Source organism: Xyrauchen texanus, chromosome 41 (genome assembly GCF_025860055.1).
Source record: "Xyrauchen texanus isolate HMW12.3.18 chromosome 41, RBS_HiC_50CHRs, whole genome shotgun sequence".
NCBI classification, from domain to species: Eukaryota; Metazoa; Chordata; class Actinopteri; order Cypriniformes; family Catostomidae; genus Xyrauchen; species Xyrauchen texanus.
In genome coordinates this window covers 8455770-8516717 of record NC_068316.1, presented here as the reverse complement: position 1 = coordinate 8516717, position 60948 = coordinate 8455770, and the positions used below count along the sequence as shown (strand labels likewise).

The 60948-nt window shown below is 37.0% G+C and overlaps 1 protein-coding gene and 1 long non-coding RNA gene across 3 annotated transcripts; both read right to left on the bottom strand.

Annotated features, from left to right (window-relative positions):
• Nucleotides 1-10127: 10127 nt before the first annotated feature.
• Nucleotides 10128-33292, bottom strand: snx7 (sorting nexin 7). Of its 2 annotated transcripts, XM_052113562.1 has the most exons (10): nucleotides 33049-33290; nucleotides 30342-30533; nucleotides 30141-30251; nucleotides 29328-29492; nucleotides 27158-27356; nucleotides 25981-26180; nucleotides 25282-25368; nucleotides 24111-24212; nucleotides 21623-21775; nucleotides 10132-12810 (listed from the first exon to the last, which is right to left on the bottom strand). In XM_052113562.1, exons 1-10 carry the CDS (start codon nucleotides 33172-33174, stop codon nucleotides 12733-12735), a joined length of 1413 nt encoding a protein of 470 aa, XP_051969522.1. In that variant the 5' UTR covers nucleotides 33175-33290; the 3' UTR covers nucleotides 10132-12732. The 2 variants fall into 2 exon arrangements, with proteins under 2 accessions (XP_051969523.1, XP_051969522.1); XM_052113563.1 differs by lacking the exon at nucleotides 24111-24212 and having other exon boundaries at nucleotides 10128-12810; nucleotides 33049-33292.
• A 21361-nt stretch (nucleotides 33293-54653) lies between these two features.
• On the bottom strand, nucleotides 54654-56473 carry LOC127634156 (uncharacterized). Its single transcript, XR_007969326.1, has 3 exons — nucleotides 56202-56473; nucleotides 56058-56115; nucleotides 54654-55969 (listed from the first exon to the last, which is right to left on the bottom strand). It is a non-coding gene; the product is annotated as an uncharacterized LOC127634156 (long non-coding RNA).
• Nucleotides 56474-60948: the final 4475 nt, after the last annotated feature.

The window sequence follows — 60948 nt, the reverse complement described above, 5'->3', positions numbered from 1 at the left end:
CATTGGCGGGCGCTGACAAACGCAGATGGGCCACTTTGGCTAGGTTCTCTGGGAACCATTCCAGTCTATGATTAGATGCCCTTTTCCAAAGTGGTTCGGGACTACTTGTTTCATGGTTTGCTAAGACAAATTCAGTGCACCGCCAGGCTCCCTTTTTCTCTGTTTTTTGTACATGAGACATGGCAGGTATCCGCTCAATCATTGATACAGTCCCACTCCCTTCTACATTGTTTACTTGGTTTGAGCTCCTACAGAGAGCGATGTTTTGTTTCTGGGTCATCGAATCAGTAGATATGCTGGGATTTATAGGTACACAGCTTGGGTCCGGTGTACCTGGTCTCTCACTGATAAGGTTCACCTCTTGGTTGGCAGAACATTTAGCAGGTATGCAACTGAATTGAGAAACACTCCATCTTAAATTTGCCGCATCCAATGCATCATTTGCAGCAGATATGCAAGACCTGGGCTTAGCAAATAAATGAGGTGACACAATGATGTTCTTTTCATCCAAATAGCTGCATTGCTGTCTAACCTTGTTTTTAGCCTCCTGGTATCCATGAATTACATCATCATCTGTAAAAAATAAATAAAAAACAAAAACAAAATGAGTGTTCACATTTACTGCCAGCAAAACTAATCACTTTAATTGTATTTAATTGCCTGGCTGGGGTTGTCATTAAAGCACCTGTATTGAAATACAGTAGGGTTCAAAGTCCACTCATGGAAATGCTTCTATTTTCCATTTTTCTAAATCAATACAGATGTTTTTCTATTTCAAATTGTACTACCAGCATAACAAATTGAGTTAAAAGTTAATATACATTTCAGATTTTTAGAGCATATTTAACTTCAAGCAACAGTTTAAAAAAAAATTATATAAACCTGGCAGCTGTGGTTACTAAAAATTCACTGTTAAAAATATTTCAGACATTACAAGGTGTTATTTTGGTGTTATTTTTACAGTTGTATATCATTTAATACCAACCTACTGGAACTATAAAAATATGCTTTTGTACTTAAAGTTCATTAAGACATGCCCTTCCAGAACCAATTGGTAATTAACATATGTAGACACTGCACAGTGTCATCCAAACAAGCATAAAACACCATTCGGGTAACACATGACGTATAAAGTTGAAGTTAGAAGTTTACATACACTTAGGTTGAAATCGTTAAACCAAATTTTTTAACCACTTCACAGATTTCATATTAGCAAATGATAGTTTTGGCAAGTCGTTTAGGATATCGTCTTTGTGCATAACATGAGTAATTTTTCCAACAACTGTTTACAGACACTGTTTACCGACACTTTTAATTGACTATATCACAATTCCAGTGTGTCAGAAGTTTACATACACTAAGTTAACTGTGCTTTTAAGCAGCTTGAAAAATTCCAGAAAATGATGTCAAACCTTTAGGCAATCAGCCAAATAGCTTCTGATAAGCTAACTGGAATCAACTGGACATGCACATGTGGATGTATTTTAAGGTCTATCTTGAAACACAGTGCCTCTTTGCTTAACATCATAGGAAAATCGAAAGAAATCAGCCAAAAATTGTGGACCTCCACAAGTCTGTTTTATCTTTGGGAGCAATTTCCAAATGCCTGAACTTGTCTCTGTATAAACAATAGTATGCAAGTATGAACACCATGGGACCATTCAGCCTTCATACCACTCAGGAAGTTCTTCTAGAGATTAATGTAGTTTGGAGCAAAAAATGCAAATCAATCCCAGAAGAACAGTGAAAGGACCTTGTGAAGATGCTGGAGGAAACAGGCAGACTAGTATCTATATACACAGTAAAGTGAGTCCCATATCGATATAAAACTGAAAGGCTTTCAGCAAGGAAGAAGCCACTGCTCCAAAAGCGCCATAGAAAATCCAGTCTACAGTTCACATGAGTCTGCATATGTGCACATGGGGACAAAGATCTTACTTTTTGGAGAAATGTCTTCTGGTCTGATGAAACAAAAACTGAACTGTTTGGCCATAATGACCATCATTATGTTTGGAGGAAAAAGTGTGAGGCTTGCAAACCAAAGAACCCCATCCCAAATGTGAAGCATAGGGGTGGCAGTATCATGTTGTGGGGGTGCTTTACTGCAGGAGGAACTGGTGCACTTAATAGATGGAATCATGAGGAAGGAAAATTATGTGGATATATTGAAGCAACATCTCAAGACATCAGCCATGAAGTTATAGCTTGGTCGTAAATGGGTCGTCCAAATGGACAATGACCCCAAGCATTCCTCCAAAGTTGTGGCAAAATGGCTGAAGTGGCAAGATATATGCTGACAAATAAGGCAGAAATGCGTCATCACAGTCTGTGAAAAAGGTCTTTTATAAAGAAATATAAACATAAAGGAGTGTATTTTAAATTTTTTACAAATTAAATATTTAAAAGGTTGTTTCACTTTGATGGTAATTATGAATGAAAGACATGACAAACAACAACTCTTTTTAAGATAAAATAATGCTTGGGCTTCATATTTTACACTTGTGCTCAGTGGTGGATATAGGCATGTGCAACATGGGCAGCAAGAGGTGGCAGAAAACCCTACCCCCCAAACCCGGCAACAACTTTGGGTGCATTCTCATTTAGAATCACCACCACACACACAACGACTTCAGAGACTTCAGAAGACACGAGGAAGTTTCCGGTAAGGGAACATAGTGAGCAACAATGCTCCCTGGTTTTTACAGTGCATTGTGGGATTTTTTAGGGAGCAAAAAAAACGTGTGGCTGCTTCAACCCCGGCCGCGAAGCCTTCACAGCCTGAAAAGTCTTCTGGCCTAAAAAAAATTGTGTTCCAAGCTCCATTTACCATCTCACATGTGGCTTTGACTTACAACTGAACATTTAGCCCACTTCGTAGAAAATACTGAGATATATATCATGTATTGCTATTCAGCCTAAAAATACAGAGATATGATTTTTGGTCCATATCGCCCAGCCCTACTGGGAATGTGATGAAAGAAATAATAGCTGAAAGAAATAATTCTCTCTACTATTATTCTGACATTTCACATTCTTAAAATAAAGTAGTGATCCTAACTGACCTAATACAGGGAATGTTTTCAATGATTAAATGTCAGGAATTGTGAAAAACTGAGTTTAAATGTATTTGGCTAAGGTGTATGTTAACTGGTACTTACCTTACCATATATACAGTGAAACAATACGCAATTAGGCAAAGCATGTAATTTTAAAGTATAATATTATAAAAAATATATATACCTGTATATAATATATTAAAGCATTTATATTACAGTATGTTTAACAAGACAATGTACTGAAAACTATTGTTAAAATTACAGAGAAAATCAAATTGATTATATTTTATTTAAATAGTTACGTTTCTTATTTTTTTTATTTATCAGTTATGTACTTTGGGATGTTTTATGTTACACTTCACAATGTTCATTATAAGTGTACATGTACAGTTGAAGACAGAAGAATTAACAGTTTTTCCTGTTGCATTTAAAAAAAAAGCTATATAGTAAAGGAAATATGACATTTTGTGTAAAGGAGCTAACAACAAACAAAGATGTGCTTGCATTTGATTGGGGACTTAAATATTTCTTATTAATTTTGTCATAATTTACTTATGTTTTAAACCTTCTATTTCCCTTTATGTTTAAATAAATATTTGAATCCCAGATTTTCAATATGGTTTCATATTTTTGATCCCCACTATTGAGATACTCTTTGAGAATGTTGTCTAAAGTCTAATGTTATGTCTGATTTGTAAACTGTTGCGTAAAATATAAACAGTTCTGTTTAGTCTGTTTAACAAGGTTATGTCTATCAAGAAAGTTTCACACCCTCCGTATTTCTTGCTCTTGGGTCTGCGGGTGTCCACGGGGCTGTATTTCAGACACTGTGAAGTCTGAGCCCTGTTAGGCCGATGATTAATCACAGGTCCGGCTTTTAAATGTCAGGTCTAAGCCCAGCGTGCCCATTCTCTGATCGATGACCCACTCTACAACTCTCTTGCAGAAAGCTGCTCTGACTTTGTATGACGCACTATTTGCTAACACCAAAGAGGGAGACGGGTGGAGGTTTTAAATGCAAATGGTTTGAACGTCTATCCATTTGGTAGCTGGGCTTCATAGGGGAGAATGTGAAAGAGGCACATTAAATGAGATTGGAGTAAACAACATCTGGATTACAGTTAAATAATTTATATATACATACACATTTTTTTTTCTTTGTGTGATCTGAGCTACAGAAGCAGAATTTATGGAACCATAGTTGTCAGATTTATCTGCTGATTTGAAATGTTATTCGATCTTAATCTTGACCAACCATTTTAGAAATTTCAGTCTTTCCTCGTTCAAGTAGATAAGAGCTGTTGTTTGATAAAAAAACTGCCTGGAAGCACTACAAGCATGGTCGCAAGTGACCTGATTTAAGGGACTTTATTATGGCATACATCTCTTTCAGAGCTGTATGACGTGAGTTTACAGTAAGTGTTCCTGTAGGTTAACTGGTAGAGCATGGCACTAGCAACAACAACATCATGGGTTACATTCCCAGGGAACCCATGTACTACTGATATTGAATATCGTGTATAGCTTGAATGCACTATTTATAATCATAATGTAAATGTAGCTGTTAAAAAACTGCCATGTGAGTAATTCTCACAGTGCAGTCAAAACAATTTTAAAAAGCTCAAACAAACAGAGTAACAGAATAACATTTGCAAATTAAGCATATGCTTCAATGTGTGGAGAAAGATCTACACGCTGAGTGATAGGCAGGAAGTCTCGCCTTTCAATCCTGATGCATACTGCGAGGTGACTCTGAGGCATGCTGGTTAGCAAGCTACACTCAGTAGAAGACAAATGTTTGCGCCGCACATAATGGATGCCTCAGTTCCCAATATTAAATTTCACACAGCAGCAGGTGAAAGCAACTGTGTAATTAGACATGGGGCACAAACAGTCAGCCATTATCTACTTCTTGCTACTTGAACTAAATCAAAGCTGATTTAAAATCAAAAATTGCGTACTGTCAGAGTATGTATTGTATTGATGAAGGATGCACTTCTCGGAAGTTAAAACAGTACATTCTTTAGGTATGCATGTCAGTAGTATGAATAGATTCCAGACATACTTAATTCGGGAAATTAGGCATTGTCTTGTGACACGGCTATATGATGTAATAACAGCCGCCAAAATAGTTTACTCTGGTTTTGTTAACAAGCGCTGTTTAAGCACAAGGAACACATTTATTGGAATAAATAGCACTTATAGTTGAGAAGAAGGGTCCGTTTTGTGGTTCTCCTCTGTTTTTTGTTTGAATGTGACGTCTCCTTAGCTCCCAAGAGATTAAGGGATCATGAAGTGCTCAGTCAATCTGCACCTCAAAATCTCTATGAAAAATAGTAAGTCATCTGGGTATACCTTACGTATACCCACGTATATATCTGACATACATATATATCTGATGGTGGTGGTGGTGTAGTGGTCTAAGCACATAACTGGTAATCTGGTAATCAGAAAGACACTGGTTCGAGCCCCACAGCCACCACCATTGTGTCCTTGAGCAAGGCACTTAACTCCAGGTTGCTCCAGGGGGATTGTCCCTGTAATAATTGCACTGTAAGTCGCTTTGGATAAAAGCGTCTGCCAAATGCATAAATGTAAATGTAAATGTATTTCTCATTTACTCTTTTATGAATACTGAGGATTCTGACATACCAAACAGTTAATGTTTACATCAACAATCAGAATGGGAAAAATGTGATCTCAGTTATTTTGACCGTGGCATGACTGTTGGTGCCAGACGGGCTGATTTGAGTATTTCTGTAACTGTTGATCTTTTGACATTTTCACACACAACAGTCTCTAGAGTTTACTCAGAATGGTGCCAAAAACATAAAACCTCCAGTGACCAGCAGTTCTGCAGACGGAAATGCCTTGTTAATGAGAGAGATCAATGGAGAATAGCAAGACTGGTTCAAGCTGACAAAAAGGCAATGGTAACTCAGATAAATCTGTACAATTGTAGTGAGCAGAATAGCATTTCAGAATGAACAACACGTCGAACATTGAGGCAGATGGGCTACAACAGCAGAAGACCCGTCTGGCACTTTATTAGGATCATAGTGTTCCTAATAAACTGCTCAGTGTGTGTATGTGTCCGCTGTGGGACTGCCACTCAATGTCTGATTAGGACTCTGATGTGGCACTACAGCCATTTCAGAGAGCGTATTGATTTTACTTTGGCAGCATTTTACTCCTAACCAGCTACATTATGATATGAGCCATTACTTGGATTATGAGCCATTACAATACTTTATGAACGGGCTTGATTACTTACCGTTGACTCCATTATCTGTATCCAAACCTTCCCAGGCACAGCACAGGTCCCTCTTTTCATTTTTTCTGTTGAAAGATTGCAAATAAAAACATTTGTTGGTAAGAATGTTATGAAAGCCACTGCACTGCACATTGGAAAGGAAAATCTCAAATGCCATTTCAGTGTCGAAATTGTTTCTCCAATGAGCTCAAATGTAGAGCTTTAGTTTAATTCTCCTGCTTCTCATATTTTAAACCCAATAAAGACAGTTTATAATCACCTCTTGAGTTTCAAAAGAGATCTAAACAATATTGCAAATGGCTCAGATTTGCCAAAGTCTAAAATCAAAAGTCCTATTTCTCAATATAAATATAAAATATTTATTTTCAAATTCTCCCAGTACCTCTCCCAATTATTTGAACAATGCTAACATATCCATGTTAATTTTATAGCTCTATACTCTAACTTCATCTCAACAACTGTCTTAACTGCATCAATTAAAGGAAACAGTTCTGTCTCATAACAAGTCATAATAATTATTACAAAGTCTCGTACTAATTATTAAAAGATGGCTCGTACAAAAGCGTCTGTCTTTTACTCCTTTAGAGGGAAATAAACAAGCCAATGAACTGTACAATTGTTCCTACGTTTTACCCCTAACACAAACTATACCAAAACCCTAAAATAAAACATGATTTTAATAGAAAAATGACTTACGTGTACCACAAAAGAAAGAAAACAATGGGGTCTGGAACGAGACGAGGGAAGTGCATTACAGGTTATTGACATACGTCAGTCATTTGTATTGCATAAATAAATACGGAATGAGTAACCAAATTTGTTCACTGATGATTCCATTCTTAAAAGAAAGTGTTGGATAGGAGACTAGCTAAAATGTAATGCTTGTTTTGGATCGATTTGAAATGCTGTTTGTGGATTAGTTGGTCTCTGTGGAAATAGAATTCATACCTTTACAATTTTCAATGTATTTTATACAAATTGTCATTTGACTATGTTGAATTTTTAGAAGAAATCTCTGAAGAGAACTGTTAAATAAAACAACTCCTGAGCAATGAATAAGCAATCTTTCAGCAATGGAATTTTCCTCTGGGATCATTTAAAAGTGCATAATTCCAACTCGGATCTAAACCTCAAAAGCTTTGAGGTTTTATTGGTAGTGCTTGCTAACCACAGTTTTGTCAGATAATTTAACTTGATTCAAACAGAAAGCAAAGATTGACAGGGGACTAGCTAGAGTATTGAATACAACATGTCTGTTGGTGTTGATTTGCTTTTGAAGTGATTGCAACAGGAAGGACAATAGAAGCAATTAAAAATAGTACATTTTCCTTCCTTCCTGGGGACTCCAGGAAGGACAGGAAGAGCATGAGATCTACAGCTCATCAAATCTCTGATCTGAGAAAGCATTAGCCTACCCAGAACCAATGAGTCATGGAAATGCCATAATTACTCATGTGAACTGTTTTCTATTACCAAAACACATTTTAGTCGTACATACAAGCCACCTCTAAAATCTCCAAAAACACAAGTGTCAAACAAAAGTGAGACAAAGCAGAGCAATTTTCTGTGTCAGCCCTGCCCTCAGTGCAGCATACAATAGAAATGGCCAGTTGGTGGTGTCAGTCTATTTTTCTCCAATGGCTTGAAATACAGCAGTACTGAGAGAGATTAGGGTCAACACAAACATATGCTGAATTTCAACATCCTCTAATACTGCAGAGAAAGAGAAGAAAATATGATAATTTGCAGAATTATATTTCCTTACATTTATACAGCACTTTTCATTGTATAGGGGGAATCTCCGTAAACCACCACCAGTGTGCAGCATCCACCTGGATGATGCAACAGCAGCTATAGTGCCCCAGAACACCCACCACACATTATTGGTGGAGAGGAGAGTGATGTAGCCATTTCAGGAGAGATTATTAGGGGACCATGATAGTTAAGGACCAATGGGGGAATTTGGCCCAGACACTGGGGTTATACCCATACATTTACAAGTATGTAGCCCTAGCGCATTAATGAGCCTTGGGCGCCCAACAACGTGTCGCCTGTTTGTGATTTGTCCCTCCTCGGACCACTGTCGGTAGGTAATCACCAATGCTGACCAGGAGCACCCCACAATCATCTGGCCTTAGCAGTTTGTCCCAAGTCACTCAGGCCTTTACTGCTGCATTCAACTTGTTGACTGAGAACTGATTGTTCATTAACAATCTAATCTACCCAGACCTTGACATGTGGCCTTGTTAGGAGATATTTGCTTCCCCTGTGAGTGGTCATACTGTTTTGGCTTATCAGTGTATAGTGACCACAGGCCGTCAAGCTAAAAAAGGACAAATACATCAGAAAAGACCCCTAAAAGTAGTCCACATGACTTGTGATCAATGTTCAAGTCTTCTGGATCTATACAATAGCTTGGTGTAGGGAAAGACTGACATTTAAGTTGTTATCCGTAGAAAATATGGCTCTCTCAAATCTCATTCACGTTCGAATACATTCAAATCTGGTGCATCAACAAGTACCACAATGTTGTGCCAGTTTGACATCAATAACCCCATCAGCCATTGGATCATGCATATCTTGTAGTTGTAACTGTTTGTGACCTGTCAAGTTTGAATATGTGGAAACAAAAATGTCATTTAAGAGCTGTGGTGGCAATATTTTAAGTGAAAAACAACATGACAATTCCTCAAAACATCTCTATTTGTGTTCCACAGAAGAAAGTAAGCTTTAAATTATTCAAAATAATCAGGAAGTTAGGGGATTGACAAAAAGATTATAACGAAAGAAGGACAGCCAAAACAAACGAAAAACTTTACCTTTTCCTCTTCTGTTTAATTTCCATGAGCTGCATATTGCCACGTTTGTCTTGTCGGCTCTTCTAAACAGTTTGACATGGTCATGTTCACACACAATTACATAATTACACACACAACAGTAACCATGGCACTTGGACGCACATTTGTAGTGTGGGGAGTAGCAGGTCTTCAACAGGGAAAGACAACGCATCCCCTCCCATGTGACCAGCGTCACATTTTGTGTTGTAGGAAATCAAATATTGGTCTATATCGCATAGCGTAATTAACCTCTAGAAACTTAATTCGCGCCAAATTGCTGACAGATTATTAATATTTTTTTAAACGTGGAATTTCAGTTGAACATATCTGGCAAATTTTGACTAGAAATGTAAGTGACCACTCAATTATTTCTCATTAGCTTTAAAATAGTAATATACAATATCTCTGGGAATTTCTTGGTCTCTCTCTCTCTCTCTCTCTCTCTCTTCGACTATGAAATGTAGGTACAATATTGTGCTGGAAGAGATTGAAAGGAACAATGAGAGCCATGACAAAAGGAAAGAAATGTGGGCTTCCCTGTGGCTGTTTGATCCATCTGGTCACTGAGGTTTATGTACTTCCATTCTCCAAGTCACCATGAGGAAAGCCAAAAGCAGGACCGGTTTTTGCCAGCCTGACCCAGATGCTTCTGTCAGGGAACAGCTGCTACTGACGATGAGGTGAATTAAACCTCCACTGCACAGCATAGCTTATATGATGTTAAACTTAATTTATTTTCTCATTTTCAATGAATGTACCATTAATCACACTGTAAATTAATATTGTCAAACACAAAGGAACAGTTCAAAATGATAGCCCCAGTCACCATTTTCTTATATTGTATGGAGAAAAAAATTAAATAAAAATGCAATGGAAGTGAAAGGTGACTGAGACTCACAATCTGCCTTTTGCGTTCCACAGAATAAAGTTTGTAACTGCACAAAGGTGAGTAAATGATGACAGAAGCCCTTTAGTGGATGAGGTCTTTGATTGTGAAAATTCTGGGCTTGGTATTCCTCTTCCCGTTCCGGGCAACTCGAGTGCTCCACATGGACATACTTTGACTAAGGAAAAACTTTTTCCTTTATAAATTGTGTTGCCTCATCCCAGTGGTTAGGCAAGGCAGAACAATAAGGAGTTTTTCCTGATGTCCAAGAATAGTTCAGATTTTTCCTTGCCCTATTTCCACTCGCTCCACCACAAAAAGAAAACAGGCTTGACACTTTTGATCTTTATTGATGTATATGTACATCATTTGTAAGAAAAATGTATTCATATCTTCAATTTAACATTGTTATCATCACCAATTTTTTTAAAAATAAAATAGAAAATCACAAAATAATTTGTTAGGTTCCATATTTGGTGTAATAGTGTAATTATACGGCTATATAATTACAAACAGACTTTTTTTTTTTAAGGATTATCGCTCAGAATGACCTGCCACATGCGCTAATGCGCTGGCATTAAGTAAAGCCAAGCATTGGTTTTGTTAAATATTGCTATGTTTGACAAAATGAAGTCACCTTCAGGTCAATACTGAAATTAAAGAAGAAATTCTGTCTTTCTACCAAGCAGTTCTTGTTTCTTTATCCAAATTTTGGATTAAGTCTATTCGACACCACTAATAATATCAATCATTTTATGGCACAGAGTTATTAAAGAAGTCTTTAATGTTTAATGCAAATTAGCTGAGATGGTAACCTAGTTTAAGATCCAACATACAGCTCTGTTTGCTCACTTTCCCACAAGAGTGAATAAAAAAAACACATCACAAAACAATTCTGTTTTCAATTACAATTTTCTTTACAGCAACACCCCCCCCCCCAACAAAAAAACAAAAAACTATTCCACGAGTCATTTCACCATTGGGCTGTAAAATAGTATTTTCAAATCAGCTTGCAATTTGATTACACTAAGATATTAGTGCACTACATTAAAAATAAAAAGATTCACCCATTTATTATTCATCAAGCAATAATTTAATTACATCGTTGCAAGATTTATGCATTATAATACCATGTAAACGATTTTGGAATGTCATTATCTCCTTGATTTCTGGATGAATCATGAAACTTAATTAACCTGAAAGCAATACTGCAATGGTATATTCTGTCCAATGCAGGAAATGCATCCATTCAGGGTGCATATACACCGATCATCCACAACATTAAAACCACCTGCCTAATATTGTGCATATACACCGATCATCCACAACATTAAAACCACCTGCCTAATATTGTGTAGGTACCCATCGTGCCGCCAAAACTGTTCCAACCCACATCTCAGAATAGAATTCTTAGATGATATTCGCCTCACCATAAGTGTAAAGAGCGGTTATACGAGTTACCGTAGACTTTGTCAGTTCGAACCAGTCTGTCCATTCTCTGTTGACCTCTCTCATCAACAAGGCATTTCCATCCACAGAACTGACGCTCACTGGATGTATTTAGTTTTTGGCACCATTCGGAGTAAATTATGTGTGAAAATCCCAGGATATCAGCAGTTAAAGAAATACTCAAACCAGCCCATTTGGCACCAACAATCATCCATTTGATTATCTAATCAGCCAATCATGTGGCAGCAGTGCAGTGTATAAAATAATGCAGATATGGGTCAGGAGCTTCAGTTAATGTTCACATCAGCCATCAGAATGTGGAAAAAATGTGATCTCAGTGATTTTGACCGTGGCATGATTGTTGGTGCCAGATGGGCTGGTTTGAGTATTTCTGTAACTGCTGATCTCCTGGGATTTTCATGCACAATAGTCTCTTGAGTTTACTCAGAATGGTGACAAAAACAAAAAAACATCCAGTGACCAGCAGTTCTGTTGGCAGAAATGCCTTGTTGATGAGAGAGGTCAACAGAGAATGGCCAGACTAGTTCGAACTGACAAAGTCTTCAGTAACTTGGATAACCACTCTGTACAATTGTGGTGAGAAGAATATCATCTCAGAATGCTATTCTGAAATGTGGGTTGGTGCTGTTTTTGTGGCACGAGGGAAACCTACACAATATTAGGCAGGTGGTTTTAATGTTGTGGCTGATTGGTGTAAATGTATGTATACTATCTTAAAAAAATGTTTGCAGTGAGGCAGCTCTGATAAAAAATAAAACATAATTTGCATTGATCTGCAAGAGGGCAAGACATATGAATCTAAAAAAAAAAAAATATATATATATATATATATATATATATATATATATATATGATATGAAATCCTCAGTGGAACCATGACAATGCTAAAAGTCAGATGATGTAATAAAGTCTTTTGCATTCTTCCCCTGAATCCCAATCTCATGTTTTGTACTTACATAAACAGAAATGAAAAATATGTCTTAGTATAACAGATTTGGCAACATCCCCAGCATCAAAATATGGACTTTGGAGCAAACATGGTAACAACAGGAAATTATATTTCCTAATAGATCTCTCTTGGTCAACTGGATATATAGGTTGACTGTCTCTCTTTGGCTGTCTTTGTTTCTAAATGTGAAGTTTATTGTGTTCGTAGGACTATAAACCTCTCTTTGGTGTCCTCTGTTCTGCTAAAAGCACCATGGTAGATTAAGAAGAGTCAACACGTCCACTTCCTTCCCCCTCTGCTCTTTGAGAAAACAAGAACGACTCCCATACAGCCAAACACTGCAAGAGAACACATAAACACTTATATTAAAAAGCAATGTGTTATAATTGTACATGGTTAACAAAGCTTTTGCTTGGAGTTCTGGGTGGCAGCTAAGTAGTTGCTTACTGGCCCAAGACAAAAGAGTCTACCCCCAAAGTTTCTATGAAATGCTGGTTCCTAGACATGCCTTGCTCTACAAGTTGCATTATGTAATAGTACAAACCATAGCACAAACTTAAAGCTACATTTTTATATTTAGGGTTAGGGGTTCATTCAGATCCCTGACCCGAAGTATGAGCTGCAGTAATAGTGTTGTTTGCCTTAGCAAGCATCATTAAGAAACAACTCTCCTGCCAATATATTTCATTAGGACAGTTGCCCAGCAACATAATAACGTGGCACATTCAAAAGGAATTCAACTGATATGTGATCAAAGTTGTATTGGCTATTCCACATGGTTTATCCAATGAGATTTTAGAGCTGAAAGAATGCGTTTTATGCATCTAACACGATCCTGCACCTTTGGACTCCTAATTAAGTTTTATACGTTCTCATATCAATAAAAACTCACTGACTGCAGTGAAATAGAAGGGCGTTTAAACACTATTCACTGTGAGGGCTGACAAGTGGCTCCCATTTGGTTTTCAATTTCATTCACAAGCTGCAGTCACTCCTCACCCTCAATGCCATTTAGGTGTCACTTGATAAATGTCCTGGCAGGAGCTTTATCCTCTTCCCAAGCCCTTAAACACCTCCCCAAAGAGTCCAAAACCACTTGTATGCCACTTTTGAGTGTGTGTCACAGAATACACTCTGGAGGCACATGGGCTGCGGCCGACCGACTGTCAAAAGCAGTTAATCAATGTGCTTCTTCACCACAAGATTCAGACATGATGTGACCTTTCTGAATGACTTTAGACAGAGCGTGAAGTAAGGCCGCTAGACCATAGTTGTCCTTCGAATCACACTAGGACACAGCTATATTTGTCTCAGGACAGAGAAATAGTTCTGTTTAAGAAAGCAGCACTTATTTGTGTCACCCTCTAGGAGAGATTTCAAGCTGAGATAGATGCAGGAAAATCAAACGTGATGTCAAGTCAAAGTTAATCAGTGTGACCGATGTTGTCAGTATTGGCAGGATGGTATATCTTGGCAGCTGGGTAAAGGAGTAGTCACAATAGACTTGCTGTCACTTGTGTTTCATTTAAATGCATGCAAATGTTGGAGAACTGGCGCCCAAGCATATTAGGGATGTGCAAAATTACACACAGTATTTTCAAAATCTACTAGTCGGTGAGTTGCCTGAACAACTTGTCGACTAATAAGTCTTAAGGAAGCCTTGTATAATCAGGCTGGTTTCTGGTTCTTCTGACCCATTCAGACGAGTTTCTTATTTTTTATTTGACACGTCCATTGAAAAGCACAATGCTTGTAGCAGGACACTCAAAAAACAGTGCGGGACATGGATTTCAGAAACGTATGATGGTAGGGGAAGACTTATTTATGAGTAAAGTGTTACCTGATTTTTAAGAGATAAGTTCTGGGGTAGGCTTTGAGTTGGGTTATAGTTTCTCAGATCAATGGACACTATGCACGGCCGGTACCCTACATATTTCCGGTAAAATCTCAGGGCGATTACAAACTTCCGGTATTGTATTTAGCCATAGCGAAAGTGTCAAGAGAGATGCAGCAGAAACTACTCTTCTTTCTAAAATAAAACGACTGAACACAACAAATGTGATATTTAGTAAAAGTATAAAAAGGATCTACCATTGCTGTCCCATTGTGTGAGGCTTCTGTGTGCAAACTATTTAAAGTACATTTACATACAGCAATTGTAAGTCGCTTTACAAATGATGAATACAACAACTCAAGCGATTCATGTAATGGAGCAGAAACAAACACCAAAAGATGAAGTTAGGGACAGTCCATTGCTCATCTGAGGTTTTAGAGCCATCCACAGGTTGAGAAAACTGCACAGTACTGATTTTTTGTAACTGATAATAAATACCCCTAGTCAAAGCATGAGCTTATGCAGGAGTACAAGCACCATATTCTTCATATAAACTGTCATTTCAAACAACAATATCAATTGTTACAAGTAATGATACAATAACACAATTTAATCATTGTTTATGGTGTCAAATTGCAGTATTGTGTCATTGTTAACGGTCCCTTTTTCTCTTATGTATTCCTCTATCATCAGGGCTTTCTTTACTCTAGCAGAGCCTTGCCTACACACATGACAAATCTCTCAGAAAGGATGCAATTTTTATTAACATAAATGACAGTTATACTGAAAGTAAAAACTATATTATATTGCATAAATACAATAAAATGAACTAATATTTACCACTGTTAGACAAATGCTAGTTAAATGTAAGAGTCACTATATTATCATTCACTCCTGCATTTATTGTGAAGCTGGAGTATCATCAATTGTCATATTATATTAACTTATAATATCACAGAAGTATACTTTATCCAGCAAGATGAATCAAAATAATTATGTGAGTAATGCAGTCGGAAAGCCAGTTCTGGCCTATGTCTATCATTCACCCTCACAAATACATGAAATACATGTTGTTAAACCCCTTCTCCTTTCTACTGGATGGAGCAGCAATTCTGTGTCTTAGTGTGTGACGGATATTGTCCAATGTAATCTACAGAAACTCCTGTAAATAACACGTGTGAAAAGTAATTTCCCTCAGAGTCATCTTGACAGTGTAGGAAGAAATTGTTTCTGGCACTGCACCGGATGTAAGTGCACCCCCTGAACAAAATGAAGAAGTGACCGTGAATATCAGGTAGCACATTCCTGATGAATATAACTGAATTGTCCAATCAGGTATCGCTTTCCTCATTAATATAAATGACTCTTTCTCAGCCATCCTACATTTCAGGAATTTGCATGCAGGTTGCATTCCAACAGCTAAATTATGAAAAGTAGTATTAGTGATGCATGCTAAATATTCACTATTAATGTTTCTCATACTTACAATTGCTAACACTAACACTGTAAAGTTCCACAAGTAAAACTAGGCCCAAAACGGTTAAGCTACAGGCATGAATGATACCTCAAATCATCTAGCAATGTCCTAGCAACAACCAACACCTAGCCTTGTAGGGCAAGTTTTGCACATGCAAGCACTGCACACATTCTCTTCAAACAATGTAAAAATCTTGTTATTTATTATTTAGAAATTATTATTAATTCAAAACAGAAGCCCTGCAGCATGACATCATGGTTTGTTGCTCATACTCATAGCGGGCTCCAAAATAATTTTGCATGCAAGTCTAGTGTAACACTTAATTGGCAACTAACTAGCTTTACCTGCATTTAACATTCATTTGGGACTCAGGGATAGGTGTGAAGGTGAAGTGTATGAGTCAATCTAAGGTTTAAGAAAATAACTTGTTGGCCCCTTCCAGCACTCCTCGCTCAAATGAGGAGGAGGAAAATGAAAATGAAGCGGTCACATTCAGAGGTGGAAAATGCATTTTTCTGATATCAGTGAGAAAATGAATTGTCAGCACAATTTTCCCATTTGTCATGGGAAAATTACTTCAGCTGCAAGAACGATAAACTTAGAAGTCAAAAAAAAAAAAAGAACAAAAAAAAATTGACTAAATCTCTCTGAATCAATGACAAAAGGTTTTTCTGTATTGTAATGCACAGAACGACACACAAACGACAATAATAATGGCATATATACACATAGCATGCTCTTACAGACACTTGATGCTTGAGGCTGAGGAAGATGACAAGAATTTAACCCAAAACCTATTTGAATAGTCATAGAGAGTGCAGGGTTTTGGTTTGCAGACACATCACTCTGTCTAGCATCAATTATCATAATCGGGGCTGACAAAAGAACGCAACAATGACTGCCATCATTTTCAGCAGCCTTGGCTCCAAAACTGCTGCCTTTTAAAAAAAGAAAAAGTAATTAAAACAGTTGAAATTATTCCCTGACAAACATTAAAACAGTACATGATCGAACAGTCTCATTGTTGTTATATGACCTCATCATGTTGAATGTTTAAAGGAATAGTTAACCCCAAAATTAAAATTCTCTCATCATTTACTCACCATCATGCCATCCCAGTTGTGTGGCTTTCTTTCTTCTGCAGAACACAAACAAAGACTTTTAAAAGAAAAAAACAATCACCTCTGTACGTCCTCAATGCAAGTAAATGGGTACCAAAATTTTAAAGCTCCAAAATTACAAAGACAGCATAAAAGTAATCCATATGACTCCAGTGGTTAAATGTATATCTTCAGAAGAAATGTGATAGTTGTAGATGAGAAACAGAGCAATAATGAAGTCCTTTTTTTACTATAAAGTCTCCTTCCTATCCAGTAGGTGGCGATATGCACAAAGAATGTGAATCACCAAAAACAAAAGAGGAATGTGAAAGTAAAACTGGACATTTATAGTAATAAAATACTTAAATATTTATCTGTTTCTTACCCACACCTACTGTATCATTTTGCTACTGAAGGTATAGATTTATCCACTGGAGTCGTGTGGATTACTTTTATTCTATCTTTATGTGATTTTAAAGCTTCAAAATTGTGGTACCCATTCACTTGTATTGTATGGACCTACAGAGCTGAAATTATCTTCTAAAAATCTTCATTTGTATTCAGCAGAAGGAAGGGCGAGTGAATGATAAGAGAATTTTTAGGTAACTACTCCGTTAAGGGGCCATTTAGACCAGGACACGTTTTTGCATTCTTTCCTACATAAACATGTACTAGACAGACGTCTTTAACCGTTGCACTACATCTCTCTCACCGTGATGCGCCATGATGCTTAGTCGACGTGTTAAGATGAACAGAACTTGAACTTAAAATGCATCTCGTGACAAATAAGAAAGAAATCGGCAGTTAAACAAACATCCGTTCATCCATCACATTGGAAATAGTAGGTCAAATAAGTCGCACTACATTAAAGTATACAATATTCCTCGCAGTAAGCTTAGCTGTATCCTACTCAATTTGGCAAATGTAGTAGGTAATTTGGGTAATCTATGCATACAGAATATTTTGCATACTTTGCACAGTATACAAACTATATACTGCAGCAACAGTAAAAGCAGTATGTTTGTATGCTATTCCGAACATGTCCCAGGTCAGCACTGGCAATAGTACAGATGCTCTGAGCCAATGTGGCGGTAATCAGACAATATTCATAGATTTGCATTAATAATAATAATAATAATACATGCAAACACAGCCACCCTAAGACGTAACTGTGCAGATCAGATTGTAAACAACACTTCAGCTTAAGTAGAGTAGAAGAGATATGCAGTTGAAGGGCTCAAGATGGGAATTTTAATAAGCATTACATCAGCTGTTGTTTTAACTCAGTATCCAGATTGTTTTTTCCTGCAGTGTGTTTAAAAAAAAAAACCCTGTGCAGCATCTGTGTTGGCTGAATTAAACATAACATTTAATTGACTGTATTTGCCATCCTTTTCAGCAACAGCCTTGTTGCTATGGCGTCTCCATGGTAATCCACTGAAGTTGCCATGTTACAGTACATGGCTGCGGTGTGCTCTGTATTGTATAGCATGTAAATGCTCAGCAGCACAGAGGGTTAGGATCTTCCCTATATTATATGCTGCATTTGTATTGTATAATTATGTTTATAGGGAGGTGGGGTCAAATGTAAATGACAATGGTGTTAAAACAATAATAACTATAAACGTACAGTAATATAGACTAAGACTATAGTTACATTATCGTATATTGAAAATTGATTAGACCCGAAAAAAATATATTAGGTAAGTAAAATTAATTCCTAAAAAGTTGTTTAAAGCTCCCTTGCATTTGACTGTCTCATTAAACATATTTACTGTCACTCAAAACAACACTAACCAATCAGAGTCTTCCACATTCTAGGTCATCACAAGATCAGGCTCTAACAAAACAAATTTGCATTATATGCCTTATCAAATCCCTATATTGTCACTCAACCATATACACAAGTGCAACAGTGGGTGAAAGATGAGAGAATTGAAATTTTTGGGTGAACTACTCCTTTAAGGGGCCATTTAGACAAGACAAGTTTTACACAGCTATAACAAATAAATAAAAGGCCATTAAAGTACTTGAATATGTGACTGCGGGCTGATTCGATAGACGTGAAACTTGTACACCAATGTAGAAAATCAGTTGCCTGAGACAATGGTCAATTATTTACGTTTACAAGACCTGCATTTGACATTCAGAACATGTAGGGAAATCAAAAACACATTTACTCATATTTAAGGGAGATTTGAAGCAGTATGCCTTAAGACAATATGTCTTAAATCACCACTCACTTTCATTGCATCCTCTTTCCATATAATTGAAGTGAATGGTGACTGAGGCTGTAATTCTGCCCAACATCTCCTTTTGTGTTCCATGGGACAAAGAAAGTCATACTTGTTTAGAACAACATGAGGGTGAGCAAATGGTGACAGAATATCATTTTTGGGTGAACTATCCCTTTAACAGACATTTTCATATGCCACTGATGAATCTCCAAAGATTTAGGCTAGTAAAGTTTTCCAATGCCTTCTCAACACAAACACATATCTCTTTCGACCTCTTCTTGCACCTTATACTCTTTATGTTGCAGTTTGATACTGTCTTTTCCTTCCATTTTAAAAATAAATCTTCACCTGGAGGTTACACAAGAGGTTAAACTATATTATATAGTCTGATTAAAAAGATGTCGATCCACTTAAATAGCTTTAGTGTAATTAGCTGCATTTTGTTAGTAGCTTGTATTATAAAAGGGTAGCCTGACTGTAGATAAACTACTTTAATTTATAAATAGCTTCTTGCTTGGCAAGGGACAGTGAATTAATTTTATTTTGCAGCGTGCCTTATTTTTGAGTCTGCTTGCCATCTGATAAATCCCAGTGGATGCTTCCTCTCCATCTCCAGCTGTCCCTAGAGAGCTCAGAGAAACTGTCATATGTCTTTCCACTATAAACGCATTAATCTCTGTTCTTGTCCAACAACAAGTGGATCTCTGAGGGCCATATAAGGGTGCAACAGGTAACCAGCGGGGTTGGGAGGGCTACTTTTGAAATGTATTCCACTATAGATTACAGAAAACATGCTGTTAAATGTAATTATTGATGTATTCCTTTAGATTACTCAAGGTCAGTAATGTATTCTAAATACTTTGAATTCATACTGGTGGATATTTTCACATGTTTTGACTATAAAACTCTGCCAGGACCGCAAGACAAAACACACATGTTAAAAATACATTCTCTGAAAAACCTAAATATCTTATACAGTGTTATTTCTAAAACAAGAATCATCTAATTGATCTTGTTTTAATGATTTTTAGATATTTTTACAGGAAAACAATACAAAAATTATTATCAAGAATACAATTTTTGCCCTAATATCAAAGGTCTTACTAGAAAAAATATTATGATCTAACATTAATTTTTTAGATTAAAAAAAATATGATCGCGTCTGGTAACATGTAAATGTAAAATGGCTAGAAATAGCATTTTAGCTTAGCATAAAGCTAACAATTTACACAAGGTTTATTTCTATTTCTTCTGCTCCAAACTTACTTTAAACTTATTTCTCTGTCTGCTCGTATGAATGTAACACATCATACATCAAATGCACTTCAGATAGCATCATTTATATGTATAAATGTTTTCCATCTGAAACTTGGATCTAAATATCAAATTAAACAAATGACAATAAAATACAAAGTAATTTCTTCAGTAATCTAAATATTTTTTGAATGCAACTGTATTATAATTACCAATTATTTAAATTGTAACTGTAGTGGAGTACAGTTACTTATATTTTAAATACGTAATCCCATTACATGTATTCCGTTACACCCCAACCCTTGTAACCAGAGATTACAAAGCCTCTAAAACTTTGACACCTTAAAGGGATACTTTACCCCAAAATCATAATCTACCCACCCACATTCTGTTCAAATCCCAAATGTCTTTCTTTTGTTAGGCAGAATGTTAGCCTCAGTCACCATTCACTTTCATAACATATTTTTTCCATACAATGAAAGTGAATGGCGACTATCACTTTTACACATTCTTCTTGAGTTTCTAATTTTTTTTTTATGTTGTTGTATCATATGTTTAACTTTGAGGTAATAATTTTAGTTTAAAACTGTGAAAAGCACTTAAAAAAATATAAATTAAATAGTAAACGTGTTTATACACAAGCAATTCAGCTAGAATTATCAAAAATGTAGACATGGAGGCAATTAATTGTCAGTGGGAATAAAAATGAAATACTACCACCCTCTGCTGGCACATATCCAGAGGAGCCAAGTAAAGGAGTCCAGGCAGACTGCCATATACATTTAAATCCTGTCTGAGGTCTGCCCAAGTCTTTAACGGATAATTTTTACCACCCTGTAGCTTTGAACATTTATATCTTAGTTCTAAAATTAGATCAAAATTTTTAAGCTGATCAAATTTAAAGGTATAGTTCACACAAAAATTCTTTAAAGAGTTACTCATCCTCATGTTGTTCCAAAACTGTGGAAGACAAAAGGAGATGTTAGGCAGAATGCCTCAATCACCATTCACTTTTATTGTATGGAGAAAGAAATATGCTTTGAAGGGTAATGGTGACTGATGGTGTTCCACAGAAGAAAGTTATACAGGTTTGGAACAACATAAGGGTGAGTAAATTATGACAGAATTATTATTATTTAAATTTTTTTGGTGAACCATCCCTTTAAAGGTGATGTGTGCAGTATATCCAATGAGATAAGTTATCCCTTTATTTCTTACAATACAGAGCAAACTGAGCAAGCATCTCACCTTTTCATAGTAGTTCACGTTCCTTTCTGCTGTGTCGATGAAGGCTGATCTTAGATCAGTTCTCATGACCTTCTGCCATCGGGACCAATCGCCCTTTAATGTGTTATTTGCCCACTCCAGTCGGTCTTCCATCTTATCTAGCTCATCTTTCATCTGAACACACACAACACAACATATAGACAATATCATCACATGTGATGCTGACCCCTGGCCTATGACCCCAGAGATGACTGCATGCAGCACTGCAGGCAGGCTAAAATCAAGAAGGAAGCATGAATCTTAGAACAGTTCTTCCTCCAAAGACCATTCCTCCATATTAGAATCTTGTAAAAAGTTTCAATACTGAGGAGTATAATTCCAATACAAACCTGCTGAATGAGCAGAAATAAATTAGATATGCTGATATCAACTACAACGGTCACTGTAATTATGGTAATTTGTTTCTTGGCTCACTGCAAGTTCTCTAAAGTCTAACAGAGTTGTTTAAAAAAAATGACACTAAGCATATCTGACAGCTTTAGATTTATTATCAGACCAGACCGTCATAATTGTCAGTTATTGAATTTATACTTGCTCTGCTCACAAAACTAGTGAAATGCATTTGCTGTCTACTTGCCCACAGGGGCTGGCAGACAGCTGCATCCTAAGGTAGCATCCTAACTGAAATGGAGCCTCATTAGTTTTGGAATGCTCTACATAGGCAACAAATATATAGTTGGTGTGAGCATTTTTCTAAGCTAACAACATGATGCACATGATAGCCAATTTTTTTATTTATTTTATTGATACTATTCTGTATTAAATCAATTATAAATATATCTTGATATCTCCACAAAGAATCCATGCAATGATGCCTTGGGGTCGTTCACACCGAACATGTTTTAGCATCTGTATGCTCTGTTTTTAATAGTTTTTCTATGTTAACAAACACTGGCTAGACGGATGGTTTTGAACGTTGTATTGTGTCTCCCCTTATTTTCAGCATTAACTTTTTCAAGAGGCCAGTAAAAAAATGAACGTGTACGGTGTAAACGGCACTTTCGAGTTTGGCTAAAAGAAGGTACTTTTGATGGCAGCATAATATTACTGCCACCTTTTAGAATAGCCTTTGCGGCATGATGCGCCTATAATCCCTTACAATTCTGCCTATGTAGGCAGCTGTGTATTGTGTAGATACTTCTACCAAAAATCACCCAGGTCAAAAAAGCACATTACATAGTTTCTGATTGGATAACTCTCCTCCATACTTGATTTTGATTGTGAGCTCTCTGGGGGTAAAAGCAGCTCCTGAGGACAGTATCAGTATCTACACATGAGGACATTGAAAGGGAGATGAACAGTAAACATGCCCAGTGATGTCAGGAATGACAGGCCTGTGGGAACTGCAGTATGTCAGATTAGTGGACTGAGACGGAAAAGAACATTAAAGGGAGATAGAAAGAGAGAGACGAATGTTTATCGACAGGTAAGCTAATGAAGGTCAAGGGTTTGTCTGTTAGAGTTTCATTCCATTCTTGTGTGTGTGTGTGTGTGTGAGAATCAGCTGCAGTGAAGTGATGCTGTCTTGTGGAACAGCAGTTGTGTTTGGTGAATGGGAGCAGTGCTCTGGGGATGAGAGGCAGCGCTGAAGGCGTCCAGAGCCATATCGCCCCTCCTCACAAACTGGCCACATCATTAGTTCTGCTGATCAGACCTTGCTGTCATCAAACACACACATATATATACTGCCAAACAAACTGAATCTAGTATACTCCCATATAGTCATTAGAAATTAATACATTATAAAAACTTGATAAGGGATTTAGATGACTTGAGGAAAATATAATGGATGTATACCCACATATACTGCTAAATATCCATCTTTAATGGTTTGTATGAAGCTGCTCTACCATGTCTAAAATGTTAACTTAATCACTGCATATATTTAGACTTCTTGCGAAATGCCTGATTTTTTTAGAATATTCTTGTGAATGTTGGCTATTCTACCTGTTTAAAAATGACTGTCCTTTACTGCCCTCTAGTGGATAGAAGGCGCCCCAGTTTTTGAGTACCATGATGACCAATTGTAATAGTGATTAGCAGCACCACTACTGACACACACACACACACACACACACACACACACACACTATTTCCATCATAAAATGACTACTAGGTTAACATGTCTAGACTGAAATATTAGGCGGTTATCCACTCAAAGTTGCCGCAGCTAGTTAGACAGCTTTAAAGAGAACACAGAAGTTGCACCGAAAGCATGACACACCACAGTATTAAAATGTAAAGCCATGTGCCAGTCTAAACTCAAGAGTGGAGTAAGTAACACTACCAAAAACATGTGTGAATCAAAGACAAGACAACAACACACCCTTGTATCAGGGTGTGGCCATCTAGTTAAAAATGTTAGCACTCTAAAACAACACCAATGCTAGTTATATATAGCCAGAAGCAGCTAGTCAGGCCAAGTCCAAGCACTTATTTAAAATATTACCTCCTTAATCTCGCCCGCAAGTTTCTGCCGTTTCTGTTGTTTGACCTCCTCGGGGGATCGTCCCACCAAACTGTCCCATGCTAAACTCAGCACCTTAGATTCCTTCAATGGACACATGAGTCAAATAAGCATGAATATGTCTGTGTAGTAACACAAAAAAAGTTTGCTATAGGGATGACGACATCACGGTATCACACCATGGGTATTCGGAAATGGTGTACAGGAAAGTTTGTGGTAATTTTTAATTAGGCCAGAAACACTGTGTGTCAACCAATCGCAATGGTTTTAATGCGTTTTATTTGGCCTTTAATTTCCTAAACTCTCAAATGACTTGAGTATGAGGAGTTAAATCATGTTTTGAAAGCATCTCAGATTTAAACGTCAGTTTCTAATCAAGTTTGATTCATTTCTGTGAACAGTGCACACTGTCTGTTTTAATTAATTGATTCAAAATTGGAAAACATGCCTTGCTTATTTTTAACTAAATCTTAACTCTGTTTTAGTTGTTACAATTAACTTATTGAGATATTTGTATTTACATAAGGATTATATTCAAATTTAGCATGTGGCTTATTGGTTCTTCTACAATGCTATTATCAAGTGAGACATGAACAGTTGGTTTTCAGGTTTAAAAAAAAAAAAAAGACATCCTGACCATTGGGGATATCCTTCTATTTTGGAAATGGCCTTTTGTTGTAAGCTGTGATAGTCAAGAGGGAAAACACTCAATCAAAGCTTTTTATTAAATTGACAAGACAGCCGAGATGCTTCTAAGCTGCACTGGAAACCTGTAATACTGTGTCTGCTAATGCCTTTCTGTGCACCTTTGGAGTGTTAAAAGTTTCCGACCTTGATATTTGATGAAATTGAAGAAAATTAACTTTTAAAAAAAAGCCAAAGAGAATTAAATGTAAAAATATGACCTTTGGTAATACAAGTATTTACTGCATCCCACTTGAAGTGCAATGCGGCTTAAGGGACATCTACGGCGATTTTGAGATATTCATTTAATCTCTCCAAATTCCTTTTACAGCGTAAATCAGAGTGCTATCTAATTAAATCCGATATGACAGCTAGAGCACTGTTTTATAAAAAATTCATCTCTGTGAATTTGCAAAAGTTGCACCGGATGGATTATGTTGAGAATGGAAAGAATTTATAATAGACCTACCACTTCTTTTTCGGCCTTCTTCGTGGCCAGAGCATCAGTCTTTGCCTCAACCTCCGCCTGGATGTTGTCTCGCCTCTTGAGCACCGCCTAAGTTTAAAATCCATGGTCAATACTCATGAAGTATGATAATCATAATCAATATATTTTAATAAATTGTAATGCAGTAAGAAATATAAAATAGTAGTGGCTGCATTGATAACCATTTAGAATCAAAGTTTATGCTTCCAATAATAGCACAAATGGGAAAACATGATTTGTATACCAGGAAAACAAGCAAGATGATATCATCATTCAAAACAGAACTTAATGTTCAAAACAATATTTGAAGCTGTAGTGTGTAATTTCTGGGCCACTAGAGTCACCAAATGAAATTGTAAAAATAATGATTGTTTTCAGACAACCAGAACACTCCCCTGTCCACCATTGGTTGATTTAACCAATGTTAACCAGTCTCCACCCCAATCTCACGCCATCAGTGGAGCCAATGTTGCTGTGTCGGATTGTTCAGGATGCTCAAACAAACAGCAATGTTTTGAAAGCACCACAGAGACAGAGTTTTCACTTTTTGGGGAAATCAACCAATAAATGGCTCACTTATAATTGTCTCTGCGTAATAAGCAGATAGCAAAAACAAACTAATAACATTCTAGACTTCAGGATGAGGAAACAGAGAAGGGAAGACCTTGCCAGCTGGCATACCTTGAGCGTTTCAGTACTGAGGACATATTCATGAAGGGCTGGAATCAGGTTATCATTAAGCTGTTTGACCTGCTCCTCTGTCTCCTTACAGCATCTGTCTAGACACCCTGCCATACTCTTAAGGGGCTCTGCGAGCTCCTCCTCTGAGTTTGACCACAGCATGTATGCGGGACCACATTCCTTCAGCTCCTCCAGGTACTCTGTAACAACAGACAACAACAGCTGGTTAATGAAGAGTGTCCCTGATTCTACAATGCTAAGTATAAAACTATAGCTCATGTAAATGCTTTTCTTTGAAAGTATCTGTCTAAATCTGTCTTCAAACTGAGTAGAGACAGGAAGAGACAAGTTGAGAAGAGGTGAGACCAGACCAAACAAGATGAGACAAAACCAGCTGAAACGAGATGTGAGACAAGATATGACAAGAAGATGGTGAGATGTGACGAGATGAGAAGAGGTGAGATGAGACGAAAAGAGACAAAAATATGAGACAAGATGAAAAGTGATGAGAAAACATGTTTAAGACCAGACAAAATGAGAAGGACTGATATGTGACGAGACAAGAAAAGGATAGATGAAATGAGAGAAGACAAGATCAAAAGAACAGAGATGGGACGAGACAACGTAAGACAAGACGAAAAGAGCAGAGAAGAGGTTAAATAAAACAAAAAGAGATTAAAAGAGGTGTGTGGCGAGACCAGACAAAATGAGAAGAGGTGAGATGAGATGAGATGAAAATGGCACAGAAGAGAAGAGACCAGATGAGATAAAAAGAGGGTGAGATGTGATGAGACGAAACAAAGAGACAAGACGAAGTGTGAGAAAAAGTGAGATAAGATGAGATGAGATAACACCAGGCGAGACAAGAAGAGCAGAGACAGGACTAAACAGAGGAGACCAGACTAGACGAGAAGAGAAAAGATGAGAGCAGGTAGGAAAAGGTGAGATGAAAAGAGACCAGACGTGATGAGATGACAAGAGCAGAGATGAGAGACAACATGAGATGGAACCAGATGAGATAAGAGGTAGATCAAGGTGAGATGAAAATGAGAGGAGACAAGACATGCAACGAGGCCAGAAGAAACAAGGTGAGACAAGACCAGGTGAGAAGAGAAGAAAAAAAAGAGAAGAGATGAATCTTATGTGAGAGGGGTCTGCGTTGGACACAAATTCAAACCTTTACGCTCTCTGTAGATTCTTTGTGTAATTTTGTCAAGCGAGCTCATCTTCTGATTGAATGACTCCACATACTCCTGCATCACTGTGAATTCCTCAGGCTGATTTCTGACCCCTCTGACTGTAGCAGCGACGGCTCTCACAGTCTCACCCATTCTGCTTAGAAACCCGGGACCCTGTTTCCTGTGAGAGGTCAACTCCTGGACAGAAGGTCAGAGAAGGACATGGGGTTACTGCATGGTGGCAACAGTAACAAAATAACTCCCATCTCCACAACACATTTTATTAGAGCAAAAGCCTTTAATTGCTGAAAATATGTGAATATTGTCATGCTCGGGTTATTGTAGCGCAGTGTTATTGGCTGATAAAACTGTAACTGTATGATAACAGTCTACAAAGCATCAAATGTCATAACAATTATCTTTATTATGACTGGAAGGAGGTGAGGAGGTCTTTAGACAGTACTTATCTAAATGTCACTCAGCCGAGACTAAACACAGAAGCTGTCACATTAGAAGTGTTCATTCAACATAATCCTCTTATAGGACAAAACTGACATCAAATATAGTGAACACACACAAGGTCAGTGATTATCAGGGTAGGGTTGAGTGTGCGGTTTTTACAGACCTTGGGACAAAATTATGAAAATGTGCTTTGTATAAAAGCAAGACTGGGGACCAGTGGCGCACAAAGCAAAACAAACTGTGGAGGGGAGAAATAGTGGTGCTAATTGAAACTTTTGAATTGTTATTTTAGTCAATCTAGCCCATCTCCTAGTTCTTTTTTTCTTTATTTTGCCTTTGCATTTGATATTTTTGATTCCGGCTGATTCCTGTGTAAATACAGTTATGCCATATTAAAAAGTCTATGTGAGTGCACCTTTTCACAGGATGTATGCCGTTTAAGACGCATCTTCCTTTCCTGTGTTAAGATTGCTCTAGGCACCTAACCTAAAGCTGATTGGCTCATAATCTTTGTTTGTGTTCTGCTGAAGAAAGAAAGTCATAAACATCTGGGATGGCATGAGGGTGAGTAAAAGTAGAGGTGAGAATCTTCACTGGCCTCACGATTCGATTACGATTAAAATGGTAACGATTCGATTATAAAACGATTCTCAATGTATCATGATGCATATTGTCCTTCAATTTCTTTATTTTTACAAAAAAAAAATCCCTTTCAGCTTTTTATTTAACAGCTGTTTTAAAAAATCAGAATGTGTCACATTACATAAACTGGCCTTTTACATTCAGTATGAGCTGTGAACAAAACATGGAGCATCCATGCAAGATGAAATAAATGATTCTAGAGTTTAAAAGAGTATCTCTGTTCCATCTGTTAGGTAGAAGATCGCACGACCCTGTCGCAAAAGCTACGATGGATTTCAAACCTTTATCATCAGGTGTGTGGCACTGTCCTGACAAGTGAGTGACCGGAAATAAAGCAAAAGCCAATGAAATGGAGAGCATGCAAGAGTAGAGAAAGGCATCGGCCAAAAAAACTAAAATTAAATGAAAACATCACCAACATCTCCCGAACCGCTGCCTGATCATTATTTTCATTTATACATTTACATTTATGCATTTGACAGACGCTTTTATCCAAAGCGACTTACAGAGCCCTTATTACAGGGACAATCCCCCCGGAGCAACCTGGAGTTAAGTGCCTTGCTCAAGGACACAATGGCTGTGGGGCTCGAACCAGCATCCTTCTGATTACCAGATTACCAGTTATGTGCTTAGACCACTACACCACCACCACTCCATTTTCTGGTTTGTGAAAGAATTTGGGGATTGTATAGTTTCATTCGGCCACAAATGTTCATGGTTTGAAACAGCTGGTCTGCAAACAGTCGTGTTTGTGCACTTGAGTGTATGCACTAAACTCGCATCTTTGTTTCTACATCTGTCTTTGGCTTGCGCAACTGCTCTACCATGATTTAAACTGAACACAGAATCGATTCAGAATCGTTTGATATGAATCGCGATGCATCGCTGAAACAATTTTTCCCAACACCTCTAAGTAAAAATGAGAGAATATTTATTTTTGGGTGAACTAACCCTTTAATTCATCTAAAAGTCAACTTTATTATCATTTTGCCAAGGCACAGAGCCAATTAAATACAGAAAATGTACAGTATACAGAACGTGGATGTTTGTGTTTTTGTGTCTTACCCCAGCTTCTACTGTGAGAAAGATCTTAAAATCCTCTGTGCTGGAAAAAATGGGATGTTCTGCTATTTTGTTCAGAAACCTGTGCAGCGCTCTCCTTCGTGTCTCAATGAAACCTTCATTAAACCTCTCCACCATTCCTTTCATCACAAACTTCTCTGGCAGTGGCTGATGGGACACAATTAAGATATTGTTTTTAATCAAACTGCAACCTAAACATTTTGAAACTGAAGCAGATGTTTATTTTTTGCCACGGTAGCGAAATGATGTCTAAAACGAATGTTACGGCTGGGTTTATTTCACAGCATCTGTGACATACTGTCGATTACCCCAGAAAATAATTTCTACTTGCAGTTCAGTTTGCATAAATAAACTAAAATAATGTTTACAATAATGCACCTATAATGGTAGTCTATGGACTTTGCACCGGAATAAAAATTCAAATATACAAATATAGTTCCGAAAGTATGCCCATTAGACCTTAACATTATATGTGTTTAGATTGGGGCAAGAGTGACTGAATTGCTTACTTCCTTGTATATGTTTGTATGTATAAGTTGTATACAGTACATATATTTTAAACCCCACAGATGACCATGTACTGTTTTGTTAAGGCTAATTTACATTGTTTTCTTGGATTAGCGTGTTAACCTAGTTGGTGTTTGACGGGCCAGACATTACACACTTCAGCTTTAAGTGCTTCAAATAAAATAAGAGTTGTTAAACCCTTCGGAATTCCTTTCCCCATAGACTTTCATTTTAAGTGCATTAATTCAACCAGCGTTTTTGACGATAAGACTCACACACTTCACCTACATGAACAATAAGCATTGGATGAGCCTCTTCCAGGCGTCCCCTTAACCACAGGAAGTCCTGGTATCGCCTTCGAACCTCAAACTGGCTTGAATCAAACTCACTTCGAGTAGTCTGATGTGAGACAAGAAGATGGAAAAGGTGAGAGAATGATTCACAGAGTTTGAATCTGCACAAACTTTAATTTGTGCTAAGGTCCTGTACCTTGGTAACAACCCGGTAAGTTATGTAAGTCTCAATGGCCGTCACGTGACTCTCGGGGTTATCAACTGTGACAAAAATGTCCTTGGCATCACCATCTTCCTCTTCTTCCTCAAACTTGTATTGGTTGACCATTGAACCGGGGGACGTCTGCATGGAGGCGTTGAAAGAGCTACCGTCTGTTAAAGTTGTATTCTACAAAAACCATAAGACACATGAGAGATGATTTGACAACAAGCAAAATACTTGGATGTGAACTTTGCACTTTTTAGAAACAATTTGAATATGGAGTTTCCTTTTCCTTTTTTTTTTATTTTTTTACTGACAGCATATCATAAGCTAAGATAATTTGTGTAAATTCTCAGTACCATCTTAAAAGCTTCCTATTACACTGTGGTCTAGACGAAGGTTAAATGGAAAGCTTAGTTTATTATCAGTTCTGAGTCACTCAACCGCATCTTAGGTCAGGAAAACACTTAAAACATGATGTCTCTAAATAATGAATGAATGCTTTAATGTGCATTTTTGGACATGTTCCATGGCAGGACATGGTACCGTGGCAATTCCAATTTTTTTCAGACAAGTACCATGGTAATACCATGTTTTTGGGACATGTTCCATGGTAAGTCATGGTACCATGGTAATATTGTGTTTTTACTAAGGCTTTTTGGACACAATACCATTGAAATACCAGTTTTCTAACATATACCACAATACTATCATGTGTTGGACATGTCCCATGACAAGACATGGTACTGTGGTAATTCCAATTTTTTTCAGACATGTACCATGGTAATACCAATGCTTTTTGGACATGGTATCTTAGTTATACCATAGTTTTTGGACATGTACCATGGTATTACTATGTTTTTTGGAAATATTTAATGACAGAAAACAGTTCCATGGTAACACCAGGGCTTTTGGACATGGTACCTTAGAAATACAATATTTTTTGGACATGGTCCCATGGTAATAATATGTTTTTATACATGCACCGTGGTAATACCAAGGCTTTTTGGACATAGTACCATACTGCAATACCAACGTTTTTGTAAATGTACCATGGTACTGCCATGTTTTTGGGACATGTTCCATGGTATGTCATGGTACCATGGTAATATTATGTTATACTAAGGCTTTTTGGACACGATACCATTGAAATACCAGTTTTCTAACATATACCACAATACTATCATGTGTTGGACATGTCCCATAACAAGACATGGTACCGTGGTAATTCCAATGCTTTTTGGACATGTACCATGGTATTACTATGTTTTTTGGAAAAATGTCATGACAGAAAACAGTACCACGGTAATATTATGTTTTTACCAAGGCTTTTTGGACATGGTACCATACCGTAATACCAACGTTTTTGTAAATGTACCATGGTACTACCATGTTTTTGGGACATGTTCCATGGTAATTCATGGTACCATGGTAATATTATGTTTTTGCTAAGGCTTTTTGTACATGATACCATTGTAATACCAGTTTTCTTACATATACCACAATACTATCATGCGTTGGACATGTCCCATGACAAGACATTGTACCATGATAAAAACCAAGGCTTTTGGACATAGTACCAAGGTAATAATATGATTTTATGACATGGTACCATCGTTACAACATAGTTTTTTTTTTTTATGTACCATGGTAATATCATTGCATTCTTTGGTGTACCATGTAAAAACCATGGTGTATGAATATGGTAAACATTCAGTACATAAAGTACCATGGTATTACTAATTGATACCATCACAGTACATAGGGCAACATTCCTTAGGATTTTGTGTATTTTTCATACTTTTTTAATTTTACAAAAAAAAAAAAAAAAAAAATGTTGATTGGATTAGACCTATCTACTAGTTAAAACTGGACATTAAATTGAAACCTGATTTGGTGTTTTGATCACAGCGAGACAATCATCTTATTTTCCTACATTCTTGCTATCTTTTCCTGGTCCAAAATTTGACGCATGCAAATCCCTTTCGTTTACCCAACTGCTGGGAAAGCAAACCGTGTTTCTGTTTCCTGTCATAACAAACTGGCCCATCATCAGCACAAACTGTACTGCTGTTTTACCCTACAAACTAGATAAAGGCACAACACGTCACCTCAATACACTGCTATGACAAACTGCAACACCGTTCAAAAGTTAGAGACAAGTACAAATACACACATAATGGAAGCACTCATACAATCGATCATTTTTAGTATGATGACAGATTACTTAAGTCTATTTAAAGCTTAGGATATATGCTTGAAAATGGGTTTTAGAGAGAACGCCGACAGCTATACGTTGGTTAAAACTCAGATCTGGTATGACAGCGTCTGACCTTTGTAACTTCCGATCAAAGCAAAGACTCAAATCCCATTGAAAAGCGGAAATTTATGATGTTGGATCAAAGGATCTTTAATCTAGCGCCAGTTATGTGTATGCTTATCTAACATTCAAACGTTGATCCGCTGTTGCTGATAGATATTTAACGTATTCGAACGGCAACTTGTTACATTGTTGCCGCAGTTGAACCGTTACACTATTTACAAATGTGTAACAAAGATTTGTATTGAACATTGGAACAATGTTTACAAGCCTGTTCCAAAAGAGTTCTAATTTGACATTCCATTTAAATCTCACGTGGTCTAATGTAATCTATTAACCTGCAGTCGATGTCAGTTTCACCTAAGTTTGTTATCAATTTACCTTGCTGAAAACTTCCAAGTCATCGTCTTCATCGAGGTCTGATATGTGTCCACTGATGTCTGCCGGTATCGCAACAGAAGAGTTACCCGATGACATCGTGTTGTCGATCACACTTCCACTCATCATTCCTCAAATCGATAGTTTGATTCAAGTTTTCTAGACTTCATTAGTTTTTCCGCACAACTCTCAAAAGCTCAGCCAACTGAGTCAAGGCGGATCAGCTGCAACTGCGCAGAATCGGAAACACGGCGATGAGGAAAGGGCAGAGAACCGAGTTGAGTTTCGCGGGACGCCCACATGACTGGTCTGTTGTGTGTATGATGTACTTTATGTTTGGATTTTGGCCAAACAGCCATCGGTTCTAAAGGTTATTCAGTCTTGAACTGAGAACTATGATTTACATTGGATGTTTATATAACATTTCACACGCAGGCTTATGTTTGTGCTTTGCATAGTGTGCATTGCACAATGGATTTTGGTTAAGAGACGGTATAATTAAGGGTTTAAAGAGGCCATTACCTAGCCCAAATACGTCACTTGCTAATTATATATGTGTGTGTGTGAAAAGTAAACATTGAATTAGATTATTACAGATGTGGTCATGTCTCCTTTTTACAGTAGGCTAATCATAATTTCACATTAGAATATTTGGCTTTGAGAGATTATTTAATGCACATATACATGCATCTTACAGAGAAACTTTCGTTTATTGGGTTTTAATATAAAAGTACATATTGTAATCACTTTGAAACAGTTCCATTCATCCATGTCTGCATTTAATGTAAGAATTTGCCAATTCGAGATTTTTTGGATTGAGTTTTTGAACTGACTCTATATTTCTGCCATACCTTTTCCACCCATCAGATGCCACTGTTGCTTAATATAAAGTGGAAGGGACTTTCCATTGTAGCAGAGATCATAATTAAGACTTCATATGACAGCGGCAATTACAAATCTGTATAGCTGTGCAAACAGACAAGTATTTTGCTGAAAATATATTTTTGGCCAAATTCATTGGCATATCTGATATCAGACTATGGTCTTATTAAGAAATATCTAATTAGGTATACGCCAGTCAGGCAATATTGAATTTAAGCACTTATAATGTGACCACTCTCATCATTAATATAAAATCTTCTGTCACAGAATTCCTCATTAGTTGTCACAGTTATTTAATTTATTCAATAAAATACGGAGCCCTTGGTTATAATGAATCAAGGACTTGATCAGATTTCTTTGAATTTGGTCTTTATCCATTATATTACCATCAATTTCAATGCTGTATTTTATTTTTTTTTTTAGATTGACTGCATTACGGAAAATTATATTAAACATTGCCGTTTACTTGCATGTATTATTTTATTATACTTATTTGGTATGAAGCCAAATCCTCCTGGAGTATATACATCTAGATAAAATAATAATGTCTTTTTAAGCTGATACTCTTCCACATAAAAAGCCCCTGAAATGTTGCACCTTTGAATAGATTGCATGATTAAACATATTCTTCAGTCCCCACGGACTGGATAGTATTGGAATATCTCTTCAAAGGGCAGCCCTCATGCATTGCCTGAACCGGGCAGCTGTAGCACTGAGCACAGAAAAGGTCAGCCCCGCCCTAATTACATTACTTTACTGTCATGTTATCATTTGCTTTTAAAGCTGATGCTGAACCCCTTTTTCTCATTTTGATGTGGGCGATCAAATACTTTCATAACCATGTCACAGTATACAATAACATGGTATGATGTATGGATTCTGTAAAATACAATCTTTATTTAGCCAGTGCAGTGAGAATGTTCATGCAGACTATACATTAAAATGTACAAGTGATAAACAGCCTGTTCAAAAATCATATGTAAGGCAGAATATAGTAGGAAAAATCGCAGTGGTTCTCAATAGTTTTACTTCAGGACCCAGATTTTGCATTAGACAAGTGGTGACCCAACACAGTAACAAATTGGTTCATCATACGGAAGTAACAAAAATGTCAGTAAAATCAAACTTCAAATGCCCAACAGTATACACAATCAATAACATTGCGATGGCTGAATAGGATAACTGAAAATGTTCAAAATTCATAAACAACAGCAGAAGTGTGATTTACTAGCGTTAAAGGAATATGCCGGGTTCAAAAAGCATTTGTGGCATAATACTGATTACCACAAAAGTTCATTTTGACTTGACTCCTTTTCTTTAAAAAAAAGCAAAAATCGAGGTTACAGTGAGGCCCTTGCAATGGAAGGGAATGGGGACCAATCCTTAAATGTTAAAATACTCATCGTTTCATAAATATAGCCACAACACATAACCGGTATGGTAAAATTATTTTAGTGTGATAAAATCGCTTACTAACCTTTTTTTGTGTGAAGTTATAGACAACTTCTTAGCCATGACGATGTAATGTCAACAAACCCTAAAATTATTGCAAAAATAACAATTTAAACAACTTTAAAGCTCAAATAATACATGAGTTTTAATAGAAGAATTGATGTGTGCTTTTTAAAAAATTATAAGATTCAAATTTCTGCCTTTTAAACCCTCCAAAAATTTTCCCCATTCAATTCCATTGTAAGTGTACAGTAACCTCTACAGTAACCTCGATTTTTTGTTTTAACGTTATTAGCCGTTACCGGTGACAGATGAATTTGCCCCAAATGCTCCAATTTCTCCTCCCTTTTGAAAGTTAAGCATATTTATTTTGCTCTTCTAAACGCACAATGATATGGTTAGTTGCATTTTAATAACTGCATTTAGCTTTGTTTTTTCCCTGCTGTCCACAACTCTTACTGAACAGACCTGTGACCCATTTTGGTTACCCACAATTTGAGAACCACTGAGCAATCTAAATGCAAAAAATGATCCACAAAGCTCCATTAGACTAGTACTGACCACACCCATCAGGATTTTGGCTTATGTCAGTTTTTAACCTACTGTAACAGTGTACTTCCTGTTTTATTTTGATTTACAGCACCAACTGTACCAACAATAGCAGTTTTACTTAGAAGAGTGACCATATAACCATTATCTCCTGGGAAAGAGATAGGAATACAGTGTTCTGTGCAACAGTGTATGAATGAAACACATCCTGGCATCCAGCACTGATTTGTGGCACAGTCCCAAATCCATCCGCTACCAACCTCCATCAACGGCAGATAATAATTACATCAGCATTACCCCACAACAATGGCCTACATAGATCAGCTCCTTTCAAATTACATTTCCTTCCTGTTGGGCCCATTAGCGATGTCGACCAGACCATCTTTAAAAAAAACCCTATTGCTGTAGTTTCTGAGTGCTATTGCTGGACTGTGCCGCAGAGAATTTAGACAGTTCTGTTGAAACACCATTGGATGTCCCTCACACATACTGTAGAATACGCTTGATTTTGGGAAGCGCTTGCTAATCTGCAGTGTGCCATAATAAACTGTTTTGGCAGGAGGAAAAAACCCTCACATAAAGCGCACAAAACATCAAATAGACAAGACTTGAGCCACCTGGAGCGAATGCAGAAGAAGACAATTAAAAAGCAATTTACTGTCAAAAAAAGCTTTGCTTTCTAATTAAATCCGCACACATCCGAGTCTCTCTCATTGCTGGCTGATGCACAGTTGCAAAGAACACATTTATTTATTTATTACCCCCCAGACGGTTGCAATAGTTTTTATCGTTTATAAGATATTCACTCTTTTTTTTTTTCCCGACTTGCTCTTTGAGACGCCGTGAATTCTGAGAAGTTCCATTATACCTTATTTCATATGGTTGTAATCAGGCTCCTAAATGTATTTTAAATGTGACTGCTGTTCAATACCTACCAGGTGTCCAATCCAACAACTGTGCCGTCATGATCACTCCCATTAGCAACTAGTACTTGTCGCAATAATGGTAATTCATTATAAGACACTTCTTTTTGTGGCAAAGCAGCTGGTCAGTACTTTCTATTTAACTCATCAGGGGCATAAGGCCATTTAGAACAGCTTCAGGGCCCAGATTTTACATTGGACATCACTCTTACAAAAAAAGTTCATGGCAAATTTGCTGCAAACTTGCGTCAAATCCACCACAGATTATTTTCATATGCAAATGAGCTTTGCGGAAAACTCACAGCAAATGGTCAATTTTTGCCAAAGGTTTGTTGCAGGTTCACCACTAACGGTGAAGAGCTACAAACTTCTGGCAAACATATGCAGAGAATCACAAGCCCATTTGCATGTGAAAATAGCGAGTGGCAAATTTGCTGTAAACTTGTGGAGAGTTTGTGGCTAGTTTGCCAGAAATCTTGATTTTTTTTTTGTAAGGGCAAGTGGCACAGTACCAAAAGTGCATATTACTAAGGTACATTTTTTTATTATTATTAATATTACCATAAACTGCAGGGACCCAACAAAATATAACTAAATAATTGAAATTGTTGAGTATTTTGTCTAGAGGTCGACCGATTAATCGGCCGATTTTTTGCATTTTTTTACATAATCGGCATCGGCCAATATCCACGCATATCAAGCCGATTATTAGGCAGGCGCATCTGTGGGCAGCCTAGTGTTGTTGTGGAACACGTGTTCGACGCACGCTGCCCCTAGAGTCATTTTCCAGCAGAGTGAGCAGACCTCATCCAGTGCCTAAGGAAGGAGCTAAGTTCCTTGGAGAAAACAGTAAGGGTTAAATTTGTATAACTTCTTTAGATTTAATTAAAAACTTTTGATATGTTACTGCCGACTTCAAGAAAAAACGTGACAAACGCGATAGCTGACATGACGTTCGGCTACTTTGGATATTGATAGCATAGTTGAAGTTGCATTATCACAGCAGAAGGGTTGCTATCATGTCACAATAAGGAAGCAAGAATTTTGCAATTACAGACAGTGAATCTGAGACTTTTATTTGTTCTGTTTGTGTGTCTTATATTTGAGAGGGTTGTCACTCAATGCAGATAAATAAGTAATAAAAATATACCAACGCAGTATAGGCTAGTGAAGGACTGGCTTTGGTAAGCTTGGACGTTATCGGTTCTGCTGTCGGTACTGGAGAAATTAAGAAAATACATTCTTTATTGCTATAAAGAGAAAGTTATTTTATATCGCCAGCCATTTCTATGTATAATAATATGAAACCATTTGTCTGTGATGCAATTTAGCTATTCGCAGTCAGAGAGAGAGAGAGAGAGATCTCTCGCGGTGCTACAGCGAGCACAACACGAGCCCAACACGAGCACAGCTTAATGAGTGACAGAACTAAACATTCAAACATAGCCTGGTTTAGATCTGTGATTATTAGTCTGATTTTATTTTAGATTTCGCCTTCCAAAGATTATAAAAATAATATTTATACATAAGCCGCATTCTGTCTAGCACAACTTCCTTCCCTTCACAGCGGTGCACTGACATTTCTCCCTAAAACTCAAACTTAACGTCAGAATCTGCACGATCGGTGATTGTTGTAAAATGCAGTCTAGCTACTGTTGCTAAATTGCGGGACGCGTATAATAATAAAAAGAGCGCAAGAGATACCGTTCGGCGCGCGCTCCGAAACACACCGCAAAGAGACAAGCAAACTATAGGCTACTTTGGGTTTCATGCGTCTAAACGTTCAACTATACACAAAAATATGTCAAAACGACCGGCTTGGAGATTCACTTAAACACAGTTTATGTCTTAAATGGACATAGTTATGGAAATAGTTGGGGAGAAAATATGCTGCATCAGGAGCCTATTAGATCTGAACTCGGTCTTAAAGGGGAAGCTGTCTATTAAACGTGACGATTGAGCCATTACTGCGAATCAAACAACAAAAGGCAAAGAGAAAATCACTTACAGCTCTTGAATGAATAACTTCTGCATTAATAAGCATTAATCTATCTATGATAAACTATGCAGTGTTATTTTACAATTGATTACTTTTTAGATTTCTTTTTAGACCACACCTGAACAGTAATTTTAGTAGACCTTCCTGAAATAAAATTTTATATATATGTGTATATATATATATATATATATATATATATATATATATATATAACAAAAGAACCGTTAAGAATACCGTTAAAGTACCGGATCGATAAGCAGTATCGGTAAGATAGTAATACCATTAAAACCTTAACGATACCCATCCCTAGTTATACCTGTGCTTCTCTTGGATGCTCTGAATATTGGATTACGTGTCTGGATTGCCCCTTAATTAAAGCTGCATTTGGATCTCAACCTTCGTGTCTCGGAGCAGTTCAGTAACACCTGCTTTGTTTATTTAATATATTTGTTATACATTATTTATACAATATGTTTTTACATTATACATTTTTAATTTAAGTGTACAAGTGCAGATTGGTCAAGTGTTCAATAAATGTATTTGTTGAGAAATGTTGTCTATCTTAAGTAATTATGTGTGTTACATTTTATCTTTCAAATAAAAGGTTCAAATAAGAGGTTAAAAACAAGCACATATCGGCCAAATATCAGCCAAAATAAATCGGCAGCATTAATCGACCATCGGCCGACCCGATTTCAAAAGATCGGCATCGGCATCAGCCTGAAAAAAAATCGGTCGACCTCTAATTTTGTCTCTAAACGTCTCAAGATTTTCGATGGTTTCATGCTCTAAGCAGCCAATAATTCAGCCACAGCAGACACAAAACACTTTGAAGTCTGGGCAAACCAAGCGTTTTTCTCTGGGTGGAATTTTGTGTTACCTTGCTTAGTTAATGAGATGAGGGCATGTCACACAACCAGTCAGTGTTGCTTAATTTGGTTAACTTGTAACTAGTGACAGAAGAGTTTGTAGTGTTTCCCCAAGGATTGTTTTCAGCAGCAGTGCTGGTGTGCGCGTGTTTCCATGAGCCTTCAAGGCCGGTTCCGTATTTACGCACGTTGGTGGAGCAATAGCTTAAAATGACCTTAGAATCATTATAGATGGGTTATTCATGTTCACCTTGTCACCTGAAGTGCTCAGAATATCACTTTCACTATTTTTATTAAAAATAAACACCAATATAAAATATAAACCTATCTAACAGAACAAACATGTCACCACGGGGCTCCAGACTAACATATGAGAGTGCCACCAAGTTTTACAGATGGTGGCAACAACACCTGATATGGTAATTGGTAGCAACAGTGGAAAAATAAATATTTTTTTGTCTTTAATTAAAAAAAAAAAAAAAAATGATAGAAACTAATAAAAATAGTGTCATTATTATATATTTTATATTATTTTGTCACTGAAATGCACATTAGACAGTATAGCATTGATTTTGACTTGATGTGACCGTAACACATGTAAAAAGTTTATTTATTATAGACCTACCTAATTTATATTGGGCTAAATTTTAATATTCTTTGTGCGATCCTACTGATTAAGTACAGTCATCTCTTTGAATTTTTATTTGGCAAATTAGTTTGGTTACTTTTTCCTACTATCAAAGAGCAGATTCTAGAACAGATTTTAAAAACTGATTGCATGGTCCATAATAATTATGAAAAGTTGCCATTGTTCCTCCATTATGTCCATAGTTTTAAGTGATATTTGTAATTAGATCACAGGTAGTCACTCATAAAACCAAGCATGGCTCCTTACTACAGTAATAGCCAAATTCAAATGAGTTTAGCGTCTCACGCCACGATTCTCGAAGTGCTTTTTGTAATGCTGGTTTCTCATGTCCTCCGTGAGCGGCGATTGAGCAGCACGTTTTTGTTTCGGCGCCCATGTTTACAGATTACACCTTTCACATTGCAAGCGTGAGTCGCGTGGTGAATCATCCCAGAAGCGTCGCAGACACGGCAGTGAGCAGATAGTTTCAGCACCAAGCCAATTTTTGCCATGTGACTCACGCTGAACTCAGCAGCTCTGGGTGTAGCAGAAAACAAATACAATCAGGAAATTATAGAAAAGGCAAAAAAGCTAATAAACTAATTCAAACCGAACCTACTATACACTACAATTTATTGGTCTGCATACAACCAAACAAAAACAAAATAACTAAATAAAGGAAAGAATAAATAAATAAACTGCAGGACTTTTGTCCATGTTGTTTATATAGAGAGACAGACCTAGAAGAGACTGACTACTGGTATTAAAATGAATGGGAGAAATTGGAACGCCACCCTTACAGGTAAAAGACCTAATCACCTTTTAGATAAAGACATCGCCTGTCAATCAACTCAAGAACACGCATGCGCTTTAGCTGATCCAGCCTGAAAAAGCGTTTTTAGCAGATTTTACTGCTGGTTTTAAACATGTTCTTTGATCGTAATCTTGACATCATTTTGGAAATTTTATTCTTTCCACATTTAAGTAGGTAGGGGCTGTACTTTTATGCATTTACATTTATGCATTTGGCAGACGCTTTTATCCAAAGCGACTTACAGTGCAATTATTACAGGGACAATCCCCCCGGAACAACCTGGAGTTAAGTGCCTTGCTCAAGGACACAATGGTGGTGGCCGTGGGGTTATGCCACTTGTTTACAAAGAAAATAGCCGCCCAGCCAGCCTGGGCGTTCCAAAAATTACCGCAGAGTGGACTGACTTGCCTTCATAAGCAATCACGACAAAGTACACTGATAAATAAGTGCGAGTGACTGCCCTCCTTTGCTGTATGAACCTTGAAAAGAGGCAAAAGCTCACGCCCCGCTCACACTGGATATGTGAATCCGGCGTAATGATTTGCCCTGTGTGGGTGAGACTGCACTGGCGCTGCTCTGTTCATTGATCTGGCTGATAATTGATCCAAGTAGTGGCTAGTGCTGTTACGTTCCATTTTTCTCATACGAAACAGAAAACAGACGCTTCGCACATGATCACGAGAGTTGGCAAACTCTGTAGTCGCACCGGTGTGACCTCTAAAACAAGTCTCACTGGTGGAAAACATAATTGCAAGATGCTAACATTTAGTCGCGGTCTGGAGCCAGAAGTTATCAGAGTAAATGACTTTCCACTAGAAGAGGTATCATGTCGGGTCTCCTGCTTCTCTGTTGTGTATGTGTATGCACTCGCAAACAGCCGTTGATTGACTGCTATACAATGACGTTACTGTGAATATGCGTGTGTATATGGTGGGTCCCTTTCGCTTCATACAGGTGTCTTGATTGTACGCAGTATAAGCGCACAACTGACTGGTGCTGGCAAGTGTTATGTTGCGTCATGGATATTAAAGAACCATGTGAAATATCAGTAGATAATAGTGGCGCAGCCCCACTCCTGAATGCATATAGTGTAAACACTGGTTTGATTGAACGCTCTATCTTTGATGTCAACAACAAAAGATATGAGAAGCATTTTCTGTATAGGATTAGGGTATATCGGTACTAACAGAATAACGTGATATCAAGAAGTATAAAATGGTACAATATCATCTTGTTCATTTTGATACCATATTGAAGTATGCTGCCATTAGCAAAATGTAATGTGAGAGTTTTGCGATGAAATCAAAGGCCGTTTGAAAATAATAATAAATAATTTCTCGATAAGGGCAAATGTGATCATTAAACAGCATAAGGATGACATTTAATTAAATACTGTAAAGTCACATGCAAGCCACAGAACAAATTAGAGGCTCCATCCTGCTCTGTCATCTCCTTAACACACACACACACACACACTACTAATGCTTTATTTTTATGCAGTGTGTCCAATAGTATCCATCTGCAGAGCAGTGTGCTTAGTGTATAATCGGCTGTGAACTCTCAAAAGACCGTTTTTACCGTTGCAGCTCGGAGATTTCATCAAGCTTGATATAACAAACCCTTCACATACAGGAAGATCTTCAGAGGTCTTTCAAAATAAAAGTCCCGCTGAAATAAGAGCTCTATTCAACTGGATGCGTGAAAATGAAGACATTACGACAAAATAAATATTACTACTGTATGAAAGTGTAATATTCAAAGTAGTCGCACAAATACTCAGTAACAATAATGTAATATTAAATGGATATTTTATTAATGTTATTATCTGTAAGCAATATCACAAAAGCAAGTGCACTGAATATCAGCATGTTGTGATTTAGCCATGGCAGCCTTTTACCTCAGGTAATCAGATTGTTTTCATTTAATGTTGTCATTAACAATGAAAAGCTCTGTTCTGCATCTTTTTTGTTTTATACCAAAAATAATATATATTATTATTGTTGAAATATTATTATTGGCTCTATATTATTGAAAGTTTGATATTTTTATTTGATTAAAGTATGTGTTTGAGTAAACACAATTTAATTAAAACATTTCACATAAAGAATTTTTTTTTTTAAATAAAATGCATATCTTGTATCTATAAGGCTTTATTCAGTTCTTTTAGTCAAGTAATTTTCTGTCGATACTGAGGTACCAGGGCTGGTATCGAACCGAAGCCAAAAGTTTGGCATCGGAGCAACCCAATTTATAATATAGAGGATATTTATATGTTTTGGTACTGTATATTAATAGATTTTATTAATAGATTAATAGATTTTAATTTAGGCGGAGGCTGTTTCTAATTGCACCCAACAAATTTGTTGTAATATCGCGCAAGAGTAATCTGTAATCTACGAATACGTTTTCAGCTCTGAACTGGATGTGCCTTCTGATATTTTTTAATATTAGTTTATTGACCAGAATTCTCTTTGAGTCAACATGTGGATCCATAGCACACTATAAAAATGTCAGTGTACACAGCACTTTCAAGCATTTTTAATAAACAGAAAAGCTCTCTCTGACTCTCTCTCTCTCTCTGTTTTCTTTTTTGGCTCCCACAACGTCTTTCCATTTCTGACTTTGTTAGGCAGCAGCCACACGCATCCAGAACTCTCGAAAATGTTTAGGAACAGACTAAATGACTGCCACTGGAGCCAACGTGCTGCCCTTTTCTTTCTCTTAACTGTCCCACAATAACTTGCTTTAATGGCACCTTCTAATTAAAATAATAATAATAATCTTGAACTTTTGGTATGTAGACCTTTAACCTGTGAAATCTAATTAAGTCTCCTTACCAAACAAACAAAAAAGGCATTAATAATCAATCAGCCAGAGAGAAGTTAAATAAGGGGAGGGACATGAGAGATACAGGGCTGAGAGCGGGAGATAAGCAGAGGTGAAAACAGCTAGAGTGCGTTCCGCACTATTCCAAATCACAACTGCGAGCATGTGCTGAGAAAAAGGTGTGGCTGCTTTTAAATGCATTGTTCATTTCCGTTTTTAGATTATGCAAAGTCTGACATTATTTGGAACCCCCAATGCAAGCTCAGCCAAACTTTGGCAACTGCAGGTCAAAATCACTGCCCCCAGTGTAGGAAGCTGGAAATGTTGTTGAAGGTATGGGCATGTGTGAGCCTAACATGAACCCTTAACCTAACCGCCTGTGGAGTAAAATGTAATTTTAGAGCAAAAATGCAACCTGAATCACATTTAATCATTGTTTATGTAAACGTGATTACTTCCTGGGGCCTGATTCACAAATTTTTTGGAAATTACTTAGAATTAACTATAAGAAGTTTGTAAGAATGTTCCTAAGTGCAATTTAAAAAAAATTAAATCTTAAGAAGTCTATTAAGAATATTTTCTTAAGAACATCTTTTTATAAGCCTGCTAATGGGGTTGCCCTGTCTAATAGCCTACAACAAATTCAATACTTCAACGCTGGTAAATCTTAACGATAGTTAGCTTAAACCTTTTTAAGTAGCAAGCACCATGCAAAATATATATATATATATATATATATATATATATATATATATATATATATATATATATATATATATATTTATTTATTTTTTTTATGGCTTTCTTTCTTCAGCAGAACTCAAAGTTTTTAGAAGAATATTTCAGCTCTTTTGGTCCATACAATGCAAGTGAATGGGTGCCAACATTTTGAAGCTTCAATAATCACATAAGTCAGCATGATTCCAGTGGTTAAATCAATATCTTCAGAAGTGATATGATAGGTGTGGGTGAGAAACAGATCAATATTTAAGTCAAAAGATTTAACCAATGGAGTCATATGGATTACTTTTATGCTGCATTTTTGGCACCCATTCACTTGCATTTTGAGGACTTACAGAGCTGAGATACTCTCATCAAATCTTAATTTGTGTTGTGCAGAAGAAAAAAAGTCATACACCCTCTGGGATGGCATGAGGGTAGAGTAAATTATCCTTTTCCTTTAAACCTTCGTAAGCAACATGTCAATATCCTTTATGATCATGTTGGTTTATCTGCTTAAAGTTTATTTTGTCAGTTTTGAGAACACTAAAATGGACATGCACTGAAAGCAACAAAACTCTTTTATTTTTTATTTCATAATGAGGCTATTTAGATATTCTTTTACATTTTGACAGTCTTTTAGTATACATATGTAATGCTCATCCTGAGTGCTAAATTGTTCTCCAGTTTGCCTTTGACTCTAATTGTTGCATCTAACAGAAATGGAGGGACAGGAGGAGAGAGTGAGATGCAACAAAACATATGGGCTATAGAATGCATATAATATATAACCAGACACAGCACTCAGCTGATTTCAGTGATTAGGGTTATAGCTGTAACATTATCATTCCACTGCCAACACCTCCTCATTCTATTCTAACCCAGCCAGAGATTATTTAGCAGAGACAGGACACTTCAATTTAAATGAATGGGAGATATTGGAATGCTCAACCAAGGCACTCAAGCACCCAATGGTCAACTGATGCAGAAAAGAAGTCCCGCCTTACATGTAAAAAGAGCCAATCACCTTTTAGATACAGACATCACCTGTCAATCAACTTGTTAACACGCATGCACTTTTGCATGGACAATTGCATGTTTTAGTGTAATCTAAGATAAAGAAGCACAATTTATGATTCTAATATCAAATCAAATTTTATTGCTGATTTGAGATATGTTTTTGATCGTTATCTAGACCAACCGTTTTTGAGATTTCAGTGTCCCTCTATTCAAGTAGATAGGAGCTGCATTGGCAGGATTAGAAATAGTCTCCTGGGAGCGTTCCAAAGATGGCTGACATTGGACTGACTTGCTAGAAAGACTTTGACCCAGCTCAGTATGCTTTATCAATAACGGCCACATTATTTCACTATCTGCCATAATGATGCTATTGATCTCTATAAGATGCTTTAACATATCCTTACTGTAAATGATAAAGTAACAACCATCAGCGGTCAGTTCTCCACACCACAAACCACGAACACACATTAACATCAAACACACTCACTCTTCCTCCTTTCTCTCCCCTCTCGGAAGCTGAAGTCTCCAACTTCTCCTTTCCAGCCTTCCTACTACCTGCCCTCTTGATCTCATCCCCCTCCCATTTCCTTCAAGCTTAACTGCACTCATATCATTAATACATCTCTTCTCACTGGTACCTTTCCCACTGCATTTAAGCAGGCTCGGGTAACCCCACTGCTTTAGAAACCCACCCTAAACCCTGCACTTTTGGAAAACTACAGACCAGTATCCCTCCTCCCCATTGATCGTTAAAACACTTGAACGAGTCATGTTCAATCGAGTCTCATAATTTCTTACACAGAAAAACCTGCTTGACAACAACCGGTCTGGCTTCAAAAGCGGACACTCTACAGAGACTTCCCTGCTATCAGATACTGAAGCACTGAGACTGGTGAGAGCAGCATCCAAATCATCTGTACAAATTATCTCCCTACTGCTGGATCAGTCTGCTGCTCAGCTTTATGCCTTACGACAAAGGGCATCACAGGAACTGCGCTCCACTGGTTCATGTCTTACCTCACAGGTCTTTTAGGGTGTCTTGGAAGGGAGAGGTGTCTAAGTCTCACCAACTAGCTACCGGGGTGCCTCAGGGTTCAGTGCTTGGACTGCTCCTCTTCTCCATATACTTGTCATAACTAGGATCCGTCATTCAGACACATGGCTTTTCGTATCACTGCAATGCTGATGACACACATCTTTACCTCTCATTCCAGCCTGATAATCCAATTTCAGTGGCCCATATCACAGCCTGCCTAGCAGACATTTTGTGTTGGTTGAAAGATCACCACCTCCAAATCAACCTTGCTAAGGCAGAGCTGCTAGTGCTTGCAGCGAGCCCAGCAATTCATCACAACTTCAGCTAGACTCGTCAACGATTACACCATCCAGGACAGCCAGAAATCTTGGAGTTGTGTTTGACAATCAGTTGAATTTCACAGACCACATCTCATGGAATGCCCGATCGTGCAAATTTGTCTTGTACAATATTAGGCCCTTCCTATTGGAGCATGCTACACAACTCCTCGTCCAAGCTCTTGTTCTTCCAGGCTGGACTATTGCAATATTCTTCTGGCAGGCCTTCCAGCATGTAGTGTCAAACCTCTGCAACAGCAAACCTCTGCTGTTCCCCGCTGGTGGAATGACCTGCCTAATTCCACCAGAGCAGCTGTCTTTAACCTCTTTCAAAAAACATCTAAAGACACATCTTTTTCGTGAACACCTAACCCATTCATACTAACGCACTACCTGTGTTTGACACAGGTCATGTTCTTTATAAAAAACAAAATAACAAAACTTTCTTGCTATGTGTACTGCTCTAAGATATGCAAGACTGTATTGCAGCACTTATTATATTGTTGCCCTTATGTTGGATAATTTGCTTTTATTGTTCTCCTCATTTGTAAGTTGATTTGGATAAAAGCGTCTGCTAAATGAATAAATGTAAATGCATTGCCAATGTTAGTATTCCAATATAACTACAATGACAAACTATAAAATGCAACCAATCTGTTCTCCTTTGCTCCCTCTGAATACATAATATATCACATTTATAAAAACAGAATTAAACAGGAAATGTTTCTTAAGACCTGAAAAGTCTTTACGCTGTGAACTTAAATGGGTCAGAAGTTTAAAAGTATGTAATGGTGAGAATTATGGCTTTGATATTATTTTTCTTTGTTGCAATTGTAAAAAAAAAGTTAACCTTAACTACATGGGAAATTAAGTGTCTTTGTTCAGTGTAGCGAGGAGCCAAGGCTTTTGAAAAATAATGGGATTAAGAATGCACTGTAGAGGATTTGAGGATAGAGTCTCGTATCGTAGCAAAATTGACAACTTTGTTTCCCCAACTACTGGTCATCCCTGTATTGCTTTGGTCTGTTGCGTATCAAAGCTTCTGGCTATGTGTTCATACAATTTTAGAAATCGGGGCTAGTTATCACATTGTTTACTCCAGAGAAATTTTTTCTGTGTAGATTTATATTTTAAGGCAATTTCTGTGTCATATTCCTTAACATATTGGCTAAAAAATGCTATTGAACATTTCTACTGTTATTAGAAAGCATAGGACTAACAAACAATCTATTTAAAACACATTGACCCTATAGTAGGGCATGTTTTCTCGAATGGAATCTGTATCATAGTATAGGCTATAAGTGCAATGCAATTATAAAGCAATACAGTAAACAGTGCAAATGTAATATTCAAATATAAAGTCACTGTTTTGGCCAGCAGGTATTTTAATGAATAGAATTACAATACATAAATACAGTATACACCGTATGTGACAACCTGCCCTGATAAAAATGTGACAACTTGAAAGTGCTCCTTTCCAAAAATAATCCAAATTATGCCAGTTTTTAACTAGGTGTTTGAAAACAAACAAAACCACTGTTAGAGAAAACAAGCTTTTAAGCAATTGGACTTTTGACACAAAACCTTTACTGAGATACAGCCCTTGGGACAACTAGCCCTGGTCTCTTATATCAAAGGATTGTTCATTCTCTCCTCGCTGTTTATCTACTGTGGGTTTCGTGTACCTTCCTGTGCGCAGAGAATGCTGTGGTTTCAGTCGCTGTCCATGCTGTCTCATTAGTGCTTCTCCCTTTCTGTTCCTTTCTATTACTGTATAACTCTCCACCTCTCTGGGTCATTCCTGTTATGCTGTACATTTTCTTGTCCTCATGATATTTGTCTGTGTATTATGGATAAAATATTAAATGTATATTACATTTTTTATTTATTTTAACCAGCAGAAGCTAGTTCCATTAAGTGACATAATTTTTGGTGGGAAAACAACAGCACGTACATAAAAAAAATAAAATGCAATATTAGCTTCAAGTTGAAACCCTCATTTAAGCTAACTGACAAACCTTCACTGAGCAATGGCTAACTTTAGCTCTTTATTTCCATTCTGTCAGGCTCCATCCAGTTAGGCATGCTTTTCATTTTCTTGCCATTGTGTACATAATGAAATTATAATGAATGAAGTTTTAGTGCTTGAGCTTAACCGGAGCATATTTCTGAAAGTATGGAACACATTTTATAGAAGTACTTCCTTAAAGGAATATTCCAGGTTCAATACACAGGAATTCAATTGACAGCATTTGTGGCATAATGTCCTTTAAAAAGGGTTCCAGTGAGGCACTTATAATGGAAGTGAATGGGACCAAATTGTAAACATTCAAATACTCAAATAAGTATAGCCACAAAACATAAACAATATGTTAACATGATTTTAATGTGATTAAATTGCTTACTAACCTTTTCTGTGTAAAGTTATATCCAATATCCAACTTCGTTACCATGATGAAGTAACACCATAGACCCTAAATCCCTCAAACGACCCTGAAAACAACTATATAAATAATTTAGAGCTTAAATAATACACAAGTGTTAACAGAAGTTTTAATGTTAGTGCTTTTATAAAATTACAAGCTTCACATTTCTGCCCTCAAACCCTCTAAAAATTGGCCCCATTCACTTCCACCACTTTATGAATGACCCATCTGTAATGGGTGTCTCAATGAGCAGAAGGGATGAGGATCTAGGTGCAGCCTTTATTATAATAATCCAAAACGCATTATTATATACACCTGAAACTAACAACAAATTAGAAACATGTGAACAAGGGAAACACAATAATATCAAAATAAGAGTATATATACATAAAGGAAACCATATACATTATACCATCTATCCAGTCTCTCTCTCTCTCTCTCTCTCTCTCTCTCTCTCTCTCTCTCTCTCTCTCTCTCTCTCTCTCTCTCTCACACTCTTTGTTTTCTCTGCCTCAAGATACATTATGTAGATTAAACATTTCAGCTGTACAGTGGAGTGTCTATGACTGCAGCACTTTGTTTTCCTAAATAATTAACAAGGCCAGTGTGGATTTACTGTCTAATGTAATACTTCCACCTCCTTCTGGGGGTGAGATGTGCATCTGGCTCTTCGCTCGTGCCTTGATGGCCCCCCAGAAGGCTCTAGTGTGAACTTGAAGCATTAAAATTTAAAGCGGCACATTAGGTATGAGGCCACAGCAGAGGCTTTTCAGTAAACAGACGGAATTGGGTGGCATTAGACACAGATAGTCTAGCTGCTGCGGCAGCCCGCCAATAATGCTGCAGCTCCCTAATGAGGACTTTGTGGAAGAAAAAAAGCCAACTGTAATTTGGGTGCTTTTTTCTGTACATACATAAGTTTGTGTGTGCCGCCATTTTCTCTCCGAAGTATTGATTTAAACCCTGGCTCCATAACTAGCATCCATTTGTAACATCCCAATGTTGGCATGTAGTTTCATTTATGTTATTCTCGCCCATTCGTGTGACCTTAACTTGTCTTCTGAGCAGGGTTATCATACCTTTTTAAATTGATTTAATTTATTTATTTATAGTTTTCAATTAGTTTTAGCATTTTTAGTTTTAAATTTAGTTTAAGAATTTTAGGGTAATCTTTAACATGTATCTGTAACAAGTTTGTAAATTGAGCAATGGAGTCAGGAAGCAGCGAAATGTGAGCATTTATTACTCTACAGCATCACTCACAAAAACTTAAACTAAAAGGGCTCTTAGTAGCCACGTAAACACACAAATGAGTCGTAACTGTCACAGATGCAGGAACATTTTCTCTCCCTACATACTGCTGCGTCCGTCTGCCTTTTTAGGTCTCCCTCCGCCATCACTATAACAAGACACAGGTGTTAGAGATAATGACAGCCCAGATGACGAGCCTTAACACTCTCCCTCTCCCGCAGACAGATACAGACCATACCCCCATCCCCACAGTATAATTTAAATATGTTTAATGGAATTACATTTTTCCATCTAGAGTTATTGCTATATACAGTAGTGGTGTTTTCACACCTAAAGCTGAAGTGTGTAATTTCTGCATCAGTAAACGAAATGGCAAAATTATCCCAGAAAACTCCCCTCATCTTCTATTGGTTGTACAAACAAATACTCCCACCCCATCCTTGTGCAAATGGTTGAGCCAATGTTGCTGAATCTGGCTGGACGTCCCCTCAAAAAAAGAGGAATGTTTTGATAGTGCCACAGAGCCACCATGTCACACTTATGATACGATAAATTATATTAGCATTAAAAAATAAACACATTAGCTTTAACGAAGTTGAGTTGAAAAGCTTTAAAATGTTGCATTTTATTCATTATCCTTTTTATTTGTATATCCTGCTTTTTTCTTGCACTGTAAAAAAAAAAGTTAAAAAGTCTGGCCGCAAATTTTCCAGATGGATAACATCAAATTTCAGTAAATAACCATACCATAAAATTACATGCAATAATTGTAAAAATACAAAGCAGATTTTACAGTCAAAATTAATTAAATTACAGTTTTACTAGTTTCAATTATAATATTTTTTTGTTTCGTTTGTATGTTTGTTTTATTTTCTTCCCAATTTGGAATGCCTAATTCCCAATGCGCTTTTAAGTCCTCATGGTGGCGTAGTGACGCCTCAGTCAGGGTGGCGGAGGCCGAATCTCAGTTGCCTTCGCGTCCGAGACGTCAATCTGCACATCTTATCACATAGCTTGTTGAGCGCATTAACGCGGAGACAAAGTACGTGTGGAGGCTTCATATTACCACATTATAGCGACCACGAAGAGCTTACCCCATGTGACTCTACTCTCCCTAGCAACCGGACCAATTTGGTTGCTTAGGAGACCTAGCTGGAGTCACTCAGCACACCCTGGATTCGAACTCGTGAACTCCAGTTTGTAGTCAGTGTCATTACTCGCTAAGCTATCCAGCCCCCCAGAATATTATTGTTGATAAATGTGAACAAACAGATATATTAATATAAAAACAACTACCTTTCAGGTTAATATCTGTAAATGTAGGCCTTTTTTTGGTTACTTTATGAAACTACCCAGTCTATCTACAGTAATTTCCTATTTAAAATATAGCTTTTTTCATTTACAATAACTAAGAAATCAATGACAATATCGGCGCATTTACAGTATTAATCATTCATTTTACAGAACAATTATATTTTAAAAACCTGATTGGACAGTGGAAAAACAAGCATAATACATAAAAAATAGCTACATTTAAGGCCATTCTCTGTACATTAAGGTTTTTTGTAGTTATTTTATGCAACTGCCCCATCTACCTACTGTTATTTCCTATAAGATATTTGTTTCTCCAAGAAAAAAACTACAACACAATGTATTAACACAGAATAACAAATATTTATTGTTAAAAATGTACATTTGACTGTGGAAAAACAAGCTTAGTATGTCAGAACATGTGAAAAATAGCTACATTAAAAGGCAATCTCTGTAATTGTAAGTTATTTAGTCGGTATTTTATACAATTGTCTGATAAAATGTTTTACTGACAAAATATTGTTTTTTTCTGTGAAAAAAAAAATAGGAAATAAGTAGAAATACTTAAAGGAATAGTTCAATATTTTGAACCCTGGGCCCAAATTGCCATAATAAGATTGAGACAAAGTGACCCAAAAGCAGAATAACGGTTCAAAGGATTTATTTGCAACAGAAAAAGTCTTTAGAAACTGAACTGGTGAAGGCTGGTGACCCCAGCACCCGCTGCAGTGGTAAATGGTAAATGGTCTGCACTTATATAGCGCCTTTTTAACCTTAACAGTATTCAAAACGTTTTACACTGTGACTCATTCACCCATTCACACACATTCATACACCAATGGCGGCAGAGCTTCACTTCGGCACTTCGGCATGTGGAGTCGTGTGGGCCATTGATCGAACCACCAACCCTGCGATTAGTGGCCGACCCGCTCTACCACCTGAGCCACAGCCACCCCTAAGTGGCAGGAGGCGAGTCTTAGTGCATGTAGTGGCTGAGCAGTTGTCAAAGGAAGTCACGAGCTGATCCGTAGGAAGTGTCCGTTGAAGCGTGGTGTGGTGCAGAGAACAAAGCCCAGGCGAAGGAGGCGACATGCGGGCAGAGGCGTGGAATCCTCCACTGGCGATTAATTGGTGGTGAGGACAGGTTTACAGCAAACTGGAAGGTAACCAACCTTCCCGACATGTGGACAGAGACAGTCAACCAACAGATACACGAGACGGCACCAACTAGACCACATTAAAGGCTTTAACAGCACAAACAATAAACTAGTGAAGATAGTGAAGGCACACAAAGATTAAATAGGGAGTGCAATAAGAGTGTAAGAGGTGCAGCTAGCACATAATCAGTGGCTTGATTATGTGTGCCGGCTCCGCCTGCGAGACAAAGAGGGAGAGAGAAAAACAAAGCAATATAATAAACTGGCAAACTCACTGGAGCTGTCATAAAAATTACATGATTTCATGATGCCTATTAGTAGAAACCAGAACATTGCTAGCTCCCCTGCTCCACTTGTCCGGTAACACCAGGAAGCCCCCTCCTACACTACTGCATGGTCATATAAAACAGTCTTTGAAAACTATGATAAACACTTTTCAAAAAATGAGCCTTTAGGTCTTTCTCCATCTACCGTACATAATATTGTGAAAAGATTCAGGGAATCCAGGGAAATCTCAGTCCGTGTAGGGCAAAACCACCGTTGAATGTGCGTTACCTTCGAGCCTTCAGATGGCATTGCATGATAAACTGTCACGCTACTGTGTGAAATCTAGCCACATGAGCTTGGGAGTCCGAAACTTGATTATTCAAGGAGAAAGCCATACATCAATTCTATGCAGAAATGCCGCCGATTTCTCTGGGCTTGAGCTAATCTCAGATGATCCGAAATACAGTGGAAATGTGTGCTGTGGTCAGATGAGTCCACATTTCAGTTTGTTTTTAAGTTCTCCGTGCCATAAACGAAGGGGACCAACCTGACTTTAATCAGCGGAAGGTGCAAAAGCCAACATCTGTCATGGTATTGGGATGCATCAGTGCCCACGGCATGGGTGACTTGCATATGTGTGAAGGTACCATCGACACGGAGGCGTATATTGGGATTTTAGAGAGACATATGCTGCCATCAAGACAATGTCTTTTCTCAGGAAGTCAGTGGTTATTAAAGCAAGACAATGCTAGGCCTCATTCTGCACGTGCTAAAACAGCGTGGCTTTGTAGACACAGAGTGTGTGTGCTTGACTGGCCTGCCTGCAGTCCAGATCTGTCTCCTATTGAAAATGTATGGTGCATCATGAAGAGGAGAATCAGACAATGACGACCACGGACTGTTGAGCAGCTGAAGTCTTGTATCAAGCAAGAATTCTACTTGCTAAACTGCAACAATTAGTATCCTCAGTTCCCAAAAGATTAAACGGTCTAATTATAATGAAAAGTGATGTAACACAGTGGTAAACATGCCTCAGTCCCAAATTATTTTGAGTGTGTTGCAGGCATCAAATTCAACATTTGTTTATATTTATAAAATACAATTAGTTGGCCAGTGAAAACACTGGAAATCTTTTATTTGTACTTTTGTCAGTTAAAAAAAGGTTGAAGATAATTAACAAATAACAGATTCTTGTTTTTATTGCATTTTCCAAAATATCCCAACTTTTCTGGAAATGGGATTTGTACATTTATACTTATTGACACCATGGCCTGTGAATAGAGCAATTCCTACAGTGCATTTCAGCTATGGCCCTTATAGCCACCATCAAACTAATTGAAATCCACTGTATTCCAAAAACCAGTGAAAAGTCACAGACCTATATTTTTTCTTTGATCATCATAATTCATCATGACACTTTCTGGGAAACAAATTTATGAAGTGTCATCGTAATGATAAATTATGCAGACCAAAGCAAAATTACAAGTTTGTGACTTGTGTTAATTTTAGAATACCATGGAGTTCAGTCTGGTGGCGGCAAGATGGACCATATTTGTTAGTAACAGAAAAGCAATGCAGTTTTTGCTCCTTTCACAGGCCATGTTTACAGTAAGTAAAATACAAAATTACACTGGCTTTATCCTTTAAAGTGATATTGAATCTTGATAGAACTTTGTGTTGTACTCTTAATGCTGAAGTCTACAAAATATTGATCTTCTCCAGCAGCTGATCATATGCTACACAAGTTGGCAATATTGAAAATTTGGCAATATTTTTCACCTATAAATGGTAAGATTAGCCTACCATTTCCTTTTACCATCTGTGTACTGAGTCAGTAATGTCTTTGCTCTAGCAAGAGGCATCTCACAATTCAAAAGGTGGCCTAATTTAACATGATTACAGAAGTCTTTTTAACATACTAGCAGAATCTGTCTTTTGCCCGTTTATGTGCAAAAAGAGTCATTTTAAGACCTGTATCCTCAATGCAATACATTTTTTTTGGGAGGCTATACTCTGTTCCACACTTGTGAAGCACAGGAGCATCTGATGAAGACGATCAGCAATATTTGGACTTATGTCATGGCCACTAATCTCCACAACCCAAACTTCAACAAAGTTCAATATCACGTCAAGGGCAGTGGCCCAGTCCCGATGTTAATAAACCAAAGGTATAAGGCTGTGCCCAGCAATGAGTGCAGGTCGCAGATAAAAATCCTGAAGACAAGGTAATGAAGATGTGATCAGATGGTGCGATTTCAGCAATCTTTGCATTTCAGTCACAAAATAAAATGTTACTATCAGGAAAGTGACAGGGGCTATGACTGTGATTAAAATTACTGCCAGGGGAGCTTTCTTCCAAACAATTGCATTAAATGTAGTCCAGCTCTTCAGCTTCAAAAAGGACAACAAATGTCCATAAAATAACTCCATACAGTTCGTGTAGTATAATCCAAGTCTTCTGACACCATGCGATCACTCTGTGAGTTGAAAAAATAAATACATTTGATCCACTAATTCCTAAAAATCGAGTCAATTTGCATTGTATTTTCTTCCTTATATCCAAACCTCGCAAGATGGTCTCACTGTTGCAATACCAAACTTTTAATAGTGGCCCCACAAGGATCTAAAGGATAAATAATAATGGATAACATTGTTAGATTTGTATAATATATATATATATATATTAAAATCAGTCCACTCTTTCCACACCTGGATTGCCATGGTCATCTGCAGTAGATCTCCACAAGCACAGTCTTTCCACATGACCTGAAATCACAAAATAAATAAATGTTTTGAAATACATTGTATTCCATTCACACACACCAGCATTTGGTCCACAGACACGGTGTAAAACCTCAACCAGAAATTCAGTCCTATGAGGGTTGAAAGTGAAGGGGGTTAGCCCAAGCAAACATCTCCCCTGTGCTTCCAAATACGGCCTGGTAGCTGAGCAGGAAAGGCTAACAGTAACGGTGTATTTTTGGCTGCTATGCAACTTTATCTAAATTTATAGGAAGCAATGTGTAAAGCAGTTCAATAGAAAGGAGAGGCGAGAACCGGCCTGGCGATATAAACAATATTTTAATGATTAACTTTAACAAAAAACAAACACACACCTACTTGTCCAGTGTTAGGAACATCAGGTACAAGCTTAGACTAAACTGGTGCACAACTTTGTCTTGTACATATACTCTGGTGGCCAAAAGTTTGGAATAATCTACAGATTTTGCTTTTATGGAAAGAAATTGTTACTTTTATTCACCAAAGTGTCATTCAACTGATCACAATGTATAGTCAGGACATTAATAACGTGAAAAATTACTATTACAATTAGATTATTTTTCAGAACTTCAAAACTACTACTTCAAAGAATTCTCATCAAAAAATCCTCCACGTGCAGCAATGACAGCTTTGCAGATCCTTGCCATTCTAGCCGTCAGTTTGTCCAGATACTCAAGTGACCTTTCACCCCACACTTCCTGTAGCACTTGCCATAGATGTGTCTGTCTTGTCGGGCACTTCTCTTACAGTCTAGCTGATCCCACAATAGCTCAATGGGGTTAATATCCATAAGACACTTTTCCAATGATATTTTATCCAATGTCTGTGTTTCTTTGCCCACTCTAACCTTTTCTTTTTGTATTTTTGTTTCAAAAGTGTCTATTTCTTTGCAATTCTTCCCATAAGTCCTGCACCCCTGAGTCTTCTCTTTACTGTTGTACATGAAACTGGTGTTGAGCGGGTAGAATTCAATGAAGCTGTCAGCGGAGGACATGTGAGGTGTCTATTTCTCAAACTAGAGACTCTGATGTACTTATCCTCTTGTTTATTTTCTAGAGAAAGCTTTTACTTCTTTGCCATTTTTGACCTAATATTGACCTTTAGACATGCCAGTCTATTGTACTGTAGCAACTCAAAAACAAACACAAAGACAATGTTAAGCTTAATTTAACAAACCAAATAGCTTTCAGCTGTGTTTGATATAATGGCAAGTGATTTTCTAGTAGCAAATAAGCAATTTAGCATGATTACTTGAGGATAAGGTGTTGGAGTGATAGCTGCTGGAATTTACCTCAAAAATGACTTTTTTCCAAATAGTGATGGTGCTATTTTTTTTTTTACATCAGTAATGTCCTGACTACATTGTGATCAGCTGAATGCCACTTTGGTGAATTAAAGTACCAATTTCCTTCCGAAACAGCAAATTCTGTACATTATTCCAAACTTTGGCTGCCAGTGTATACATATACATATACACACACACACACATATATATATATATATATATGTGTGTGTATTATATATATATGATATATGTGTGTGTATATGTATATGTGTGTGTGTATATGTGTGTGTATATAGTTACTACATTTCTATATTCATTGTCTGGTATTTTTTATTTAAAGGGATAGTTTACCCAAAAATGAAAATTTTCTCATCTTTTACTCACCCTCATGCCATTCCAGAAACATGGCTGTCTTTCTTTTGCAGAATATAAAAGAATATAAAGAATATGTCAGCTCTGTAGGTCCATAAAATGCAATTGAATGTTGGCCAGAACTTTGAAGCTCCAAAAAGCACATAAACGCAGCATAACAGTAATCCATAAGACTCCAGTGGTTAAATCCATGTCTTCATAGTGACATGATAGATGTGAGTGAGAAACATATCAATATTTATGTCCCCCTTTCTAAATCTCCACTTACACTTTCAGATGTGAAAGTGAAACTAAACAGGCATCAAATATGACTTTCAGATGTGAAAGTGGAAATTTAGAGTTTGAATATTGATCTGTTTCTCATGTTGTTGTTGTCATTGTTGATATTAAGGGGGTGCCACATTGGATCTCGCCTAGGGCACCAAGTAAGTCAGAACCGCCACTGAGCTTAATTATTAATTTCCAAAACGTTTTCATACACATTTTTCAAGATAATTTTTTTTTTAATATTATGAATTGAGTCAAAAATATCAAGAAGTGTTCTCAGGGTTACACCACATGAACAAAATGTACCTTTTCATAAACCTGTCAAAATAAATGTCAGATGTTTTTTAAAACTTCACGCTCAGTCTTGAGGGCCTAAAGGTGTCTGCTTTGTTTTATGGTTTTTATGGTCAGCATAAACAAAATAATATTATGTTTGTTACACCCAATGACTTTGATTTGTTGGACAAAAACTTTTCTAATCCTATATTACAGGATTGAAACAACACAATTGTTTCACTGCTTATTTTTTTTTAAAGAAATAACAATAAAATATAATTCTCCACTAGTAATGCCAACATTACTTTTTTTAGGAAATTCAGCTTTTAATGATAATCTTTTGTTTAAAAAAAAAATACAAAAATGTTTTACTGTCACTGGACACCACATGACATTTTTACTTTATGCTCCAGAACAAATATAAATATGACTTTAAACTCAGCATTTGAAAAATTGTCATTATCATTCAAATAAATGGTTTGTTTGAATTGCAATTAAATATTTATTTACATTCAAATCTACTACCTGAACATGTTTGAAAGTGCATGAAATATTTGAAAACTTGTGGGATGAGAGAGAGAGAGAGAGAGAGAGAGAGAGAGAGAGAGAGAGAGAGAGAGAGAGAGAAAATATGCCATATTAGTCTGCTAGTGGTTAGAACAGATATTGTTTAAAACAGATCTGACAAATCCACTCAGATTCCTGGACAATTATTGTATTTTCGATGCCCAAAAATGAAATAGACCTGTGGTGATTCCAGTATTTCTTTTGTATGTGTTTGAATATAAAGGAACCCAAGGAAATAGGCAAGGGTAAACTAATAACCTGACCATTTATTTGAATGTTTGCTTCAAACATGTGCATTTCCTGAAGAATTCGGTCATTGCTAATCTACAATGCTGAGGAATGCTGCCGCAGTATTGTTCAATTCAATTCAACGGGGCTTTATCGGAATGAAAGTTTGGAGAAACTATGTTGCCAAAGCATCACAATAACATTTTGTCCAAACATTAAGGCAGTACACAATAACAGTAATATGAACATTAATATAACATTAAGATTTATATATATATCTGATTATGTATGTACAGTATATCATATGCATGCATGCTGTCAAACATTGACCACATATTCTATTTTCTTTTGGTTGCCATGATTTTGTGTCTTCCTTTTCGATTGCCAATTTATGTTCACTGAGCCTATACTTGGTTAAGATTGGTCTCTGCTTTTTAACTCTGACAGTAGAGATATATTATGCCAATTCCAAATCTCTTTTTAGGGCCAGATAACATTCTAATCTACTTTCTTCTTTCCAATATTCCAAATAGGCTTCTTTACATTGCATTATAATTTGGATTACTCTGATTGGGGTTTGTAAAGCAGTGTTTTTGTGAGACTGGTCATACTATGTCTGAGAGGGGGCAGTTAGTCTCAGAAGTAACTGACATAGGGACTCTTTTCTGGGCTCAGCTCTTGGGTTTCGAGGGCTTTGGATTGGAGGGTGTATAGGAGTTTGGATTTGAGGTGATTGAAACATTTGAGTGCTCTCTTTTGAATTTTGATTATCAGTGATTATCTGCCTAATTCTGCTCTACATGCATTTGTTGGTATTTTTCTGTGTATCTGCAAAATTCTGCATGTAAAGATTCTGTTGGGTGTTTGTCCTAACGGGTATAGATATGATGACTGAGTGGACCCCATACTTCACAATATAGCGCAATGGTCTGGATGACAATATTAAATATTTTAAGCTTGCTATAAGTAGAAGTGGTTTCTAAGTTGTTACAAGGTGATTGCTAAGCATTTAATGGTTTCGGTGTTATTTGGTTCTTGCTTTGTGTTTAAGTGGTTGCTAAGGTGTTTGTAAGTGGTTTGTAGGTTTATGGCAATCGGGTGCAGACCATAATAAGCAATACCTTGCCCATAGCAATCACAGGATAGACCATAATTACAATGCAGTGCCCATAACAACCATACGATCTCCCATAATAATCAATATCTAGCACATAGAAACCAGGGAGCATCCCATATTTATCAATACAGAGTCTACAGCATCACAAAATATATGCAGCTCATCAAATGAAATGACCTTAATTACTATTTCATCAATCTGGGGCCTTTACAAAGCAGATTAGCTGAGCAAATGTGTGAATAAGCCTTTGATTCAAAGCAGTCACCCCTGTATTAAATAATTTAACTATTTAAGAAAATAAATTATGAAGAAACTATCATAATTTGATATTTTTACAGGTTACCATGACAACTAATCCCCACCACACAAATTACATAAATCCATAAAGTCAAGTTTCTGTAATTTAACATTCATTTCTTTAATAAGAACAGGAAAAATATGTAAAATATTACTTCACATTTTGTTAAAAAAAGAAAAGAAAAAAGTACTATAAATTAAATATAAAAAAATATACTGATGTAATCTCCAATTAGGGTTAATTACCTGCCATTTTAAAGGGTAAA

Coding starts and splice junctions, on each gene's coding strand:
- snx7 (XM_052113562.1), bottom strand. CDS start 33,174: ATGATGAGTGGAAGTGTGATCGACAACACGATGTCATCGGGTAACTCT. Junction 29,493..30,140: donor ATCCAATGCTTATTGTTCAT/GTAGGTGAAGTG, acceptor GTGTCCCATCAG/CCACTGCCAGAGAAGTTTGT. Junction 12,811..21,622: donor ACGTGAACTACTATGAAAAG/GTGAGATGCTTG, acceptor GTTCTCTTGCAG/TGTTTGGCTGTATGGGAGTC.